The 72089-nt window shown below is 39.8% G+C and overlaps 1 protein-coding gene and 1 long non-coding RNA gene across 2 annotated transcripts; one reads left to right on the forward strand and one right to left on the reverse strand.

Annotated features, from left to right (window-relative positions):
- The first annotated feature begins 9379 nt into the window (after positions 1-9379).
- VSIG4 (V-set and immunoglobulin domain containing 4) lies at positions 9380-38887 on the forward strand. The gene is made up of 8 exons (XM_041000989.1): positions 9380-9521; positions 17599-17955; positions 19306-19587; positions 30225-30305; positions 31228-31305; positions 35479-35583; positions 37799-37820; positions 38161-38887. The coding sequence occupies exons 1-8, from the start codon at positions 9467-9469 to the stop codon at positions 38396-38398; spliced, it is 1218 nt and encodes a 405-aa protein (XP_040856923.1). The 5' UTR covers positions 9380-9466; the 3' UTR covers positions 38399-38887.
- A 1821-nt stretch (positions 38888-40708) lies between these two features.
- LOC121170093 lies at positions 40709-44897 on the reverse strand. Its single transcript, XR_005885929.1, has 2 exons — positions 44793-44897; positions 40709-41639 (listed from the first exon to the last, which is right to left on the reverse strand). It is a non-coding gene; the product is annotated as an uncharacterized LOC121170093 (long non-coding RNA).
- Between the last annotated feature and the right edge of the window lie 27192 nt (positions 44898-72089).

The following is a 72089-nucleotide window of genomic DNA, read 5'->3' on the forward strand; positions in this document are numbered from 1 at the left end:
GTAATTAAAGGTAGTATGGGTTCTAGTCATTCCTATGCCAAACTTCACTACGCTATGTAAATTTGGACAAATTCTAGTCTTTTCCCTAGGCTTTGGAAATGTTTACTTCTGTATGACTCAGTCAAAAATAGAACTCGTTGTCTTCTTGTGGTTTCAGAGGCTCCTGTCAGTTCTGACTTTATGTGATTCTCAGTATGAATCTGAATTAGTGGCAAAGGAGGAAATTGGGTGCTTCACAGGGATTCTCAGTTCTCAATCCTTTGTTCTCTGTTCCTTTCTCTGTTATAATTCAGATACATGACCAGCTCCCTTAATTTATTTATCCCTAATTGATTATCAAGGTTGTCCTTCCAGGCCTGACTTCTCTTGAGCTTTAAGCATAAGATCCTCTTCCTAGGAAGCCATCTCAAATGCTAGAGTTCCATCATTATGTTTCTGTATAACTAGTTCCCAATTTTCTTCTGCTAAAAATAGGCTGTACCCTTTAGCACTTTGTGAGCTCTGCTTGTGGCTTTACTGTTGCCCTTGCATTACCAATCTTCAACATCAACAGTATCCGTATTTTTCACTTAGCTTTGATTCACATTGACACTTGGCAAAATCCTAGACGCTTCCATGTCTGGCATCCAATCCTTCCACTCTGATTTCACTGCCACTCTTCTGCATTTACTCTGCATTACACCTATGAGAGAATCACATGCCAATAAATGTTTCACATATTGAAAATGCAGTAAATCAAATATGCATTTGTTATACCAAACCTCCTAGCTTAACAACACAGTCAACTATGGAGTACTGAACCCTTGTTGGTGGCGTGGCTGACAAGAACCTGCAACCCACTGACTTCACTCAGCATCACAATGGAGTGTTTCACTACATAGCACTAACCCAAGGAAAGATCAAAATTCAAAATGATTTATAATGAATGCTTTTTACCATTATAAAATCAAAACATTTTCAGGGACTATCTGCAATCATTTCTTACAAAAACATCCAAACTGGTCTGTCTGCTTCTACCCTTATTCTTGTATAATTTTCCATAAATAAGACAGGGAAATCAGTTTTAAAACACACATAAGATCACATCACCTCTCTGTTCAGTTCCCTCCAACCATCCCTTACGTAACAGTAAAAACTAAATTTCTTCATCTGATCTACAAAACCCTACATTCCCTTTCCCATCTCATCTGCCAATTTACCCATCACTCACACTGCTCCAACCATATTACTTTGAACATGCCAGGAATTTTTGCTTACCAGGGCCTTTGCATTCACAATACTATATACAAGGGAACAACTCTGTCTCTTGGGGAAGTATCTTTCCCCAAGTATCTGCCAAGTCTTTTCATTACTTCATTCAGGTATCTGTTCAAATATCTGATATTCAGTGGACACTTGCCACCTTATTCCTGTATTTTTGCAATGCTACCATTACAAATTATTGCAGATAAGGAAGCTCAAAACAACACAAGGTTACCCTCTTCCAGATCTACAGATCAGAAATCTGCTATGATTTGATTTAACTGAAACTGATGTTAACAGGACTTCAGCTTCTGTGGAAGCTCAAGGAATAGAAACAGCTTCCTTATCCTTCTGAACTTCTAGAGGCTGAGCATTCCTTGTCATACAGTCTCCATATGTATCCCTTTCTTGTATAGTTATGTCTTCTGTGATTCTCCTGCCTCCTTTAATGATCCTTATAGTTACAATTGATCCATCTAGTCATGGATAAAATCCTATTTATTTTCAATTTCTTCATTTTATCATTTCATGATGCAGTCTGCAGATTTAATTTCTTTTTGCTATGGAATCTAATATTCCATATCACAGATTCTGGAATTAACATATATACATATTTGGGGGTCTAGATACAGCTACATAATTATTTCTTTTCCCTACCATATTTGTTTGGTCATTTGTTTATTCTGTCTGTTTCCACTGGAGTGTAAGCTCCATGCCTGTTTTGTTCACTGGTGAATCTCCAATACCTAGAACTATGACAGAAGCATTTAAAAGGAGCAAGTGTTTGGCACAATAGTTATGACAGTGTTTGAAATGGCCCACTTCTCCTACTGGAGTGTTCGAACTTGAATCCCAACTCTGTTCCACAGTCCAGCTTCCTGATAATGCAACCATGAGAGACAACATGTACTTTAGTCTCTGAGTTCCTGGGGCTGGAACTTAGTCTGACCCAGCCCCAGCTATTTTAGACATTCGTAAAGAGAAGCAGCAGATGGAAGATCCCTCTGTCTTTTTCTTTTTTCTGTACCTTCCCCATCTGTCTCTATGTTTTTAAAATAAAGCAATACATAATTGTTTAATGACACAGTTGAAATACATAGTATGCATTTGTCCCTTATCTATGATTCTATTCTCATGCCTGGGCCCTTGTATCAGACTCCTGTAATTCCAGTTTTAAACCACTCATACCAGAGATACCTTTAAGGCAAATGACATGTTATAATCCTAATAGTTTCAGCACATAAGATCATTAATTATGGCTAAAATGTCTTCAAACCAGTAGTGTGCTAGTAAAAATCATACAATATGAGCAGATATATAGGTAAACTATTATATAGGTAAACTACATATATATATAACTATATATATATAAACTAAACTATATATATATAGTTTACCTATATAATAGTTTACCTATATATCTGCAAACTATAAACTATATATAGTTTACCTAGATATATATATATATGTATATATGTATATGAAATAGACTAGCATCCTGAGAAGTGAAAACATGCTGCAGAATGCATTTGTACTCCCAAATAAAAGGAGGACCCCCAATGAAGCTGTTAAACATCTATTGATAATAGGATGCTCAACTTTCTACCATTGTTTATACCTATAATGTCATGATACACTTAGAAGAATAATTTAGCTGTGACTATTATAGGGGAAAATGGTGGAGCAGAGGGTTGAAGGGTGGAAGGGGAAATAGCTGGGCCTTAAAAACTGTATCATGAAAAATAAACATTTCTAAAAAGAAAAAAAAATAGAACTCTCAGGATAGACATTATGTCACAGAGGGTTCCATTGTCATTTGTGATGCTTAAGTTGCATGTCAGAGTACCTGAGTTTGTGTCCTGTCTCTCTTTCAGATCCAGATTCCTGCTAATATGAACCCTGGGAAGTATCGGTTGGTGGCTTAAAGATTTGGATTTCTTGAAACCAATGGTAGAGACCCAGATGAAGTTTGTGGCTTCTGACTTCAGCCTGTCCCAAATCCTGCTTTGCAGAGTAAACCAGAGATGTGGTCCTATAATTCGTGTGTGCATATGTGTTACTCTCCCTTTCAAATATACAAAAATATCAAACTCAAAAATAAAATAGAATATGAAAGAAAAAACAATTATTTCCTGTAGTATTTACTGATTCTCATAGCATAAATATCCCCCACCATTGCCAGTGTCAGGCTACCAACATGATATTCCTGAACATGGAGTTGGAAATATATTTATACTATCAACTTTCGTTTAAGTTGATTTTATCACACTATTGATGAAAATCCTGTTGCCTAAACTCTTTTTACACATTCTCTCCTTTTTAGTCCTTATAGGATTCCCAGGAGTCCCCAGAACAGTTTGGAAATACATGGGTAAATAGGGAAACTTTAGGATATATATGGGAACACAGAGGCTTACAGGGAAGGATGAATGCAGGCCTCCTAATGTTCATGCCCTTGTGCTTTTCACTGTGTTATATTGTATTCCACAGTTAATCCTACTAGCAGGTTTCATCTTTTTTTCTAATTTTTTTCTTATTTTATTTTTTTTTATTGATTACATTGCGTTATGTGACACAGCTTTATAGGCACTGGGATTTCCCCACCCCTCCTCAAACCCTCCCCCCATGGTGGATTCCTCCACCTTTTTGCATAACCACAGTTCAAATTCAGTTGAGATTCTTTCATTGCAAGCATATACCAAGTATAGAGTCCAGTCTCTTATTGTCCAGATAACTTCAACGGCTTGTTGGGAAGACCTTCTCTGGTCTGAAGGTAGAGCCAACAGAGTAAAAACCCAATCAATTAAAATCCCCCACATAACATCAGCAGCAATTTATAACGTTATGGAATTAATTGACGTGGTACTGAGTAACCAATATGTTAAAAAAAAAATGCAAGTTCTTAACCACATCCTGTGACTACTTCATTGACATTTCTGTTTTAGTTTATATACAGCCGGGTTCTGTACATCTTAAAATGGCTATGGATTACTGTTCAGCTGTCTTGTGTCTATTTTCATTTTAATATTTAGCATTTTATAGTGTTGAAGCATAATTTTGCTGAACCTGGCTTTTTTTCGGGTAGTCTAGACTGGCTTATAACTCTAACAAGACATATGTCAGCAGTTTAGGTGCAGAACAGCGTTAGGAGGGGTGTGCAGAGAAATCTTCAATAACCTAGTGAGGAGTAACTAATATTTCACGTCTTCCTCACACCTTCTAGGGTGATGGAAGATTTCTCCGCTCTCCTGCCCCATTACAGAATAACATAGGGTATTAAAACTATATTAGGTTTTACAATTCTTTGATGTAGATCGTAGGCAGTCTGACTCACATTGATTGTTGGTTCATTGGTTACTTCACAATATCTTACTGTATGTCTTTTAAAAAATGAAAAAAAAAAAAAGCTGCTTCAGCAGTGGTGGGATCCTGTTGTACTCCTTCTAGAAGCCTGTAAGCCCATGAATCCTAGGCATCTTGGTCTGGTTTTCAACACTATTCCACAATCTAGGCAGAGTATTACTTTCTGTCGCTTTGTACATATAAACCAAGCTGAAACACAACTGATTTTGTCTTCACTAGTATTACTTTTGCTCTTGACTGGCCTTGAGCTTTGGCTCTTTTTCTGCCACGTAATGGGAATTGATTTACCCCCCTTTAATCTATCCAATGGTAAACAGATATCAGAACCCAGCCCACATTTTAACTCCTCTGGAAAACCTTCTTACACTGTTGAAGTCCCTGTGGTTTGCTACAACTTTTGTCATTGCATACATGGGTTCCTGACACTCTTTTAATATTTAATATATGAAACCTTTTAATGTTAGTTTGCTTTTAAATCCATGTGCTTAGTTTTTAAATGTGGCTTTAGATTTATGTGTGTGCCTCTGTAAATATGTATGCTCTAGCTGTATTTATGAGTGTTAATATGCTTTCATACATGTGTTAACTTATATTCTGCTTGAGTGTGTAGCTCTGTTTACATGCTTATTTGTGTATGTCCTTGTGCATGTCAATGAGTGTGTGTCTGTGTGTCTATTTTAGGTGTCCGTGCTGTTTTGACTTGTATATGTATGTGTGTCCATACACTATATAAAAAGTCGTTTTATACACATGTGTATGTTTGTATACTTATGTATTTGTATGAGGCCATTTGTATCTGTATATCCATGTTTGTGTGTGGTAGTCGTGACTTCGTGTGTGTGTGTGTGTGTGTCCTTAAGCAGAACCTGTATAAATTTACTGTATAAATTCACTGTTTTTCTGCAGCTCACCCAAGCGCAAGATGTGCATGCACATAGAAAGATTTTAACCATTGTTTGCATGCTGATAAAATGCTCCAATCTGCACTTCCCATCTTTTTCTAGGAAGGTTGATTTCAGTTGATAAAGATACGCATGGAGCCACAGTGACCTCTGATTATTGGATCTCAAAAGATTTGGGTCATTTTCTCTGCTGCTCACCCACAGTCTGTGAACTCTGATCACATACTGGCACCATCATTTCAGGAAGCACTGGATTTAAAGATATGGGGAAAAAGGCCAACCTCATATATTAAAATAGTTGTCCATCTCTCGTCTTTCTTTTCAATCACCCCATCCTCTCCTGGCTAAGCTAAAGTATAGCTCTGGGTCTTGCAGGAGAAAAGTAGTCTTTGAAAGAAAACCAACTTGGATAGGAAATATCGCTTATGACACTCCCCGACTGCATGACTATGGTCCAGTTCCAAGACATCTGTAGGTCTCAGTTTGCTCTATGAGAAAAGGATATGCATGTCTTTCATATAAAGTAAGGATAAGAAGTAACGTGCCCATCCTAGAGTAAGATTTCTGTAAACAGTAATTAGAGTATCCCTTCCTTTGGGAAGCGTTCCTAGAGGACTGTATCCTCACAAATGACTGCCTATACAACAATTGTTAAGTCTCAATATTTCACCGTGTGTTGGAGTGTATATGTGTATGCCCATTAATGTGTCCATTGTGTGTATATCTACTTCACCTAAACTACAGTCTTAGTCATGGAGTATGTCTAAAATTTCTTCTGTCTCACAACATCTAGAGTAGGTCTGGAAATACTGTTTAAGTGATCATTAAAAATACTAAAGAGCAAAACAGTTTGGTTCTTAACAGTATCTTTTTGAACATATATAGATTTGAATTTGAATCTTGCCTGTGTACCTTCCATAAATGTGATTTCACTGCTCTGGGCCTTATTGTTACTTGCAAAGCCATTATTTAGTGTCATTCAGCAATTAGTTGTTGAATATTATATGCTGGACATTGTTGTGGGTACTGGGGATAGAGTGGCGAACATGACATATGAAAATTACTTCCTCCATGCGGTTTACATTCCAGAATGAGAAGTAGACAATAAACAAGTGATTCAGGAAATATATATGCAATATGTCTGAAGAAAAAACGCAGAGTAATGGAATAAAGGATGACAGGGAAAAATTGGAAGTTAGTAAAACAATCCTGAAAGAAGTATAGGAGTATAAATAATTCATACAAAGTGCTTAGCACATAGTGCCTGAAAGAGTGAAATATTTGAAAAATAGCAACTGTCTTTTCTGTAGTTGAAATTGCATATACGGAATACCTTGATTTTTAAATTTCTGAAAGGATATAAACATCAAGTCTAATGATGCTTATGTTACAATTTGAAAGATAAGAATCAAAGAGATTTGACTTGTGCAAAATCTCAGATTGAAGTATGTGCAGAACCAGGCTTATCCCAGGCTTTCTTCCTTCCCATTAAATTATTTCTTCTTTCAGATCAACAAGACCATTGAACACACTGCAAGGCTGCCAATAGTCCCCAGAGAAATGCTATGATCCTCAGAAAATTTCTTAAAATCCAGAAGGTCCTATCAGGCAGCTATAAGGATATACAATCACCAGATCAGGCAGAAATTTACACTAACCCAATGGAGAAGAGGCTTCCAACTCTTCAAAGGGAGAAGTAGGAGGCAGCAGTGGCAGGGTGTTGATTGGAATATACAATCAAAAGATTTTCTGAAGTTCAGGGTTCCCTCACTGAAGACTCAATGGGGAAACAATAGATCAGACTTCCACTGGTTAAACAAAATGAAACCAAAAAGTAAGGTACAATTACTCAAGAAAGATTGGCTTCAGGAAGGAAGGAAAGAGGCTTGGTAGAAATATACATGTTATATAAAATACTATTCTGCCATAAAAAAATAATGAAATCCTGTATTTTGCAACAAGATGGATCCAACTTGAAATCATTATGCTTAGATAAATAAGCCATTCTCAAAAAAAAAACCAAATACTGTATGTTTTTCTGCTACATAGAAGCTAATACAGAACACACAAAAAGTGTAAGTATGAAATAATTGTTTTGTGATATGATTGTCATTTTTAGCCTATATCTACACTCCTTATACTATGTTTATGAAAAAATACGGTCTTGTGTCTTATTTTACTTTTGAGTGTTATAATTAGTGGCAAATCAAACTTGTGTATATATAGTGGACTAAACTTTTGACTGCAAACACTGTTGAAGAGTGGAAAGATACATAGAGTTATTGGCAGGGGGAGCAATGGAGCAATGGAAGTGTGATTGTCATCTTGAAATGTATTTATGGAATGTATAAAATTGGTTCTCTTTATATTAGGAAAAGTTTTAAAGTAAAAAAAAAATAAAAGAAAAAAATAAGTAAATTCATATGATAATGGGGCCTGAAATGATGGCATCTACTCTTAACTATTTCGCAGTCCAAAATCATTTCTATGCAATAATTCCTTGGCTAGTGTATATCTCTTTGGCATCCCACTTCCTATGCCTGTACAAAGTCCTCTCTCCCCCAAACAAGTCTTCTCATGTTCCTCCAATTAAAAATAAAGTCAACTTTAGCCATTAGGTTAACCTTAATGGCTTAATTAGCTAACCTTAGCCAATAGTCTTATATTTAGAGCAGCATAATCTACAATGATGAAGACATATAAACAATCCAGATGCCCATTGAAACAAAAATGGACACAGAGACTGTGGTCTAACTACTTTATGAAATACTACTCAGCCATTAAGAAGAATGAAATTCTACCATTTTCAACAAAATTATCCTAACTAGAGAACATTATACTCAGTGAAATAAGCCAATCCCAAAAGGAAAAATATCATGTGTTTTTTCTTATATAAGGCAAGCTTCATGCAAAATATGGTATGAATGCATTGGGTATACTTGTCCTTCTGGAACTGTTTTTCAAAGTTTAGCACACTTCGAGCTGTGCCAAACATACAATTAAATAGTAGATGAAATTACATTCACTCTGGTGCCTTTGGGAAGAAATGATTTTTGAAGCAACTGAGCTTTTCTAGTAGGCTTAATATTATAGGATACAGTCTATGTAGATGGAAATTCAAAGAAAGTTTCAACCTAACCAAACACACTGCTATCAAGTAAGTCCCTGGATTAGTACACTGGAGTCCCTCTTAACTTTCCGTTAAAATGAGAAAATGATACTCTATGAAAAAGGCATGAAGAGGATTCATAGTAATAGATTCTCCTTCAACATCAGGGTGCTGGAGCTATTGGATAAAGTAAGCCAGAGAGGTTCCAATATGAGATAATACAAGACATATTCCCTTAATAGCAGCTTTATCAATGGGCTTGCTAATTATTTGCTTTTTGATGTGCAGGAAAGCTTCGACACACTAGGCTCTTACGCTGTGAAGGTTACAGGCACTCCACTTCCAATACTCTGTTCATTTACATAGGCTAAGGAGGGAGGCATGAACAATACAGCAAATGAATGTTGCATATACCAACAAAGTTGGATCTCTTCTACTTAGGCCCATCAGAAAGGAAAATACCCCCCATAATGGAGAAAGAAGACATCACAAAGGCTGTCCCCCAGCATCTGAGTCTTGTAAAAGGGCCCAAAATAAACACAGCCTGTGAGATCAAAGTTCAGAGATCTCCACTGGCTCCAGGGAAAATACAGTCAGTACCCTAGCAGGAGGAGGATTTGCTTCATTCACCCTCTTATCTCCAACCCCTTTCAGGGGGAAAAGGGAAGCTCCCCACATGACTTTGCTGAAATAAGGAAGGAAGGGGAATATGCGATGTGACTAGGAGTTCAAGTGAGAGATAACAGTAAAGGAAAAGAAGTGCGCAGGCACAGACGCTGGCAACCACCGGGAGTGCAAGATCCTGTGGCAGCAGAGGCTGGAGTAAAAGGCAGAAGTGGCTGTAGATCCAATGGGGCTTTTACCTGGTCTGCTGCTCCTGAGCCAACTAACAATGATCACCTATGGTAAGACATTAAGTTGGACATTGGATGCCATTATTGGTCCAGGCAAAAGACTGGGGGATTGATGCTGAATGCTTATCACAGAAAGCCTATTCCTACTGAGCAGGTGAATGTTTTCAATGTTGCAGTCTCTTTCTAAGCTTTGGGCAGAAGGGAGGGAGGTAGTTGAAGGCTGCTGAAGAAGCCAGGAGGCAACTATGGGTAGAAATTTCAAAAACTTTCCTCTTGGAAAACATCTACATGACTTCCTAGGGCTTTTTTTTTTGTATCTCAGGGACATCAAGAAGGCTCCCAATGTTGGTAACCCAAAGCCCACTTTCATTTGCTCTCTTTCACTTAAAACGTTTCCAGTAAATGTGACTACACTGACTCCTGACTTTGGTCCTGAGAAGAAATGTTGTCTTGAGACCTAGACAGAACTTTAAAAGTAACCTCTGCCATTCTACATTATTATGAACAAATTTCTGCAATGTTTATTCATATAGCTAAAATAACTGGGAATTCACTTTTCCCTAATATATCGAGTCCATGCAGGAGCAGTTCTAGCTGTTGGGAATTTCCTCTGTTGACATAAATATTTGGTTTCCATCAAAAGACATAGCTCTAATTTGAGGAGGGAGCACAAAATATATATCTGTTCCATAAGCCCTATGATAACCCTTCAGAAGTCTGAGAATGCCCTTGCTCTACTCTCCTGAAAGCTGAACAGTCCCACTACCTGCAACTTGTCTTTATAAGACTTATATTCTTACTCTTTCCTGGACTAACTCACCTCCCCCTGCACATTTCCCAGTTTAGCTGCCCTATTTGTAGAAAATGAATGTTAGACATGAATCTCACAGGAGACTTGACTATCCTACTGTAGCATTTCCTGGGGTTTTCCATTACCTCCATCTATACCACTGAGAAGTGAATTGCTTTTTCAGGAAACTGAGCCTGGGTAATAGTTAAGTGTAACTCAAGATAGGATAAAAAGCCTCTCAGTGCAACACTGCTTCTTCCATCTCCCTGGGAAACGCTGGATGGGTGTTAATTTGAAGTCGCTTGTGAGGTTAGAAATAACCTGGCTTCCATAGCTGACTCAGATTAGGATTCCCTAACCTTGATCTCTGTGACCATCAAATGCTAGAACCCAAAAGCTACAAGATACTCTGCATTAAGTCAACTGAGAGGGGAAATTTTTTACTCAGACCACAGAGCAATTAACTGCTGAAGAATGACATGCTTTTCCCAGCTACGATGGAGTGTATCTCTCTATGTTCTCCAACTTTTTTGGTTTGAACTGCGACTTACAGAGGTGAAATTGGGCTTTAGTCACCGTTTTATAAATACTAATTTTAAATCTGTGTGTGTGTGTGTGTGTGTGTGTGTGTGTGTGAGAGAGAGAGAGAGAGAGAGAGAGAGAAACATATGAACACTCACATCTGTCTTGTTCCTTCCACAGCTTGTAAAATCCTCCAGCCCTGGAAGCAAGACTTCCATCTGTGGATAGGATCCTATACTGTAGAGCTGATGTTTAGAATATACTGAATGGTCAATAATGCCTTTCCTCATCCTGCTTCTCAGTGTCCCTAGCCCATCTACATAGTAGGGGAATTAACTTGACTAGTTTCAAAGGGTCCTGCCAGCTAGACAGATCTATAAAATTGACTTCATTATGAAAAAAAAAAAAACTCATAGGGGCCAGAATGAGCTGTTAATTTATTCTTGTGGAGACAGAACAAATTTTGAAATAATCATACATTCATGCATTCAAATTCTATAAATATTTAATAAGCATATATTGTTTAAGCCAATCCCCCATTCCTGAGTCAATCAATGGAAGGAAAAGAAGCAGGCATGGGATGGAAATCAGAAGTATGCAGGACATGGCAGGATTTTGCCTTTCTGACTTCAGGTCCTAAGATCCCAATGGGCCCTAGCATTGTTCCCTCTTTCACCAACGAAACTCTTCTTCAAGTCCCTTGACTGAATGTCAATCTCTGGTCTTCCCCTAGGGGAAACAAGTTCTTGAAGGAAATCCAGTATTTCCATAGTGGAGAAAAAGCAAACCTGTGAGATTTTTGTGAAAGGGTTTTAAAACAGCAGCTGGCAGATGGGACCATTCTTTTTCAGATGGTCAAGAAGGTATTTTTCTAGCCTGAGTATGACATTCATGAAACCATGTAAAGTAGGCCCAGATAAGGGGCTGCTGATTTCAACTATGATTTGTGTTTTAATAAGTTAAGGAAGTAATAATTCAGTGTAGAGTCTGGAATCCTGTAGTCTGGGTATTCAGGATGAATTCTGCCGTTCCTATATTTGACTTTGGTTAAGTGTTTTTCAATTTTTCTCAGCTTGCCTATATGTGCCATAAGTGAATGTGACCAAGTGGTTTCTAAAACACCTTCAAAAATGACTTGATGGAAGTCTCCAAATCCCATCCTGACTGATATCTCAATGATTGTTGTACCAGGTGGTTTTGCATTTTGTGATTTTCAGATATCCCTAGTGGGCAGAGCATTCCCCGAAAAGGTAGGGCTTTCCTAAAATGAAATTTTCCTACTCAGCCATCCAGAAAAGTTAGCATTATTGTTTAGTGTTGTCAGCATTGCACACTGGAAGACAAGCTGGTCTTGTTTTATACGCACAGGCTGCTGTGTTCTCTCTGGCTGCCCTACAGCCCTAATGGCTTAGAAACCAACTCATTACTCATTAGTCTATCTGGATAGGGAAGGAGGCTCCTTACCTTGTCATGTGATAACGTCTTCAGATATAGAAGCTGACAATGATCATTAAATAAATCTGATTACACAGGAGAAGATATATTGAGGACTTCTAAAGGATAGGAATGATCAAGACATAACTCAGAAGTTTTACTTAGGGTATAGAATAAGATTGATGCTTACCAATCACCTACTGAATACCAGCTATGTTATGTGCTCTCACTCTTATGAACTCATTTATCTGCATGATAGTCCTCCATGATGCTTAATAATTGCTTCCATTTTATTGATGATGACCTCAAATACAGGTCACATAAAGATATTCAATAAAGCAGACCTTGAATCTACGTGGTGTTATTCTAGCTAGTTCATGAACTCCTTCATGGGTTGTTTTTCTAGCCTCTCTAGGAAATGTGGGAGTAAGTAGAAGGTGTAAATCAATGTTACTGTGACTGTCACCTTGAGAATCAAGAAAGATTAAGCATAGTACAATGTTCTCTTTCTTATGCCCTGTCCACTTTCTATTGATGAACTAGGATGAGGAAGAGAAAAAGGCAAGAAGAAAGAAGGGAAAAAAGAGAAGGAATAATTTATTATTAATATTAATATTTAATAATACAGTTCCATAGGCTCTGGAATTTCCCATCCTCCTCCCCAAGTCCTTCCCCCCACTACTGATTCCCCTCTAGTATTACAATGGAAAATGAAGATTTTGTTTAGATGTATTTATTGGAACATGAGATTTACAGAGTAAAGAATAGACAGAGAAAACTCTTCTGTCCTCTGGTTCACTCCCCAAGTAGCTGCAATGGCCAAAACTGAGCTGATCCAAAGCCCGGAGCCAGAAACTTCTGCATCTCCCACACAGGTGCAGGGTCCCAAGACTTTGAGCCATCCTCCACTGCTTTTCCAAGTCACAGGCAGGTTGCTGGATGGGAAGTGGAGCAGCCAGGATATGAACCGGCACCCATATGGGATCCCAGGCATACAAGGTGAGGATTTTAGTTACTAGGCTACCGTGTTGGGTCAAAGAGAAGGAAGAATTTTTTAATGAGAGGAGAATGGGTTGAAGGATTAAAGAGGGAAGGCAAGAGAAGGAAAGAAAAAAATGAACAGAAGTGGAGGAACATGCCATTCTAGAAAGTCTAATCACAAAATGTGGAATGGAGAATCAGTCATGACCTACTTTCAGAAGTGACTCAAAATTTTGAAATTTGGACAGGTTGGTCATGCTTTGACAGACCAAATGAGCTGTGAAAAAATCTTCAGCAGATTTCCACAGAGTAATTCAAGCCAGACCTTTCAGCTTCCCTTAGGTCAAAGGGAAGACATGTGCATGCATAGACAAAAGTACTTTCAGCTGTTCCAGATGTCATCGCAACAGAATGCTGCTTTGTTGCCCAGGAGGGGCGTGTGAGAATGCTTTTCAGTGGAGAGGTGGGAGATTACAGAGGGTCAGAGGAAAATGAATGGGAAAGAGCCCACTAAACAGAGGCTCAGATGGTTTCATGAGTCTGTGGATGTTTGGATGTTACGAAAATATTTGTGGGCATTTGAGCTCATGAGGATGAGAAGCTGGATATGTATGCACATGGAAATACTAACTTTCAACAACACAGTGGCATTCAGCACCAGGTGAAAGTTCATTACCAGATAAAATATGTACTTAAACTCCGATTTCATTCCATTCTACTATGGGATTGGAAGGGACTTTAAAGAGGAAAATTGTCCAAAACCCAAACAAACTTTAGGACACTGTGAAATAACTTAGTCCATCAAAAGACAGTTCTTACTTGTCATAAAGTTCATGTGTAGGATAAATCAAAATCCTCTCTTGTCTTCCCATTTCTAAGTCTGAGGTCTCCTGCCATGTCTGAAACTCTCCAAGTATCAGGTGATAGATCAAGCAGCACGGACTTATGTGTATTTATTCTTTGCTACTGAAGATCATTATCTCAGCCAAAATACACTGTTTAGATTCTTTTTTTAAAAATCTATTTTTGAGGCCCAGCGCGATAGCATTGTAGTTAAACTCCTTGCCTTGAATGCGCTGGGATCCCATATGGACACCAGTTCTGATCCCGGCAGCCCTGCTTCCCATCCAGAGCTCCCTGCCTGTGGCCTGGGAAAAGAGTCGAGGACAGCCCAAAGCCTTGGGACCCTGGACAGGCAAGGAAGACCCAGAAGAAGGCCCGGCCTCCTGGATTCGGATTGGCTCAGCTCCAGCTGTTGTGGCAGCTTGGGCAGTGAATCAAGGGTTGGAAGATCTTCCTCTCTGTCTCTCCTCCTCCCTGTATGTCTGCCTAATGCAATTTAGACTTGGTCACAATTTCATAAAATAAACAAAAAAATTAAATATGAGCTTATAAGTGAGAAATTCTTATAGAGGGTGATGCGGTTTCAATGTACTTTACCTTTTTTTTCCATTTTGATTACTTTTCAGGCACACCAATGAGCAATATCTTGTTTCTCCTACCAGCATTTCACTGTACCTAGCTCTGAAACTTTATTCAGACTCTTCCAACTATATATATTTTTTTTCTTCAGACAAAGCGCAGAGAAAAATCTTCCCACCCCCAACACCCCAGCATGAATTTTTCTAATTTATCCTCACTGAGAACTAAGAGAAATCAAAAAGGAAATGAAGAAAAAGGAGGAAATCAGGGGGAAAATCAACTACACAAAGCTTCAAATTTAAGAATAACTAGTAATTCTGTTAAATAATGCCCATGCTAAGAACTGTTTTTGTGAGCCTCCACCCTCCATACTTAGTCCTTCTGTGGGAGCAAAGGGGAGACAAAAGCATAGAGGACCATTCCTTGCTGAGCCCCGAAGTCCCCATATTTTACAAGATATATATTTACACAAGAGAAACAAAACAAATCCAACAAACCCAACATCAACATTTTTGTTCCTGCACTTCTTTTGGAAAGTGTGAGATGAAATATTTTCATGAGCTTGCAGAATATTCAGAATTGGCAATATCCCTAGTGATCACTCAATCTAAATTATTCACATTTAAAATGGATAAAAAGATCCTTCATGGTAGAAGATGATTTTTCCTCCTTCATTTCATATCAATGCAGTGTTGTGAGAGAGACTAGAAACTTGAAGAGTGAATGTTAATGATTATACTCTGAGGACCAATTCTTTTTTCTTTTTTTTTTATAATTCCAGAATTTATTTCATTGACTTTTGCAGAGGGGGCTAAGACAATTAGTTCCATATTGTTTCCTTCATATATCTGAGGTAAAAGGGGATATTGAGGGAGAAGCCCCACCCAATCTCCCACCCGCCCCAGGTCCCAGATGTGGGGCATGCTCTGAGATTCTTGCTCAAGTGGTTTTGATACTTCAACAGTTCTGAATTGCTGCCAATCTCGCCAATCCAAGCACGATGAGGTCACTGAAGAATCCACTGATTGACATAGTCCATCATAGAGTCTCCTTTTGCCCAGTTTTTCACTGCCAACATATACATGAGGTGGTTGATTGACTTGTTCTGTCCTCTGTCTTTTCATGATTAGGGTTCTGAGTCTGGCAGTTCAATTGCGGGGATCCCCAAAGAGACTTTGTCTGAGGTGAACCCAGACCAGATTCTTGTATGGACTGGCAAGCACAGGGCCCAGCGCAGTCCATCACCCCATCGCCCATCGCTGGTTGTTGCAATTGCTTGGTCGGTATTGTTTCCATCCCTGTCTTGCACTGGAACCAATGGGTGTTGCAGTCCAGCCTGGTTCTGCCCTGCACATAGTCGGCCCTCACATAAACCATTGGGAGCTGCAGCCTAGTCAGAGCGATCCACAATAACCCCCACCAGGCCCACCCCCTGCCCTGGTTTGCCAGTATGTGTAGCAGACTAGTCCAGTCTGTCCCACATCCCATTTGGCTCTCGTACATGTCAATGGGTATTGAAGCTTAGTTCCATCTAATCAGCTCAACTATCTAGCCATCATGGATGTTGTTGGGTGCCTCTCTGTCTAGGCACCCCAGCCCCTGTCCTAGTTTTCGTGTCCTTCCATGGGGGTGGTAACCCAAGAGGGAGAAGCCCGCTATTTCCCTCCCAGGCCTCTCCCACTCCCGGATTATGCATTCTCCAGGTGGTTCTGTGGTTTAACTTAACAGAGTTAACCCTCAGTGCCAGCTTCTGCCAGCTGATGCTGTGGCTAAGCCCCAACAACCCTCACCCACTCTAATTTTGTTTGTACCAATAGGAATAATCAGCCCAGCCTGGCTTTTCTCTGATCTAGTCCACATGAGGTGCACAGGTGTTGTAGCCCTGCCTAGTCTGGTCTGCCCCCATCCCAGCTCATGCTCTCCAGTTGGAGTAGCTGTCCAGCAAGGGAACCACCCTGTATTTCCCCAGCCAGCTCTACCCCTCCCTTCCTGGTTCTCACGTGTGCTGTTAGGTGCTGCGGTCATATCTGACACAGGCAACCTCACCTTGGCATTCTGTATTGTGGACTGCTTTTGTTGCGACTGAACCCAGCCCAACCCACACTCTGTTCTGGTGATTGGATTTGCCAGTGGATGACGTGAACTGATTCAGCCTGGTCTGCCCCTGACCCATGCCAAATGTATGCTAGTGGGAAGCTTGCCATGGCCTGTTCTGGGCTGTTTCCTATCATGTTTCTTGCGCTTACCTGCCGGGTCTGTGTCCTGCCAGAGGAGTTGCCCAGACTCCTCCATCAGAACCCCTCCAAATGCCAGGTTTCGCACATTCCAGGGTGTCCATGAGCCAGCCCTACTCAGTTCACCTCCTGTCCTAGCAGGAACAGTGGCTTCTCCTGACTGGCCGGCCTTCAACCCAAGCTGGTTCTTGCTGTTGGATGTTTCAGCCTAGCCACAGCTCGTCCATACCCACACACAGCTCACACATGGCTCGGTAGGGATTGAGATCTAGCCTAGTCCGTCCCACATCTACGCTGGTCCTCCAGGACACCAGATAGTGTTGCAGTCTGGCCCGGCCTGGTGCCTCCAGTCCCAGTCCACACTTGTGCCAAGGGAGACTACAACTGTTTCCTGATCAGAACGCAGCCCCCATTCCAGACCACACGCCCCTTGGTGGGAACCTCCACCCAGCTAGGGTGTCCCCTTAGCTCCCCAACCGGGCCTGTTCCCAGCCATAGATCATGCGCATGCCAGTGGTTGCTCTGACTCAGCTTGGCAGAGCCCCTCACCTGGAGGACCAATTCTTATTAATAGAAGGATGATAGAGAACAAGAGTACAGGAAACGCAAAGGTCTGATGGAAGGAACGTTCAGGGATTGTTTCTTAGAAATGTCCTGGGGGCTGCCACTACCCCTGAAGCTCCTATGCTATCACTTGCCACCAAATGGCATCAATTTTTTGCTTCCTTTCTATGTTTTCCTTTAGGTCATCCTATCCTGGAAGCACCAGATAGTGTGACAGGGCCCTGGAAGGGAGACGTGACTATTCCCTGCACCTATGGTCTCCTGCCAGGCTACACCCAAGTCTTGGTGAAGTGGCTAGTACAACGTGACTCAGACCCAGTCACCATCTTCTTGCGTGACTCCTCTGGAGACCATATCCAACAGGCAAAGTACCGAGGCCGCCTACACTTGAATCAAGAGATTCCAGGGAATGTGTCCCTCCAACTGAATGTGCTGGAGATGGATGACCGGAGTCACTATATATGTGAAGTCACCTGGCAGAGCCCTGATGGCAAGCAAGTGGTTAGAGATAAGATGATTGAGCTCCGCGTCCAGAAATGTGAGTCACTGTGGGGGCAGTAAAGCATTGAGGGGCAAAGGAACCCTCGGAGGACTGTAATCTTAGAAATAGCTTAGCTACCCAGACACCTTTTTTTTTTTATCTGTGCATAGGCTTTCTTCATTGTGTGCGCTAATCAGAAGCAAACCAGCGGAGTACCCTAGGAACATCACTCTGTGGAAGATTTTAGGAAGTGTTGCGAAGGCTTCAAGAGCTGCAGATTTCAACCATTTGAAGTGCCCCTGAAATTCTAGCTAACATACCCTCACTGACCTCCATAAACTCTGAATCTTAAAACTTATAAAAATGAATGTATCTAATGAAGGTATTGAAGGACGGACAGATACTTGACATTAACTGGAAGGATAAGATTCACTGACTTGCAATTTTGTTAGGATCTATTCCTGATACACCAAATTGGTACATAATCTGAAAGCTAGTTGAATGTTTAAAAATGCATTGTTTTGGGAGCCTGGCGCCGAAGCCTAGTGGCGAAAGTCCTCGCCTTGCCCACACCCATATCGGTGCCGATTCTAATTCCAGCAGCCCACTTCCCATCCAGCTCCCTGTGTGTGACCTGGGAAAGCAGTCTAGGACAGCCCAAAGCCTTGGGATCTTGCACTCATGTTGGAGACCCAGACGAGGCTCCTGGCTTCAGATCGGCTCAGCTCTGGTCATTGCAAGCATTTGGGGAGTGAATCATCAGACAGATCTTCCTCTCTGTCTCTCCTCCTCTCTGTATATCTGACTTTCCAATAAAAATAAATAAATCTCTTTAAAATGCATTGTTTTAAAATATTTATTATTTATTAAATTTTATTTAAAACTTAGAGATAAAGACAAATCCTCCACCTTCTGGCTCATTCCCCTAGATGAGCGCAATGCCAGGCTGATGCCGGATGCCACACGCAGGATTCCCACATGGGAAGGAGGGGCCCAAACACTGGGGCCACACTCTGCTGCTTTTCCCAGGCCATTAGAAGGGAGCTGGATTGGAAATGGTGTGACTGCAACAAAAACCGGCACAAATATGGCATGCTGGCACCATGCATAGCAGCTTTACTGGCTGTGCCACATGCGAGCCCTGGTATTATTTTTATGTCAGTTGATCTTTAACACCAGACAACTCCACTTCCTTCTAATGTAAAAGGTGTCTAATTCTCAAATGAACAAAGCTATTTTTATTCACCTTACCTTTCCTTTCTTCCCTCCTAAGTCAGGAACCATCCCCGAGCTTTAGTTCCACTTGTAGATCTGTGCATACCCTTATGCCCAATAGGAATGACTTGACCTAGTATCACTAAAGGCTTATGACTTCTCATAACCCCATCTCTTGTCTTCCCTTTGCAGTGCCTGTCTCCAAGCCCACAGTGACAAGTGGCAGCAGCTATGGCTTCACCGTGCCCCAGGGAATGAGGATTAGCCTTCAATGCCATGCTCAGGGTTCACCCCCCATCAGTTACGTTTGGTACAAAGAACAGGCAAATAACCAGGAACCCATCAAAGTAGCAGTCTTGAGTACCTTATTCTTCAAGCCTGCAGTGCTGGCTGACTCCGGCTCCTATTTCTGTATTGCCAAAGGTCGTGTTGGCTCTGAGCAACGCAGCAACACTGTGAAGTTTGTGGTCAAAGGTAAGTAGCTCTCTCCTCTGGTGAGTATCTTAACAGACTACCTTGGATCAGAAATATCTTGGAGTAGTGAACATACAGCAGAGAAATGCTGAAAGTGGGATCTTTGGTAGGCAATGGTTATAACATTACAAAGAAAAAAATTCAGAACTGTGAATGGAAGCGCTAAAGATAATACCTCTCAAATAAAGATGGAAAATTGACAAGTGACAATACATATATCTCGGAATTGCCAGATACAAAGTGTATGGACTCCACACACACTTTCTCGTTGAATCTCCACACCTGTCCCACTGTACACCTGTGGTCAATGTCATTTTACAGAAGAAAAAAAACTGAGAGTCCAAAAACAGAATTTACTCATGTAGGCTCACTGAAAGAAAGTGCAAATCTGAATTTGCACTCAGAATATATGTTCTTTCCTCTTCCTCTGCTAGTTTCTCAGGACTGAATCTGTATCAGATTCTGGAAATCTTTTAGAAGCTAATATTTTACATTTGTTATTTTTTCTTAGCTTGGTTTATGTGGGGATTTGGGGTTGTTTCGTTCAATTAAATTGGGTTTTGCTTTGTGAAATAAATCCCAGATATCTGCAAATGTTCTTGGATTCCCTTCCCCTTTCTTCATAAAGTCAAATTCAAGTTCTGGTTGAATAGGGGCTCTGGTTAACTACAATCTATTTCTTACAGTATTCAAATAGGAGCTCTGTAAACTATACACTTAGGCTACAGGCTGCGGTAAATTGAAATCTTGCAACAGATATGGCCAGATGAGTTTGTGTGTGTGTGTCTTTGTTTGTTTGCTTTACAACAGATATCCTTGGAGGAGAAGGACATGGCTATCACTGCCCCAAATATGTTGGGAACTAACAGCACTTTAAGGAGCACTCTACGGGGCAGCTCTGTATAAAAGAGAGTAAAATTAAATTTAAATAAATAAATAGTGCTTGCCACGATTTGAATTAGGAAATAGATGTTGGCTTGAGATTCCTTGGGTTTCCTGGATGGATGTGTTTCACAAAGTTTAGTAGTAGTGAGGATGTGTATGCTCTAGATTCTCATCTGTTCGTTTTTACAGTAGTAAGGGCTGTCTCTGAGAGAATTACTTGGATAATGCCCCAGTTCTGTAAGAGTTAACATTGTGATGATAGAGGGTAAGGCATAACCAGAAAGTCTAAGAGTATGTCTTTCATAAAGAGACCAATGTGAACACTCTTGCTTTCTGTGAGTTAGTTCCTAGACCAACCGGGCAGAAGTTTGCTCATAGCCAACATGAATATTACAATAAAAATCACAGGAGGTATAAGTGCTAAGTCATTATCATTATTATATATTATTATTATTATTAGGCAGTGTCCTCCATTACCTCCTACTGATAGATAAGAAAACAGAGGCTCAAGTAAGTTGCCTTCAGCTTTCCACACATCCCTGCTCTCTGAATCAAGCAGCTCTCTTTTTGCTTTTTATAATCTGCATTTTTCTCCATCCGGGAGTGGTCACATGACTCTAGTTCTCAAACTTTCAAGCAGCTTACTCTGTTCTCTTCTTCAGTTTGGGACCATCTCAAAGCCAAGGGATGGTTATACATTGTTCCCTCTTTGATTACATGTTCTGCAACATCCACTGCCTGCTCACCCCTATTCTGTCATTCTGTTTACCCAGGTTTGTCTTACACCGTATAAGAAATATTCAGAACATTTCCACATGATTCCAGGCCTCTAGCCCAGCTTCTACAAGATCTTTTCAGATAAGCATTCTATCAACTACTCTCCTCTATGAATTCAATAAACTACTCTTCCCTCTCCTTTATTATTTCCCTACCCATCCTTTTATTTCCTCTTGGCAAAAAGATATTTGCTCCTCTCCACATCAATCCCTCCCCCATTACTTGATTTCAACTGCTCCAACACTACCCATTATACCTCCAGCTAAGTTGAATATGCATATATAAAATATGAATGTATCTATATAAATAACATTTATTTTATTTTAGTATCTCTTCACTTGACATTCCAACTCTACTACAGTTACTGCCAGTCTTCTTAAGGAGGGAAATTCCCCCAGTTGTACTTCTCAGTTCTCCACACCATAACTTTCTCAGCTTCATCACTGACTTGCAAATCACTAAAACTCAAAAACTTGCATTCATATTCAGCCTTTTCAACATCTCTGTAGCAGCTGATCCCATTGCCCATTCTTCCCTCCTCAAAATTCTTTTAACTATTTCTATCAATGATATCACATTCTCTTAGTTTTCTTATGACCTCATTGTTCCTGCTTGGGCTGCTTTGCTGGATACTCTTTCATTAACTCCTTAGTAACAAGTGTTCTCAGAAATTTAGGTCATATTTGCCTCTTCATGTATCTCTATCATTTTAGAAGATTTATTTAATCCCCTGACTTCCATTATCATTTCTAGGCTAATACATATTAAATCATGATTTTATTCCTAGCTTCTCACCTGAATGATAGATCCCAATGCCTAATTACCTCCTGGATGGCATCATTTCTGATATCAGTTTATCTAAAATTGAACTTACCAAACCTGTTCTTCAAACATGTTAGAAGACAACTTACCTTTTGATTCTTCCCTACCCTTTACTTTTCATAGACAACTAATAATTAAACTCATCGACTGTGAATTCAACTACCGAATCACATCTATTATTAAGCTGATTCATTCTCTTCACATATCTTCATGGTTGAATCATGTTTTTTCCTGAACAATTTCAGCAGCCTTTTTTTCTAAAGATTTTTATTTATTTTAATTGCAAAGTCAGATACACAGAGAAGAAGAGAGACAGCGAGGAAGATCTTCCGTCTGATGATTCACTCCCCAAGCGGCTGCAAAGGCAGGAGCTGAGCCAATCCCAAACCAGGAGCCAGGAGCCAGGAGCTCTATGGGGTCTCCCACATGGGTGCAGGGTCCCAAGGCTTTGGGCCGTCCTCAACTGCTCTCCCAGGCCACAAGCAGGGAGCTGGATGGGAAGCAGGGCTGCCAGAATTAGAACCGGCCCCCATATATGATCCTGGTACACTCAAGGCAAGGATGTTAGCCACTAGGGCACAGCACGGGGCCCCAGTTTCAACAGTATTTTAAATGACATCCCCAATTTCAACAGTCTTTTAAACGTCTCCCATTTACCAACAAATCACGAACTTACCCAGCACTACTTAGTACCTATTTTATGTCACTAGATTATAAAATCCTAGAGTGCATAATCCTGCTTACTTCATGGGTATTAGCGTTCAGGTATATCCTTAGTGCATAGGAGGCATCAAGTGAATAATATTTGTTAAAGAGTTAAGTCAGAACTATTTTTTTCTAAAACAGTTTTTATTCATCGAAAACCTTTTTATTATTTCCCATGGATTTTCCCCCAGTAACAGGAAACACCAAACTTTTAGTCTGTGTCTAGCCTGCCTAGTCTACCTTATCTTCTAATATTTCTTTTCTTATTTGAGACGGCATGGTGTTCCCTCTCCCTAGAGAAATTTTATGAACATTTTACTGACATTTTCTTTTTTGTACAGGAATATAATTCACATAATAAACAAAAAATCAACATTTTTTTCACATTTGACTTATGTTAAAGAGAGACAGACATCTGTTACCCACTGGTTCACCCCCCAAATGTCTGCAGCATTCAAGTTAAAGCCAACATAAAAGTCAAGAGCTTGAACTCAATCCAGATCTCCCACATGAGTAACGTAGATCCAACTACTTGGAGCACCACCTGCTGCCCTCCGGGGTGTGCATCAGTAGGAAGCTGGAACTGGGAGCTGAACTAGGGCTCATCAACTGTGGTGAAAACACCTGCTCCAAATTCCACATTTTAAGGCATAGAGTTCAGTAGTTCATGTGGTTGTTTTACTCTTACTATTATCCAGTCTCAGAAGATTTCAATTAACACATAAGGAAGCTTCACACCAATTGATGAAACTTGAATTTCCTTATTCCCCTAATCTCCAGAAAACATTAATTTGCATTCTGTCCTTCCTGATTTACCTATTGTCGATATTTCAGGTAATTTTGTATCATACAATATTCTTGTATCTCTTCTTTTTTGTTTACTTAACATAGTATTTTCAAGGTTTACCCATGCTGTAGCATATATCAGTATTTCATTATTTTTATTAGTAAATAATTTTTCACTACATGGATATACCACATTATCCACAAATTCTTCATTCAAAGAGCCCTTGTATTGTGTTGACCTTTTGGTCAGTATGAATGAACAACTTCTATGAAAAATCATATAAAAATGTTCCTGTGGACATGTTTTCAATTATTTTAGGTATTTATATACTAACTTAGCACTTAACTTCTTTGAAGAAGAGTCAACTTTTTCCAAAATGGTTGAACAATTTTACCTTCACATTAAAAACGTATAGGAGTTAATACTATATCTGAGAATCTATTGCCAAACTCAAGCTCATCCACAATTACTCCTGTTTTTCTTTTAAAAGTTTTATGTTTTTAACCCTTATGTTTAAGTCTGATACACTTTGAGTCAATATTGCTATATGCTATATGAGATAGGGCCAAATTACACTTCTTTCCATGTGGCTATATAGTTTTCCCAGCATCATGAGCTGGTGAGGGGTGGGGGGGGGGGGAAATATGCTTTCCCAATGAATAATCCTAGCACCATTGTTGAAAATTAATTACCAATATGTTGGTTTATTTCTAGGTCTTGGTTCAATTTGCTTTACTTATTATATTTTTAAATACTTATTTTTCATTTTATTTGGAATTGAGAGAGAGAAAGAACATCTATCCGTTTTTCATTCCCTGAACAGCCACAACAGCAAAAGCTGGGCCAGAATAAAGCCAGGAGCCTGGAACTTCAGTCTTTCACATGGTTTTCAGGGGCCAAACTAATTGAGCCATCCTCTGCTGCTTCCTTGGATAGGCTATGAATAAGCTGTTATCAGAAGAATAATAGCCAAGAACCAAGAACTTCATCAGGGTCACCAACATGGATGGAAGGGGCTCAAGCAGTTGAGCCATCTTCTGCTGTTTTCCCAGGTGCAATTATCAGGTAGCTAGACTGGCAATAGAGCGGCCGGAATGTGTGCCATAATCATACAGGATGCTGATCTCACAGAGACTTAATCTTCTGCTCCACAACGTAAGCCTTAGGTGATTTGTTTCATGGCCTAATATATGGTCTCATTTGGATAATGTTTCATGAGCCCTGGGAATAATGCACATTCTGTTCCTATTGTGTGGAGTGCCATATATATATTAGAACAAGTTGGTTAATTGTATTGCTTCAGTCCTCATTTTCCTTGTTGATATTCTGTCTGGTTGTTCTATCAATAATTGAAAGTAGAGCACTTAAAGACTCAAATAGTTTTCACTGAATTGTCTATTTCCCCCTCTAATCTGTAGTTTTCTGCTTCATGTATTTTGGGATTCTACTATTAGGCATATGTCTATTTACATTGAAAGTGTCTTCTTGACTGTTTTTTAAATAATTGTTCTTTGTAAATAGTAGCAATCTTTGGAGATTCATTGTGTCAGTATTGGTATTTTTGCTGTTATTTTTGCTACTTATTTGCAAAGTGTATTTTTCCATTCTTTTGTTTAAGTTATTTGTGCCTCTGCATAGCACACATTATATTCTAATCCACTCTGTAATCTCTATCATTAAAATTGATTGCTTGTGATCTGATAAGGTGGGATTTATGCCTGATGGTTTATTCATTATTTGTATCTCAGGTCTTTCATATTTCTGCATTTCTTCATTACTGTCACTTTTCATATTGAACAGAATTTCTTTGTCATTCCTTTTACTATACCTTTTGAGTTTTTTTATTGGTACTCACAATTGAGATTGCCATTAATTATTAACTTACAATTTGGTAAAGAATACAGGCTAGTATACAAAGCTTTGTTTCTATATACCTCCATTCCTTCTCCTTAATGCATGAATTGTAAGATACTGCATTTTTATGCATTATGCTCATATTAACGTACATTTATGATGATTGCCTGTGCAATCAAAACAACAAAAATACACTTATACCCTATACTTATCTATGTAATTTCATTTACTGGTTGCTTTCTCCTTCATGCTCATTTAAGTTACTGTCCAGCATACTTTCACTTCATCCTGAAGAATATCCCTCTAATATAGATTATTGCTTATATGTGGTAATGATAAACTCTCACTTACCATTTATCTTGGAATTTTTTTCTTTTCTGCTTTATTTTTAAAGTGTAATTTTGCTGAGTACAGAATTCTTCATCAACAGGATCTTTACATGGTCTATATGGTTCTGATGAGAAATCACCCTTAACTGTATTGAGAACACTTCGTAAATAATGAATATTCTTTCTCCGGCTTTGATTTTGGTTATGTTGTTTCTAGGTATGCATGCTTTTTAGTATATCCCAAATGAAATTAATCTTGCAATGACAGATTATTGCTTTTTTATCTGTGATTTTTTTTTACATTATTACTTCTGTGTATCCATTTATTTCTCCCTTCGCCTTTTACAGTTCTCATGATGGGTGTATTGATATACTTGATTGCAATCCACAGATATCTGAATACTGTGCAATTCTTTTTCATTTATCTTCCTTTCTGTTTTTCTAAGCAGATAAGTTCAATTGTCATATCTTCAAGAATACAGATAATTTATTCTTCCTACTCATATCTACTTTGGTGGATTTTCCCCTCTAGTGCAGTTTTTCTTTAAGTCACTTTACTTTTAATCTCATTATCTCTATTTTTGCTCCGTTTTATATCAATTTACTCATTGATATTCTGTATTTGACTTGAATCATCCCAGTTCTTTTAGTTCTATATATATATATAGATAGAGAGAGAGACATGTTTCTCAGGTTTTTAAAAAATGTGTTTAAATTGCTTTATCTACTAAGTTCAATATTTGTGCTTCTCTGGGGACAGTTTCTATTCGAAAAAAAGTTGAATTATTCAATGGATATACTTTCTGGTTTATTTGTGTTGTCTTATATTCTTTTATTGCCAATAAACCGACTCTCTAAATACTACAAAACGGCAAATCTGGAAGTCTGGTCTTGTCCCAGAGCATTTTGTTGGCACTACATGTTGAAGTAATTGCTGGTTGTTTTTCAATGACATTTGCAAGAGTTACTTTTTAAACTTTAGGGGGTTACTTCTGTTTTTCTGTATTATTTGTCACTCATGACCACTGCAATCTCTGCTTGGTTGGTTTAGTAATCAGCTGGAAATTGAATAGCAATTTCTGGAACTTATAAACCTGTACTCCTTAACAAAGAATTCTGTTGCCTGTCTTCAACACTCAGGCAGTTTATAATTGTACTACAGCCTTCATTTCGTGCTTACATTGATACTTGAGGATAGCCAGAGATAAGAGTTAGAGCCTTATTAAGTCTTTCCTTAGTGGGCAAACCTATGCATGTGTGTAGTCTTCTAGTTTCCCAGGACTGCTGTCAGAGTTTATTTTTTTTTATTTTAAAAAGTTTTTATTTCTTCTTCTTCTTCTTCTTCTTATTATTATTATTCTGATGATCTTTACATAGTTGATTAGGTTGCAAAGAATCAAGAGCTAAAGGAAAGTGGGTTAGACCATTGTTTCCACATTCTCTTTTTTCCTTTCTGTATCTGGAGTAATGGGAGACAGATAAGGAGAAGCCCCACCCAGCCTCCCAACCATCCTAGGGTCTCCGATGTAGGGCATGCTCTGAGGGTCGTGCTCAAGTGGTTTTGATAGTTTAGCAGTTCTGAATTGCTGCCAATCTTGCCATTACAGGCACGATGAAATCTCTCCAGAATCCACTGGCTGACAGCCATCTTAGAGTCTCCGTTTGCCCAGATTTTCACTGCCAACATGTGGCTGGGGCAGTTGATCAATTTCTTCTGCCCTCCATTCTCTGTTGTGGTACCAGGTGTCCTCTGCAGGTTCCGATGGACTGTCATATCCTCCATGAGCACTGGGTATCCTGTCCACTGCTCAGCTTTAACACATGCACTCCACAATCAGACCATGGAGCACTTCTCTTCATGGTTGGGGTTCTGAGTCCAGCAGTTCAGTTGGGGGCAATCCTGAAAGACACTTCATCTGAGGTGATTCCAGACCTGATTCTTTTGTGTGCATGTCTACACAGGGTCCGGCACAGTCTGTTGCCTCAATCAGCTTATGCATATGCTGGTGGTTGTAATTGCTGGGTCAGTTCTGTTTCCAGCCCTGTCTTCCACACAAATCAATGTGTGTTGCAGCCCAGCCTGAACCTGTCCACCACACACTTGGCCCTCACACAAACCAGTGGGAGCTACAACCTAGCCTAAGTGACCCACAATAGCGCCCACCAGGCTCAGCCCCTGCCCCGGTTCCCAGCAGACTGGTCCAGTCTATCCTATATCCCATTCAGCTTACATACATGTCGATGGGCATTAAATCCTAGTTCAACCCAACCAGCCCTACTTTACAGCCCACACACATCCTGGCAAGTGCCACTCTCTGTTTAGCCATGCCTGTCCCAGTCCTGGCTCTCATGCTCACCAGTGGGAATTTCAACCCAAGAGGGAGGTGCCCACTATTTCCCTCCTAGGCCACTCCCACTCCCAGATCATGCACCTTCAGATAGTTCTGCAGTTTAACTTGACAGAATTAGCCCCCAATGCCAGCATCTGCCAGCTGATGCAGCAGCAAAGCCCAAACAACCCTCACCCCATCTGATTTATGCATGCACCAATAGGAACAACTAACCCAGCCTGCCTTTCCCCTGATCCAGCTCACAAGAGGACAACAGGTTTTGTAGCTCTGCCGGGGCTGGTCTACCCCCATCCCAACTCATGCTCTGCAGTGGGAGTGGAAGTCCAGCAGGGAAGCCCCATGCAGTCCCCCTACTGACTCTGCTCCCTCCTACTGCCCCTGCCCCGTGTATCACATGTGCTGGTTGAGTGCTGCAGCCCCGGTCTGGCATGGCCACCTTGCCTCAGCATTTGCCAGTGGGTGCTTTAGTCTGGTTGGGCCTGTCCCATCCCCAGTTCTAGCTCACACTGGTGGGGGCTACAGCCTAGCCCAGCCCAGCCCAGCATGCACCCATTCCCAGCCCTAATGTGTACTGGCATGTGTTGCGACTGAACCCGGCCCAACCCACACTCTATTCTAGTGCTTGGATTTGCCAATGAGTGATGTGAACTGGCCGAACCTGGTCCGCCCCCAACCTGCAGCAAATGGATCCCAGTGCGTACTGTTCCCTGGCCTGATCTGGTTTACTCCCTATCGTGATTCTTGTGCTCACCTGCAGAAACTGTGTCTTGAAAGAGGAGTTTCCCAAGCTTCATCAGAACCTCTCCCAATGCCAGATCTCTCACATACCAGTTGACCCACAGGCCAGCCCTACTGACTCCACCTCCTGTCCTAACAGAAATAGTGGCCTTTCCTAACTGGCCTTCAACTCATTCTGGTTTTTATTGTTGGGTGGTACAGCCCAGTCAAGCCTGGTCTACTCCCAGACACAGATCACACATTGCTCACCAGGGGCATAAGCCTAGCCTAGCCTGTCCTACACCTAACCTGGTCCACAGGAGCACCAGTTGGTGCTGGGATCTAGCCCAGTCTGGCACGCCCAGCTCCAGTTCTCATTTGTGCTGAGGGACACTGCAACCGTATCCAGACCAGACACAGCTCCTACTCTGGCCCCGACACTCACCAGTGGGAACCACAACCCAGCCAGGGTGTCCCCTTAACTCCCCAACCAGGCCTGTTCCCAGACATAGATCCTCCGCATGCCAGCGATCGCTCTGACCCAGCTTAGCATAGTCCCTTACCTGTCATGACCTTTGAAAATCCCATGGACACTCCATTTCTCAGCTTCTCCTTTTAAGCTTTGCTGTTTTGCTTTGGTTCTGGTTAGTCTCTTGTTTCCCCCAGCTCTTACACATTACCTCTGACAGCTGTATGAAAAAATGCTTTCCCCACCCCAGGAAGAGGTATTTAGCACTGGTGAATTAATAAAAACAAGCCTTTATAGCCTATCACTATTACTGACAATTGTTTGGGAATAAGTCTTACTCTACCATGTGTAGTAGAGTTTTATTTTCAATGCTACCCCTGAGTAGGAGAGGAGGATGAGTTAAAAAAATGACACAAAACCTATTATTTTTCCAAAATTGGAAGGTTTTCTGTTCATAAAATTTCACCAAGTTGCTGTAAATCATTGGTTAATTTCCAGAATTGTTGAGGAAGGAAACTGATTAAGTCAAATAATGCAAACAAAAATGGCATTTCTTTTACAAAGAGTTCATTACTCTATGATTTTTGGAGGTCATTACCCTATAATGTTCAACGACATCTCCCACTGCCACCTTTTTTTTGTGTGTGACATTATGGAAGTCCCTCTCAATATAATGAATCAGTATAAATCACTTAAATGTTAGTAAAATATTTTTCCTGAGTTAAAATACTCTGTGAACTCTAGCTATAGGTTCCTTGAAGACATTAATCTTGGTAGAAGGATGAAAAGGAAACACATGACTTCTCAGCCTTTTGAGAAAAATGTTGCTACAGGTCCAAGTATTAACTTGACTGATTTTTACTTACTTCCAAATTTCCCTAGAGTATTCAACTAAACAAGGTTACCAAAGCCATTGATGAGGCTCCTTTCTTTGCTTTCAGACTCCTCTAAGCCACCCAAGATCAAGACTGAGGCACCTTCCAGTACTGAGGCACCTATACGCACACAGTTGCCCTTGGCAGGTGAGCTTAACAATTTTTATTTGTTGATGTTAAATTATCTAATGTCTGTCACTTTTGGACTCATTATCTTATAGACAGTGGTTAGACATACAGTAATGTCATGGAAATCAATGAAGACACCCTAATGACCTTGGATATATATATTGAAGATTTATTTACTTTTATTGGAAAGGTGGATATACAGAGAGGAAAAGAGACAGAAAGGAAGATCTTCTGTCCCATGGTTCACTCCCCAAGTGAGCACAACAGCTGGAGCTGAGCCAATCCCAAGCCAGGAGCCAGGAGCTTCTTCCGGGTCTCCCACGCAGGTGCAGGGTCCCAAGGATTTGGGCCATCCTCAACTGCTGTCCCAGGCCACAAGCAGGGAGCTGGATGGGATGCAGGGCCACTGAGATTAGAACCGGCGACCATATGGAATTCCGGCGCATGCAAGGCAAGGACTTTATCCACTACACTATCGCACTGGGCCCGATATATATATATTTAAAACCATTGAGTTCCTCAGTGATAACATGACAATAGAAGAGTGGAAACCAATATCAAGGGTGGCAAAAAAGTGGAATCATAAGTATTGTATATATTTTTTTAATGCAAGCTACAAAGGTTAAAAAAAAAAAATTAAAACACACTCGTTGAAAAAGCAGCAAAGGAGAACACTCTTACTTATGCCCTGATTCTGACCTGTTATATTATTTGGGGATTATTACACCCCTTCTGTGTATGTATTTTCTTTTCATTATCCATTACAAAAAGTAAGAAAATAAGATGCCTTACCTCAGGGTACCTGCAGTCGATCATAAGACCAAGTACACTTGAATCTGCAACAAGTTTGCCCAAGAGTCCCCACTTTTGCATCCATCCCTCTACCTTGCTGTTCCTGGATGTAGAAGAAGCCTCTTATTGTAATTCTCTATTGTAACAGTGACATCTACAACGAACCAATCCTGGAACCGGACCAGTGAAGTGGATCGATACCATGGTACGACCATTACTGGGCCAGGTAAGAGCAACATCAGGACATCTATCCTTCCTTTTCAGTGCTGAGCTTCACAACTGAATCTTCCCATTACACACACTGCCCTTTAGCATTCAACTTGGCAAAGTAGCAAGAGCCCTGGAAATGAATAGGGCGGGTGGGATAGAAAGCCAAGTTATAGTAGGGTTAAGTGGAGTGATATCTTGTTGCCATAATAGCATACTTCCCAAGAATCGTGAAGAATAGGGATGCCGCCATGATCTCTTAAAGAAATGCGCGTTGGGCCAGTTAAAGATAATGGCAGGATCTCACTATCTCAATTCTTATCCAAGGATTTCCAAGAAACTTTCAGCAAAATTTTAAGGGTCCTCAGTTAAGCATTTCATAGATTCATACCCTCAGGGGAGATATTTTCTGTTCCATCTGGAACTGATACTCTGTTGGTATGCAATACTGTTTTGATGGCTAAAGTGACAAAATATTTTCATAGCAGTTAATAATTGTTTTCCTTAACCCCTGTGATGCCATGACTCATGCCCTAGAATGCTGCAGATGATCCAATGGTCTTGCAAGAAAAGAGCTACTGCCTTATACTCCAACGAACCTCTAAGACTCCAAACCTACACTAAGCATCTGGTTTGATTTGTTAATGTTAAATTGCCTGCTGCTCCCAGTCTCACCTGGTTGTAGAGTTCTTGGCCATTTATGGGCATAGATCAAAGTTGATTTGTGTGCAAAGTGTACAAACTTCGCATTTACTTTGCCACTTTTTGCTGATGGCATCCTACATTCCATGCTTCTTCCAGGGCAACGTCATTAGAAGAAGATAATTAGATCATGGAAATCAGGGAAAATAAGAAGATACCTTGGGAAGGGTATAGGTTCCCAGGTGCTGAATCTAGAACACCCTTACAGTAAGAAATTTTTCAGTCATTGACTTATCTGAGGAAGAAATGTTTACTTTTCACCCCAGAAGCTGCAATAGCTGGGATTGGGCCTGAGCAAAAGTAAGTGTCAGAAATTTCTTCTGGGACTCCCATGTGGGATCAGGGGCCCCAGAAATTGGGTCATTCTCCACTGCTTTTCTCTTACTATTGGCAGAGAATTGGATCAGAAGTGGGGCAGCCAGGACATGAACCAGCATCCATATGGGATTCTGACATTGTAGCCCACAGCTTTACCTGCTATACCACAATGCCAACCCCAGAAATCTTTCTTTTACTAAAGCAAACTTATAGCTGAAGTTCCGTCAGTTCCAATGAGTTCTGAAAACCACAAATAAAAAATTTCTAGGAGATATGATCTTGGAGTCTAGTGAAATGAAAACAGTGCAGTTCCTTTTTGGTACCTCCCTCTATCTCCTTACCTGTTCCCATGGATTAAGAACATTATATCTGAAAGTTCATCAGACACAGTTCATTTTTTTTCATTGACATGATAGTGAAATTGTGTCCAGGACAGGCAAGTATCTGCCTATGATCACTGTATTCATTTTTCCTATTTGTTTTGAAAGCATACCCCAAATCTGGAAGCTTAAAACAACATGAACATCATTTTTTAGAAAATTCATTTATTGGAAAGGCATATTTACAGAGAGAAGGAGATACAGAGAGAAAGATCTTTCGTCTGCTGTTTCACTCCCCTAGGTTTCCACAATGGCTAGAGCTTAGCCAATCCAAAGCTAGGAGCTTCTTCCAGGGCTCCCACGATGGATGCAGGTAGCCAAGGATTTGGACCATCCTCTACTGCTTTCCTAGGCCACAAGCAGGGATCTGGAATAGAAACGGAGCAACTGGGACACTAACTGGCACCCATATGGGATCCCAGCACATGCAAGGCAAGGATTTTGCCACTAGGCTACCATGCCACCCCCAATATGTTGTCTTATACTATGTAGAACAAAAGTCTGACACAATTATGATTAAGCTAAAATGAAGATATAGAAAACAGACTAGAATCAGCATTGGACAACAGTAAAACCACAAAGACATGGGGGGTATCAGGAGTGACCCTGACAACCTCTTAACAGGAGGTCATGTGCACAGAGCAGGGAGGATTCCAGGGTGGAGCAGGTGGACAAGAGGAGACTTGTATCCCAACCCTGGAGGCTCCCAGATCCTTGCCAAGGACTACCCAGTATGGGCACCAAGGACTACATTCCAAATGCCAAGGAGACCACGGGGAATTGGAGTGCCTTCGGAGGCTAAGTACTCTGAGGTCATCTGCTCCCACCTGAATCTCCCACACAGGATAGAAGAAGTCCAAATCCCTCCTCGCAGAGCCCAATTTCACCGGAACAGCAGCCAGGAGCCCTGAGCAGTCTACAGAAACAGAAGAACAATAAACTCCCTCCGAGACCAGGGAGAGGAGCTTTCTCTGGTCCTTGATTAGTTCCAGTACTGCATCCCCACCCTTTCTTGCAATGACCATCAGGGTCGCCCTGGAGCCCCCCCCCCAAACAAAACAAACAAACAACAACAACAAAAAGAATTAAAATAGACAGAGAACAACAAGGAAAACTTAGAATTAGACAGAAAACAATCAGTGGGGACTCACACATACCTTACTTGGTAGGACATGAAAATAAACAACTCCTAACTAGGGTATGGAGGATTTCTCTGCACACCCCTCCCAACAGTGTTCTATGCCTCAACAGGTGTCATATGGCTTGCTAGAGGTATAAGCCAGTTTAGACTATCCTAAAATCTGCCAAGTTCAGTAAAATGTATGCTTCAACACAATAAACTGCTGAAAAATGAAAATAGATATGAGATAGCTGAATGCTATCCTATAGCCAGTTTAAGGTAGATAGAAGCCAGTTGTATACAAACTATAACTGAAACGTTAATGAAGTAGTTTCAGGATGCGGTTAAGAACTCGCATTCTCTAACATGTCAGTCACTCAATACAATGTTAATTAACCCCATAATGTTGGAAACTGTTGTTGATGTTATGTCATGGCATCTGATTGGTCAGAAAAATAATCTGCCAGCTGTGTCTCCAGGCCAGAGTTGGTCTCCCCAAGAAACTGTTGAATTCAGCTGGGCAATAAGATACTGGACTCTATGCAAGGCACATGCTTCCATTGAAAGAAACAAGACTAGATTTGAACTGTAATACTGCAATAAGGTGGAGCAATAGACCATGGGGGGAGGGCAAGGGGAGGGGAAGGGGAAACATCAGAGCCTATGAAACGTTGTTATAAAATGAAATGCAATAAAAAAACATATGTAAAAAAAAAAAGATGTCAGCAAGTCTACACTCCTCTTTTGTCCTTTAGGGGAATATATATTCCCCTATATATCTATTGTCTTTCCAACTTTTTTAGCGGCTAATTATATTCTTTGATTCGTACCTTCCTTCCTCTACTTTCAAAATTGGCAGTGTAGAATCGCTTCTCGGCCTTTTGGCTAAGATCAAGTGCAAAATTGGTAATGTAGTATCTTCAAATCTTCCTCTTGGGTCTGATTTCCTATGTCTCATTCCATTTTTGAAGGACCCTTGTGATTACATTGAGCCCACAGGGAAAATGCAAACTAATCCTCCCATTTCAATCTCAATAATTATCAACCCTTAATTTTATCAACAATCATAATTGTTTTTGACAATATAAACTAACACATAACTACTGTAAATTTGAATGTGAACATCTACAGGAATCATTATCCTGTCTACCGTAGTCATACATGTAAATAACAGATTGGAGGCTCAGTTCACATGGGTTCTTTCAGCTTTTAGGTATGGTGGGGATTTGTACCAAAGGTACTTCAGTGGAAATACATTTTGAAAAAACTAAAAACAAAAATGGACGCTAGGTTGGCCAGAGAGCCCAGTGGAAAGATTCTAGATTTCTAGAGGTAACTGATCAGGATCTCAGTAAAGTAACAATTGTGGAAACTGGGGTATAACGGTACTACTTTTTTCTTTGTAAGGAAAGATAAAAACTTCAGGACTTACCTCTGTGGGTAGCATGAAGAATTAGCTCAAATGTTTAGTTCAGTTATTCAACAATAATTGGATTTTTAAAAATTTGTTTAGCTATGACATCCGTGGTCATCCCCAAGTACTTCCTGTGAACCTGAAGTCTACTTGGGCTAGGCAAGAAAATGAAAAAGAAAGATGCCTACTTATATTTAAAGTACCTGTTTTCAGTCTTATTTTTAATCGTGTAACACCTGATCTTGTTTTGCCTTCTAGGAAAGGGCCTGCCCATCTTTGCCATCCTCCTTATCATCTCTTTATGCTGTATTGTGGTTTTTACCATGGCTTATGTCATGTTTTGCCGGAAGACATCCCAACAGGGTGAGTGATTAAGTATGGCTGAGAGGCTTTTGTGCCCTTTTTCTTTCTGGCAGTATTCTTGAGCCTCGTCTTGGCATCAGGCATCGCATTGGGCATTTGAAAGAGTTTCCAACATAGATTGTGAGTAAGAGTAGTGGTGCACATAGATAGTTAAGATAACTGTTCAAACCAGTAATGCCTTACATCTTGTCACAGAAGTAAATGCATAAATTTTTGGTACCAAATTGAGAATATTTATAATGAGTCACGGCATAAGGACTTAAGAGAAGAATAAATCACAGCCCCTGCCCTCAATTGGTTACAATTTATTTGGACCATTTTAGATACAAGTATGGTGTTTATCAATAATAATACATAGCAATGAAGGCTATGCATTGAAACTTGGGGAAGATGATCAACACCAAAGGGATTCAGAAGAGAAGTCAGTCGCTTAGGGTGGAATATTTAACAATGACTTTCACAAGAAAGTGAGACAGAACAGATCTTGAGGTTGAAAACAATATATTGCATAAAGGGATAGAAAACAATATATTGTATAAAGGGATAAAATTTTAGAAACGAGGAATCACACAAGCAAAAATATAAAGACCTAAAGTATAAGAGTGAGATCATCCATAAAGAAAAGCCAAGTAGAGGAGCAGTGGGTAAACACGGTGGGAAGGGAAGGTTCAGCCTTGGTTATAGAAAACCTTGAATACAAGGCCAGAAAATTTTTGATTTTCTTCATTAGAACTTGAAAATACACCAAAAATTTATAAAAACCAAAACTATGCCAAATATATACAAAAACATTTTTTTGATCAGGGAAATGGCATGATAAAGGTACAGTTGTCCAACAAAGGAGGAAAAGGAGAATTGAAAGGTTTGTTTTTAAAAGAATTGGCCATTGTGCCTAGCATTAGTTTTCACTGTGATATCTGTTAACTTCTAAGTTGCTTAGTACCTACCACGTGTCTCTCCAATCAGAGAGATGAGTTGAGTATACTTTCTCTGGGGTCTCAAGTACAAGCTCTGGCTTTGGCCCAGTTAACATGGCTATGACCCATGAGAGTAAACTTTAAGAATGGAGATATATCAAACCATAAAAGCACTGAAAAAAAAATCACAGTATTACTGAAGCTGGACATAGGCAGAAATGATATTAGGTTGTTTCCCTCATACAAATAAACAAGCAAAACAAATAAGCAAGCAAAAAATACTCCATGGTTCTTCATGACCCAAAGGACAAAGATCAAAGTATAGCATTCCATTCAGGGCCCTCCGAGACGTGACTCAAGTTCATCTCCTCATGCAACATCACTGTCATGTATCTATTGATATTTCTAGTCACTAAAATCAAAGAAGCCTTGTACACTGTGTATCTTGGTGTCTTTTCCCTTCATGGATTGAATTTCCAGGAGTCCTGTGGTTTTGTTTTTTTTTTACCTTTTGAACCCTGTAGGGGAGAGTTTCCACTATGAATTCAATTTAACATGTCCTTACTGGACACTTACTGTGAACTAAGCACTGAACTTACAAAGACGGAAAACACACATGACTTCTATGGTATAGGGAACTCTGCCACTAGGCGGAAAACTGTGGCTTTCCCTGTTTATTTGTCGTGGTTTTTAATGCATGCATTGCACTTACAGATCTGAAAGATTTTAAGCATCTTGAGTACCACAAAACACATCCATCATTGTACCAAGCCAAATGAACCTTTGAGCTTATATGGAATGCAGGACATTTATCTTCCATAGACACTAGGGGGCAATAGTAACCTATTTCTGGACCTTTCCTGGGGATGGGTCAGGGGTTAGTTGGAAAACCTTGGACCAAGATTTCTGGCATGAGACGTATTCAGTCCCTTCTTGGAATGTAGCCTGGTGGTCAAGTTTCCAACAAGTACTCTGGAGAGCTTTGAGATTGCAAGGTGCAAAGTGAGTCCAATTCCAGAGCACAAATCCCACCCATAAGTATCCCCTTAAGCTCAGTATTCTGAGTCAGAAATGCCAAATAAAACTGAGCCCAGTGTCCCTCCCACTCTTCCCCTGATTAGTCTGAATCCATGTGTTTCAACTCATCTTCCCAATAACTCTCAGTTGTTGGAAAGCTGAAATGAATTTAAATCCCCTTCCCTGTCCCCGTCTCTCTTTTGACTGGTATTCAGGGTCTATGCTTGGCCCTTTTCTACTTCCCATGGAAATTTCTGACCGGATTCATCCTTCTTTTCTAGAGCATGTCAACGAAGTGGCCAGGTAAGATAGCACCTCCTCTTTCATCTTCTGATTTCCCTGCCCTCAATTTTGCTGACCACTGGCAAGAATCATGGAGAAAAGGGGGTGTGGCACAGCTCAAATACTATGGTCAGGGCCCTTCACCCAGAACATTTTTCTTCCCTTTTTAAGATGCCCTGTAAGGTTTTGTCTGACTCAACAAACATAAAAGATAATTTCGGTATAACAGTCTTCTGCTCCCAGAATTGCTAGATGGCAAAAACCTGAGAGTCAGTTGGCAAGAACTGGCAATAAAGGATGGGGAACAAGGGTCCTGATCTCAAACCTCTTCTCACGGGTGTTGTGGGCGCTTGGAACACAGGATGAATGCCAGGGAAGCCAGCAACTCTCAAGAAACCATGAGGGTGGCCATCTTCGCAAGTGATTGCTCCGGCGATGAGTCAGCTTTCCAAGTTCTGGGCAACAACTACTCTGACAAACCCTGCCTGGGCCAGGAGTACCAGATCATGACTCATTCGAATGGTGACAAAACCTGCCTGCTGAACACAGCTCCCATAGATTATGAGGTTCTGGCATCTGAGGGCAAGAGCGTTTACTAAAACTGCTCCACTAGGCCAGAACCCACTGAAGTCATTACTTATTCAGTCCCTGTCTTCTGCATGACCCCCTTCCCTGCTATCATTCTTCCTAGATAAAGTGTCTGCCCTGCTGGTACTGAGATGGCTGGAACCAACTCACTGTGCCTAATCATTTACCATATGTACCCTAAACAAGTCAGCTTCAGAGTTCATCCTGAGCCCTTTTAGCATCCTTACCTGGGAATTATCGTACTCCTCTCTAAAAACAAGGTCCTGATCATTACACCTCAAGACATCACTCAATTTTGGCCTCTTATCTCCAAAAGGCTACAGGGAAATTCAGCATTGTCAGCTCAGGGGATTAGCTGTGACTCTGATCACTTCCGTTTCTCCAGGGACAGACAACTTTGAATTGGTCATGATATCACAGTATAGGGTTCATTTCTGCTTTTGAACTATTAGTTCTCTGTTGTTCTTTTGGCATTCAATAAATAATGATAGCAATCTCAATTGTGTTGGTAGAATCCATCAAGGGTGATTAAAGTGAAACTAGTTAACATAATTGTGGCTCCTGGAATACAGATAGCATCTTCGCCTTTTGGTGAATACCTCCTCCTGCCCGTGTCATGCCTACCTCAGTTCACAAGTGGGCCCAGCTGCAGCACAATGAATCTTTGGTTAAATATCACTCCTTTACCTTGTATTAATTTCTTTATTATCCTGACAGCCCTACTTGGATGATTCTGCACAGATTAGCTGAAAGGAGTATTTCTTCTGTCTCCAGGCACTATGAATGAAGAAATAAAGGGTTCCACTTATATACAATATATATATATATATATATATACCACAAAATGTTTTTAGTATGAAGATGGATTCTTCATGGATTAGCTTCTGTAGCTCCTAGTCCATTCTCACCATGGAGAACAAGTCTTTCTTTTCAGACAAGAATCGTGTGTGTGTGTGTGTGTGTGTGTGTGTGTGTGTGTGTGTGTATACACTAATCAAACACCTTAAAATCATGCTCCCCTATAAGGATCTATTCTGGATGAGGTTTACACTGTTTCTTTGTGCCAATATAATTAATGACAAATCGGCTTCCCCACTCTTTCTATAAGCTGCCATATCTAGTTCCCAAGTAACCTCCCAAGTAAGCCTATATTGCACCAAGAGCTGCTCCTCTTAGTTGATGGTTACAAAATTAAAAGTGGTAAATAAAAGCTAACAAGGAAGAATTATATTTTATCACCACTCAATCTGCCAAGCCCATGGTCAAAACTTCAGTGTTTTTTCTCATCACAGACACCAAATAGTTGATGAAAGCAGCAACTCCTTCTCCCACTGTTCTACAAAACTCTGAAAGAGAGCCCCCACCCCAGCAAAAACCTCACCTTCCTTCATGAAACAGCTTTGTATTCACAACCCACAGAGAGAATTATGGTTCTGCTTCCATTATTAAAAAAAAAAAAAAGCAACCATATATTCAGTAACCTATACTCCACAGGACACGTGGATCTCCAGAGATATCTCAGAAGCTTTCATCTTAAGAAGCTTAGAGATAACTGATTCTAACACTCCCACACTTACAAATGAGGAAATGAAGCCCAGAGAGGAATAGTAACTTAACTAAAGTCACATATTTCAAGTCAGTGATTGAACAGAAAACAAGAATGAGACCTGTGAACTCCTAAAATATTTCACTGCTGCATAAACCTTACAAAAATAACTTTTGCCCCCAAACTGAGGAAATATTCCACACGAACCAATTTAATAAGACATACTTATGTTTAAATGAGGCCGCACATTGCAGGAATGACTAAACAGATTTGAGTGGTAACAAAGAACCTCCCCTAGCAGCGTGGCTAGTCCAGGACAAACAAAGGAATAAAAAAAGAAAAAGGATTTCTGGAAGAAGGAGGGTATTAAAGTATTCAAGGGATATTTTCTAAATGTTTATATGGAACATTGGACCCAGGAGATAGCCCATGGAAAAAAATACCGCAGGATCAGTTAAACGTGTCAAATGATTTATGTTATAGTTCACTCTTGGAAATTCTCAGCACAAGAGAATGTTAAAAGCTCTCAAAAAATTCTGTAATAAAGTACCTGTGTAACTTTGTGGAACTGTGTAATTCTAAAACTTACTTTTCCACCAAATCAATTTGTCTGCTCCTTCCTCCATCGTTGCTTCATTTATCAGAAAGAAGAAACCCACCATGTCCCCTGCTACCTCACACACCCTTGATTATTGTAGTGTTCATGGCTTGCTTTTTGTATTTTCACAAAATTCTGGATGGCATTTGACCTAATAGACTAATAGAAGAATCAATCAATCAGTAAACATTTATTCAGTTATTTTCTGTAACCACGCTAATTGGCTATGAAATGAAACCACAATCAAGAAAACACAACCTGGTCTTCTAAAAGTTCACTGTAATAGGAATTTCAAAAATACCCCTTGGAAATTTTGCCAATGATTCAAGAGGCGTTATTCCACAGTAGGAGGTAATGCAATGCCAGAACTCAGGCAAGAAGTGCTTTGCAAATAAAGAAAGAAAACGTGTAGGTTTACTTTCGTAAGACCCTGAGGGGTTGAACTTTGGGCCAAGAAACATGGGGAAGAATTTGATGGAAAGAAACAAAGAAGATATTCCTAGAAAGAAAAAAGCATGAGGAAATGGGGGGGGGGGCGGAATAAGAAAGCTCAAGAATTTAGTAGTCAAGATTGTCTGACAGTAGATTACTAAGCTCTGGTTTCTCAAATAAGCTGTGAAGCTTCTGTATGAAGATCATGGTGTTATGACTGGGAAACTTCAGTAGGGGAAGGTAAAGAAAGAAAATAATAACGAAAAACGATCACATCTATTCCTGGGTACCTTATAAGTTTTCAAGACTACTGGGTTCCTTTAACATTCTTAAGATGTTGGTATGTGGAGCTCAGAGATGGAGCTCCCGGAGCTGCCTCATTTTCCCTCTGGCACTCTCAGACACAATGCTTCAGTTCCCAAAATGTCACAGAAAATAATGTGTAAGATCTTGGTGCTTGATGAGCATCCTTGGGTCCTTGTAGGTAATCTATTCATTGTGCTCCATCTTCCCTGGCCTGGAGCTGCTAGGCATATGCCGCACTTGGGGTATTTGACAAACTGACACTCTACCACACGGAGTGTCCAACTCAGCTTGTCAAATACACGGAGCGTGGCACTGCAGGAGGCCAGACCAGTGTCTTCCATGAGGAGAGATTTGCCTAGGAGATGTGGCCCTGGAGGGAAAGAGAGAGAATAAAGTGGTCAAGTTACAAGACAAAAATTGGCCGGGTCAACTAAAACATCAGACTAGAGAAGTGAGCAGTGTAAGGCTTCTAAGCAGAGCAATGTGTCTTCAGGGTAAGTACAGCAGGCCTGCCTGAAACTCCAGGCAGCTGCTAAGTGCTCAGCATGGGACTGGTCACTCCAGTAGCTATGACATTTCTAGGAATCCCAAGGTCCCGGAGTATCTACTAAGCAATAAAGATGCTTTATTCATCTTACCTCTGTGACTTAAGGAAAGGACCAGATCCCAGGATCAGTATCCTTTCTTTCCCTTCCTCCTAAACTCTCCGAAAGTGTGTTCTCACAAGTTCTGAGGTTATACAATTAGGTTTTAAGGTTAAATGTGGACTTGAATACTAGATCTGTTGTTAATTAGATAGACTAATTCTGAACTTCACTGAACTCCAATTTTCTATATCCACAAAACATGCATAATTGGAGTACTTAAGGTTATTATAAGAATGACATGCAATAATTCATAGAAAGTCCAGAATTCAGTATTTTATAGATAATAAATCCTCAAAAAAAAAAATCTCCTTTGCTATTGGCAGTGAGTGTAGCAGTCAAGACAGATGTGACTACAATTTCTTCTGGCCTTAGCTGTGTTTACTAGCATGATCCCCTTGTTCCAAAATGATCCAAATATGACAGGGTGAAATTGCTTTTAAATAACATCTAACCTCACCCACTCAGATTAGAAATCGGGGGGAAAGGGTTATATTGGGATGGAAGCTCGCTAAAAGGCATAAAATACATCAGGTATTTGCATTTTAGAGCTATGAGCTATACCACTGCATTGCACCCTCCAGCACTCTTCATTAGTCTTTTTACTATCCTACTTTGAGTATCCCTCTGAGAAAAGGGAGACACACAGGTGAAAAGGGGCAAATAGCAGGCAATGATATTTGCAATACGGCACTGGGATCTTTTAACCCAAATCAAACAGCCTAATACAGAAGCTGCCAGAAACCAAGTCAAACCCAGAACTTCAGTGAGAATTCCATTAGGAATACCCAGATCCTGTTGCTAAAAAAAAAAATAACTGTTAGTATCAAATTTCTACCCTTCTCAGCTGCAATTGTTGAACTATTTAAAAATGGCAAGTCTGCATTAGATATTAGTGTGAAAAGTGGCAAATAAACCAAGATTACCAAGAATGGAAAACTGCCCTCAAGAAGCCAGAAGGTCCTGTTGTAGCCCAGAAAAAGTGGAATGAGCCTCATAAACAACAAAATAACTCAACACTCTTTTATTGGAATGTTAAGGACCTCTCCAATGCGCAATCTGGGTGCTGCCTCAAAGCTAATGCTCTAACCTCTCTTTTCCATGTCCTCATACCCCTATCTGCAATACATCCCCATCTACATATTCAGTGCAACCTAAGCCACCCCAAAAATGTAGCTCTTAGCCAAAGCAGCCTCTCACAGGCATCATAAACGGTATAGAAGAATCACACAAACTTAGGTTCCAATGTTGGCTTGACGGCTCAACTAGACATTTACAGCTTGGACAAGTCTTTACTTGGGTTTCAGTTCTCTTTTCTAGAAAGATGGAAAAGAAAACTTACCCGGCAGAGTTGTTAGCAAAGTGTTTGGTAAACTCTCCAAATCCTACCATCTAAAAGCTCTCAAGACACCTCAATCCCCCTGGAGCCATGGACCTCCACCCTGGAACCTTTGGTAGAAGCCAGTCAAGGAAGCTGAGTAGCAGAGCTTGAGTTAAGGAAACAGCAGAGAAAGAAATTAGCTGGTGCCTTTATTCTACTCTCACTCCCATTAGCTATACACTGCAGTAAGAAAACCTGAATAAACTAGAGGTGTTCCCAGCCTTGTAATGTATTTTCTGATTGCATCTACAGCAGGAAGCCTGGCTAAGAGATATAAAAGTGGCTATAGATTCTTGGTACATTGTAAAAGCCTTGTTGATGATTCCCTAGTATTGACGGTATGACTCAGTGGCTAATGCTAGGCTTGTTTCTTTTCCTCTGTTTCTGTTCTAGTCCGTGTCTCTTTCATACAGTGCACGTAAGAAAAGCAGATTCTTTTTTTTTTTTTTAAGATGTTCACGACTCACAAAATGAAGAGGCAGATATCTACTTGGAGTGACACTAGGAGATTCTTAAAGTACTTCACTTGCTCAGGTTAGATGTCATCATCTGTTCCCGTAAGAAATGAAAAATCCACCATTAGAAAGTTCCACAAAATCACTATTATTGAGACAAGGGGTGGGCCAGTTTTGATGGAAGTAACTAAAGGGAATAAACCTGGAGAAGGAGGTATAGGCAAGACTCTGAACACCCAATGTGAGGCAAATATCTGACAAAGGGAGTAGATGACAAGAAGTAATTAGGACCATGCCGTCATAAACCTAAGACTTCCTCAGTACAAAGAGATCCAATCGGGCATTGCAAGGTTCTGCTGCCCAATGTTCCATTCCTCCTAGAGTGGAGCAGAAGGAGCACTGGACTGGGAGTCCAGATCCCCATCCTATTACATATCACCTATGTGATCTTGGGTAAGTTCATTTTTCCTCTCTCTCAACTTGTTTCTCATATACATATCTGGTTTCTCACGTACATACCTACTTTCTCAGAGTCATCTTATTTGTGAAGATCTAGAAGGCAGGCATAGGACTACAAAAGAAGAGGCTTTCCCCTTTTGAGTCATATGTTTCAGAGAGTGTTACATGAATCACCCACAACCCTCCCAGATGTGTTCAAGCCCACCTAGATGTGTGTATGTGTGTGTGTGTGTTCAGACATTACCAGCATATCATTTCTCAGCAGTGACAACAAGCACCTGATCCTTCTCTTCTTTTCTAAGGAGGCCAAAACGTGAGTTGGAAATTGGAGTGGAGATTTGCCCAACAAATCACATTTCACATAACTCTTTTCTAAATATCCTGCCTGGTTAAAAAATATCACTCTCCACTATTTCCCACCCTAGAAATTCCAAGATGGAAGGTCAATGGTCCCACCCTTGCCCCCCAAATCCCTAAGAAAAAACAGAAGGGAGTGGAATGCACAGACCCAAGGCAACCTTGGCTGCCCTGGACACCTTCTCACCTTAGAAATTCCAGGAAAAGAGGAAAAGTGAATACTGTACCTGTCATGCAAGTGGTGCCTTTGTGTTGGATGGGACAGAGGTTCTCTGGTGCTGAGCCAAACTGTAAAGGCCAGGAGAAGTTGGGCTTTATGTCATGCGCAGGAAGACTGTGTTTTGAAGGGCTCTTGGTGTCTACAAGAGGAAACAGAAATGAGGAAGATAAGGCTGAGGTTAGCCAACGGAAATCTGGGTGCAAAATGACAAAATAGTACGGTTGTGAAAGGGGTTACTACTGCAGCAATAGTCCCCAGTGGCCTTGCCCCAGCCCTTTCCCAGCCAACCTTTAACAGTCAGTGGCTCTCCATGCTGCAAAGAACAGGAGCAAAAAATGCCTAGAAGACCCACTAGACTATGTGTGAAGGGCAGGGAAGTTTCCCCAGGGCAATTGAAGGAACTCTGGAATGTCAGCACTGAGACATTATCTACTGCATATCTCCATGATCCAAATTGAGGAACTGAGTCTGAGGGGGAGAAAAAGGAAACGTTCGGTATCATAAAGAAAGTTTGAATTTGAATCCATGTTCGCAAACTCCAAATCTAGTAGAATGGCCCATGGTCCTAGAGTGCCATTTTACCGTAATCTTTCCTCTGGCACATAGAACTAGCTACATAGTTTTCAAGGACCAGAGAAAAATGAAAATTATGCTCCCCTTGTAAATACATTAAGAGTTTCAAGATTGTGACAGAACATGTGAGAGGTCACCAGAAGCACGGGACCCTGTGAAACTTCATGGGCCACATGCCTGTGAACCTGACCCAAGTCAGGTTACTTAGGAAAGAAAAAAAGAAAATTTGCATTTATTAAAGTACCTATTATGCGATTTATATATATTATCTCATTTACTCTACAATCTTTGGGTATGAGATTATCATTATTCTTATTTGTAGGTAAGGAAACTGAGGCACATAGAAATAAAGTGATGAGTCTAGTATTGTAGTACACAAGGTTAGACCACTGCCTATGATGTCAGCAGTTCATATTAATACTGGTTCCAGTCCTGGTTGCTCTACCTCTGATCCACCATCTTGTTAAAATACCTGGGAGACCAGCAGAAAATGGCAAAAGTACTTGGACCCCTGCTACCCACATGGGAGGACTTGCATGGAATTCCTGGCTTATGGTTTGGTTTGGCCCAGCCCCAGTCATTGTGGTCATTTGGGGAGTGATTTAGCAGATGGAAGATTCTCTCTCTCTCTTCCCCCCACAACTCTGCCTTTTAAATAAACAAATACATTTTTCAAAGAAAAGGTAAAATATTTGCCTAGGAAAAGAAAACTACCAAATTATGGAGAAAACAAAATTCACACTCAAGTATGACGTCAAATGGTCATTCTTTCTCATCTACAATGGCTACAAAAGGGAGAGGGAAGTAATTGGCCTTTGGGGAAAAAAAAATATAATGCCAGATTCTTAAGTTCTAGGCTAAGTGGTGGACATAAACTGTGGAAGGAGAAAGTAACAAATTCCCTTGTGCTTCATGTCCACAATTCCTTGGCAGTCCCAATTCCCAACCAGGAAGATTATAAACCCCTATCATCCATTGCCCTCCACCATGAATTTTCATGATATGGGGGACAGAAGGAACAATTCTTGTGATGCTTTCTAAATATGCTTTATATGGCTTTCAGTTATTGCAACAGCCAAGACCTAATCCTGACCTTATGCTAGCATAGTATCTTGGACAGTGTTCAAACCCTGGGTAAAAGAAAAATCCATCCCAGGTGTGTGCAGTCTCATAAATTCAGGATCAACAGAAAATACCACATCCTGTGATTCACAAGCCCAAAGTCCCAGTCTCAGTTCTAACTTTTCCATGAGACTCAGTTTCCTGTATCAACAGAGACTGGATCACCTGGTCTGGGTGATATTTCCCTGTTTCCCTTATACCTCCTTCACCCCTGCTCTTTTTTTTTTAAACTATAATTTTCATTGTAGCTACAGTGCCTGAGGCTCTGGGGACAGCCTGGAACTCACTTGTACTCACTACGTTGCAGAAAACTTCCTTCAACTAGAATAATTTATTGGCTTAAACCTTGAGACCAGTTTCCCCAGTTCTGGCTTCTAGAAAGATTCGGTTCCCGTTTCTTTTTTGTTTCTGACTACAGCTGGGGGAGGAAGCAGGAAGGTCTCTGTGGGCACCTTGTTAGGAAGCACCCCTCCTCTTCCCTACTTAGAACATAGAAATTGAGTAAGATCAACTATCCATTGGTCTTTTTTTCCCTGTCAGTTGGGGTATTCTACAGGCTTTTAAACAATAGTCATCTGTTAAGATAACGCCTTTGCTCAAAGGAACACAGTTCATTTTAAGGGCCATGACAGATCCACAAGATAGAGCATTAAAAGCCAGAAGTCTGCAAATCATGTTCATGTTACCTATGGAGAAGCCTTGAATGGGAGCAAAGGACATTGGGCTTCTTGGAATTCCTCTCCACCCTACAGGCACAAAGCATGTTGGGAAAGACTAAATTTGCACAACAGCACAAAAAGGCTTGTCTTTTAAATCTGTTGTCCAAGTTATTGCTCAAATCAACTAAAAGTCACAGAGGCCTCCTGTTTTAGATATTCTCTTCCTTAATCGTGCTTGTGGGTAGAGATGGCAAAAAAGAGAGTGGACTGTGAGAGTAGGCAGGATATACTGATTGTAGATTCATTCACTTATTCACTTAATATTAAAATATAAAGAACATTGAGAATTCCTTCGTCATAGGTTCCAGAGTATAGTTCTCTGGATTGTAGACCTACCTCTGTAACTCGTGAAGTGTGTGACCCTGAGTGATCATGCGCAGACTGAACTTTGAACACTGTATCAGAATGAGGAATTTTCAGACTACAATGGAAAGACAAACCTGCACCCAGGAACTATGGCATTCCATAGAATATGACAAACAATTTGATAAAAATAGACCATGCCAACAGAAGATAAAAAAAAGAAGATATTTCCTGGGCAGAGGATGAGAAGTTAATGATAATTAGAAAGGTTCCTAGAAGAGGAAGATTTTAGCTAGATCTTAAAAATACATAGAAAGGAAACAATGTCCACTGTTTTACAAAGCCTTTTCTAACCACTACTATCTTATTTAATTAGTCCCTATCTTGATTTTTTCCAGCATAAATATAAATATATGTATATACTTATAAAAGAAATATATATATTTATACATATATTTACATATATAATATATATCTCCATGCTACACTTTTATATCTGTCTCTCCCAGAAGACAAGAATTGCTCAGAGAAGGGACTGTATCAATTCTTTTATTGGCTTCCCAGGACCAGAAGATAGTTACCTCAGAATTCTGGGTTGAATGAATGGATGAGTCAACATGTAAATGAAATATGGAGACCTCATGGCCCCAAGATTACACCTTCCTTAGCTTTTCTTACCTCCATGAACTGAAAAGACCACCCTTCACTTAGAGTTCATCTCCCTGCTTACTCACTCTCATCTCCTTTCAAAAATAGCCTTTCAAAAAAGAGGACCCGAGAATAATTGCAAAGCTAAGACCACTTCCTGTGCAAGAGGCTGATGTCCACATAATGCATCTCAACCCAAATGATTACTGTGCACAGAATTGCACTGGAGCTTCCTCCAAAAGGAAACCCAACGGCTGATGCATTTATTTACAGCATGCTCAAGCCAAGATTGAAGAACTTTTTGTATATCTGGGCTTTAGAACAGATGTTTCACTGTAAGGTTCCCTACAAACCTAATGATACTGGCAAGATGGAGAGAAGCTATGAATTCACAAATTACAGCTCAACTTCCACAGGTTGTTGAGTACTTAGTGACTGCAAATCTCTATTCTTGACATAAAAGGGAAAATAAATATACAGCAAATGAAAATATGCTTTTTTTTAAAAAAATGTATTTATTCGTTTATTTGAAAGCTAGCATTTGAGAGAGAGAGAGAGAGAAATCTTCCATCCTCTAGTTCATTCCCCCAGATGGCCACTATGGCCAGGAATGAGCCAAGCTAAAGCAAGGATTCAGGACATTCATCTGGGTATGCCATGAGAGTGTAGGGGTCGAAACACTTGGACCATCTACTTCTGTTTTTCCCAGGTTATTATCAGGGAGCTGAATCAGAAGTAGAATAACCAGGACATGAATCTGCAATCATATAGGATGCCAACATCGCAGGGGGCCACCTTACATGCTACACCACAGCACCAGTCCTGAGCCACGGGTATTCTAGTCATCACAGTAAAAATTTAAGGAATAATATAATTGAAATTAATTTTAGTGATGTATTTTATCTAGCTCAATGCATTCAGAGGTTACTTTAACCTGTGAACAATATAAACATTAAATAATGACATATTTTACATTTTTGAAATGATGTGGTTTTTATACTTACAGTACGTCTCAAATCATACAGATCTTATTGCACATGTAGCTATCGCATGTGATTACTAGCAATGATGTTGGACAAACCAGGTACAACTTATGTTCACTGGCCTTAAGTAATCCACAGTCTAGTCCAGGAGCCAGAATTCTATACCAGTGTCAACTGGGGATGAATACAATAGTGAAAGTTTATTGTTAAGAAGAGCACTGCATCAAGAATCAGGAGACATGACTGTGCTACAATCTTTTCTTTGTCATTGATTCTTTGTATGACCTCGAGTAAATACCTTCCCCTTTTATGGTCCTCCATGTTGCCATTTCTACAATGAATTTGGCCCAGATTCATCCACCAAATAAATTATATGTGGGATGTCATCCTAAGTGTCAGGCTGCCACAATGTACTTATGATACAGAAGGACCAAAGATGACATGCGCAGCTTCTTAGAATTTACTGTGCTGTCAAAAGCAGCTAGTAAATAAATTTTTGTAAGAGAATATTATTACTTCAGATATATTGCAAAGCTACAATTAATACAGCATGATATCCACTTAAGAGCAGACCCTATATTCCAGTGGAACTTAACAGAGAACCTAGAAGTAAACTCGGGGATCTATAGCCTACTGATCTCCAATGAACATGCTTAAGAATGTATACTGGAGGGTCCAGCACGATGGATGAGTCAGTGGCTCCAGCAGGATCCTATACAGGCATTGATTCATGTCCCAAATGCTCCACTTCCCATCTAACTCTTTTCGTGGCCTGTGAGGGCTGTAATGGATGGCACAAAAGACTTGGGACCCTGCCCCTAATGGCATACCCAGAGGGAATTCCTGGCTCTTGGCTTTGGATCGGCTCAGCTCTGGCTGTTGCAATCACTTGGGGAATAATCCAGCAGATGGGAGATATTTATCTCTGTCTCTCCTCTCTATAAATCTGCCTTTCTAATAAACAATAAACCTTTTTTTAAAAGACTGTATACTGAAAAAGTGAGTGTGGAAAATGACTAGTGAGAAAAATGGATATCTACATGCAAAAGAATGAAACTGGATGTCTTTCCTTCATCATGAACTAAGTCAATGCAAAATGGACTAAATATCTGAATGTAAGATCTTACACTTTGAAACAACTTGTAGAAAACATATAGGAAACCCTCCAGACCATTTGGAATGGCAAGGACTTTTTGGATCAGACTGTGGAGCACAAGAGACAAAAGCAAAACTATACACTAAAAATGAACTTAATCAAACTTAAAAGAACCTTTGTGCACTCAACAGGAAAAAGAAACTATGTATAGAATGAGAGAAAAATATTTTCAGTTTATACAGCTGAAAAGAAGTTAACATCTAGAATATATAAGAAATGTAAACAACTCAATAGGATAAAGAGGGAAGAGAGATTCCAGTCAAAAGTAGACTGTATAGCTAAACAAGTATCACTCAAAGGAAGATGTACAAGATCACTAATAGGGGGATGCAAATAAAAACCACTGTGAGATATCACCCCACTTCCAATTAGATTGGCTTTTATAAAAAAACACAAAAGATACTTTCTGGAGCCAATATTGTGGTGTAGCAGGTAAAGCCACCACCTGTGATGCCAGCAATCCATATGGGCACTGATTCAAGGCCCAGCTGCTCCACTTCTGATTCAGGTCCCTGCTCGTGTGCCCCAGAAATCAGCACAGGACAGCTCAAATATATGAACCCCTTTCATTCACACGGGAGACCCAGATAAAATTCCATGCTCCTGGCCCTGGCCTGATCCAGCCCCAACTTCTGCAACCATTTGGGGAGTAAACCAGCAGGTGGAAGATTGTCTCCCACTCAGCCTCTCTCCCTTCCTTCCTTCCTCCCTGTATCTCTGTAACTCTGCCCCTTTCAAATAAAAAAAATAAATAAATCTATGAAAAAAGGATACAAGCTGTCAAAGACGTGAATAAAGTAAATTCTTGCATCTGTGGGTAGCAATGCAAATTGATGTGACCACTGTGGGAAACAGTATGGAAGTTTTTCTAACAATTAACCATAAAATTATCATAGGATCCAGTCGCTTCGATACTGTATATACATCCAAGGGAATTGAGATCAGTCTATTAAAGAGACATACGCATTCTCATGCTTACTGAAGCAGTATATTTTCATAAGCACCAAGAAATGGAAAAGGCCTAAGTTCCTGTTCACTAATGAATGATACAGGAAAAGTGGTACATATACACAATAGAATGTATTCAGCCATTAAAAAGGATAAAATCTTGTCATTCACAACAATATAAATGAAAATTGAGGTCATTATGTTAAGTGGAGAAAACTACACATGCACACACATCATGGGGCGGGGGGAAGCCCAGCATAGAAAAACTAGGATCACTTGAACTCACTCATGTGTGCTGTCAAAAAAGAAAAGATAATCTAACAGAAGTTGAAAGTCCAATTATCTAATGATGGTCATTAAAGACTAGAGAGACAGGTACGAAGTTATAGCTGTAATAACTATAGTTGTAAGACGTTCTGGATTTCTTTTGCAAAATAAGATGACTAAAGATAATGTTATATACTATTTTTGTATTTTAGAATCCTGAAACTTAAGATTTTGAATGTTGATATCCTAAGGAAATATTAAATGTTTGAAGAGCTAGACATATTACTCTGATTGTATGTTATGTGTATATATATATAAAATATATATATATTAAAACATCCCATGGTCTCCCAACCCCAAAGAAAGTGTGTCAATACATAGGAAAATTCAGAGAGAAGGACCTATAAGAAGGTCCATCAATCTTGAGTAGGCCAAGGAAGCTTCACAGAGAACATAGCTTTAGAAGTAAAACTGAAAAATGAAAAGGAATAAGTCCAGTGAACAATGAGTAAAAAGCAGTCCCAAGCAGAAGAAACATCAAGAAAAAACTCTGAGACAGGAAATGACTCAGCATATTCCTAAACAATAAGGAGGCTGGTGTAGCTTGAAACACAAGAGGCATGGAAAAGAGTATCACAGCCAAAATGGGAGAGTTATGGAGGGTGTCAAACTGAGGAAGGTCTGACACGCCATTGGGAAGGAATTGGGATTTATTCAGTAAATTTAGGAGAAGCCAGAGAGTATAAAAATGCTGTGCCTTTGTAGCCAAGCCTAAGGTTTTTGGAATACTGGTCATGCAGTTAATAAAGAAAGCTAAGTTAATTTCAGCTGATGGGAATAGAGAATTTACACAATACACAGCATTTTGAAAAATAACAAGTTCAGATCAATAGTTACAGAATGTATTCCCGGTAGGGAGAATGACCTGAGTAAAAAACAGAGTTAGGAAAGAACAAAGTGACCTTGCCTGAATAGAGGGACTACTAATGGAACATGGTGAATATGAGCCCAGGAATGTTTTTAATGTCTATAGATGTGCTAGAATAATAGTTGGGCAAAGTTTTACTCAACATGCCAAATGCACTCTTAGAAAGTCCTGTAAAGTCATCTCTTTTGTACCATAATAGCGAATAATGAACGTGTATTTTGTGCTTACTAAATTCCAAGTGCTGTTAAAAGCATGTTAAACATGCATTAGTTTATGCAGTCCTTATAAGAACCTTAGCGAGATATTATCCTCCATTTGACAGAAGGGGAACTGAAGCTCAGGAAGGTTACAACACTTGTCTAAAGTTAAACAGCTACCAAATTGCAAAGGCAGAATTTAACTGACAACACTTTATGAAAGGTAAGATTCTTGCAGTAATTTACAAAAATCTGTAATGTGCCTTTGGCTAAACATATATATATGTGTGTGTGTGTGTGTTTATACATATATATGTATATATGTATATATATATACATATATATGTAATTTAAGTCAATTATTGTCTCAATCTACAAGGGTAGTTTTAGTCAAAAATATAAAAATTATTATCATTAGACTGAAGCTAAGCTAAAACCCATCTATTGTAGCTTCTTAAACAAAACCAACGATGCAAGTAAGTTCTACGAAATTGTTTTAAAACAGGAAAACAAAATGATTCCTCTCCTCACTCCCCATAACTTATTTTCAGTGTCCAGAAACTTCTATTTATGACAGAAATAACTGAAATGACCATTTCCAATTATTCTTATCTATTTCCTACAATGGTGCACATAAGGGTTTTTAATTGGGCAACAGTTTGACCGGCGGGGAGGGAAGCAATAAGCAACTGACTTGCAACAGCTGGCTACAAGTACTAGGGAGAAACAAAATTTTATTTGAAATACATGCTCCCACTTTTTGGCCTTTAAAAAGGAAAGTTCTGTCTGTAGAAGCTTGTATAGAAATGGGTAATACTATGCTATGTGAAGTTAATCAAGCACAAAAGACAAATTCCGTCTGTTATTTCTTATATGTGGAATTTAAAGTAATGGAATTCATAAAAATAGAGAGTAAACAGTGGCTATCCAGACTAGGGGGCTTGCAAACTAGGAAATCATGGTCAGGCAGGAGGAATATTCTTTAAGATCTACTGCACACCTTGGTGAATACAGTTAATAACATTTCTAAGTTGAAAGAGTAAACTTCAAATTACATATGCAAAAATGATAAGCGTTTGAGGCAATTGATAATTGGCATGAATTAATTAGTCCATATTTAATTCATGAATCGTACACCATTTTGTAATATAAGATAATTCAGACGGGGGTGGGTGCCCTTGGTAGATTGCAGTTGGCACACAGAAGACCATTTTCATTGTTCTAATAATTCCTCTGGGTAAAAGGAAAGACAAGAAATAAAAAGAAAATTTATAACAAACCCTGAGCTTACACCACAGATAAAAATTTGTTAGAGCCCAATTTGGCACCGATATGGACATGCAATTCTTAGTAAATAGTATCTCATGGGATTTCAAAGAAATAGAGTACCCAAGGGCTCCTGTCAGGGCCAGATAATGGAAAAAGCAAAGCAGCTACATATTGGGAAAATAAGCGACATTTTCCTCTATTCTCCACTTTAAGCCTAGTGAGAAATAGAAAATTGAAGAAAGACAATTTAATGAGTGCTTACTGTATACCGTTAGCTCTGGCATTTTTATATTATTCACGCTAATGAAATTGCAAAGTAGAAATGATTCCCATTTCACACATGAGGACACCAAAACTTGAAGAAATGAAGCAACTTTCCTCAAAAATCACATATTGATCAAGTGGCAGAGCTGAGATTCTGATTTTATTAGCTATGTCCCTACCAAAGGACACACCATCTTCTCTTCCCCTCTTTCAGCCTGGGAACCCAGCACTCCTCATAGAGAACACTTTCACTAGATTATAAGCTCCGTGAGGACAGGACTCACGTATTTTACATCCACTTTTCAATTGAATTTCTGATTAATTATTCTAAATTTACTATGAGAATTCTTTTGGGGGGGATTAATTATGCGTGAGAGAAACTTCCCTTTGCATATGATAAGAAGCACAAATATTGCCAACAGCATGTAATTTGTGCTTAGGGTTTGCTTTTTATGTTTTTGCAGCTTTGTCCATTGTGTACACTGCTAGAATGAAGACTCCAGACAGGCAGCTATTTTACCTATTCCCAAATGCATCCCTAAAGCTACAAAAGTTTGCTTATCACCAGGGTTCCATAAATATTTGTTGATGAAGAAGAATTATTTCTGCTGTGCAAGCCAAAGAATGCTGTGACGTCCAAATACTAAAAGCTTCGACTTTCCCTTTACTATGTTGTCTAAAGACCTGGGATGTGGAATCAATAAAAGTTGAAAGGTCGATAAAAACAGTTCTTCACAAAGTGTCAGGAGACTTAAGTTCCAGGATCAGTTGAGCTGCAACATCCAGAATGATCTAGGGAAATATCCTTCTTTGCTCTGGCAATAGGTCTCTCAGTTTATAAATGGAATAGATTGGATGATCTTTATGAGTCCTGTTTTCATGGATTTATTAAACAGTTTGTATGACAGGGATACCCAAATACTGACTCATCAGAACCCTTCCTTCTGAGAACTCACATTGAAATGGTGGAAACAGAGGTGGGCATTTGACCTAGCAGTTAAGTTGCCAGTTGAGATGCCCAAATTCCAAATCACAGTATCTGGATTCAATAACTGCCTCCATCTCCTAACTCAAAATTCCTTCCACTGCAGACCTTGGGAAACAGAAGAGAACGTCTCATGTGCATGGGTTCCTGTCATACATTTGGGAAACCTGGATTTCCCAGCTACAAGCTTTCACCTCGGTAACTTCAAACACTGAGAGTATATGGGATGTGAAGTAGTGGGTGCGGTCTCTCTCTCTCTCTCTCTCTCTCTCTCTCTCTCTCTCCCTCTGTTTCTCTCACTTTCCCTTCCCACCCTGCCTCAAATAAAGAATTTTTTGTTCAATGAGAGAAATGAGGACTTGCCAAACATTTCATAATAAAGCATGCAAGCATTATGCAGGATAAACACACAGTATTATGAGAACAAATCGCAAATTAATGTAGTAGAAGAGTTTAGGGAAGTCTTCTTTCATAAAATGTTTACAACAGAGTTGCCATTTGAACAACAGTAAATAAAATTCTCTGGGTATTATGTATTTGTATATTTATATATACATATGAGTCTGATACTAATTATACTTGCTCATAATATTTATTTCTGTTATTTGGCTGATTCTTCTGATAAACAAAATTATTATTTGCTATATAGTTTGTATTATAAAATTGTATTATACTAAGTCCCCATCTAACATATATGAAAATAAACTATCTGAATTATAAAGTGATAAAACACATGGATTACTTTTCTCATGTCTCTAAGATTGTTTGTAGCCTCCATGGGTGGCCCTCACTGAAAGCTTCTTTGAGGTTGGACTTACGCCTGAATCTGAATCTGAATCCTCATGAGGTGTGAGGAGAGACATGCTGATGTTCTCAGCAGTTTCAAGTTGATACCATCTCTCTTTGACAAGGCAAGGTGACTTCTGGAACCCATAAGTTCCTCTAAACCACATGTTAGGCCTGATTTTTTAACCCACCATTCCAAGATACCCACAGATATCTTGGCTCACTTACAAGGCTTGCCACTAGAACTAGAGGGGTAAGAGAAGAGGTTCTGTGGTGCCCTTTGTCCAATTTGATGTCACTCAAGAGAAGGTCACCTCTTTTTACACTGTGGCATGGATTCCAGGCACCTAGAGATCTTCCCATGATCGTATCCGTTAAGAATAAAGAGGGGGAAAGAGAGGTGTCAGGGTGTGGGCAAAAAGTGGGCTGAAGACTTTAGCACATTGTATTGATAGAATTAGAGAAACAGAAAGTTGGGGAAGGGATTCAACAGAACACTACTGTGTCCCAGGCTTTGTGCTGGATGCTCTATGCACATTTTCTTATGTAATCTTCCTAAGTACTCTAGCAAATGGGAATTCTTGTCCCCTTTTTACAAACAAGATAACTGAATCTCACAATGTTCAAATGACTTTCTTCGGGTCATTCAGCAATCAACTGAGAGAGGTCAAACCAATTTTCTTTTGATCTTCCATACCACATCATTTGGAAGGGGAACATTTGAGAACTTTCTACTCCCTTATTATTGGATTAGTCCAAATTTTATTCCAAAACAGAAAAGCTGTTGTTAAGTGAAGGGGTATCACAAGCAACGAGGTCCTCTCACTTCTCTTGCCATTAACTATGTTCCTCCTGCAGGAGGCTGACTGTTTCATCTGAACCCTGCCTATTGCGGTTTAAGTAAACTTCCTCTTCCTTTATCCTACTTCTCCTCCAAATATTCTTCCCTGAATTGCAAACTGCAACCCCCCCAATTTCTGGTGCTCACTTAAGAATCTCACATTTTTCATTGAAACAGAGTTTTAGATTTGACACCAACCATGCCCATCATCTCTGCTCCTAATGCTCTGTTCTCACAAAGGTCACCACCAAAGCAAGGAATGGACTCTTCTCAGGCATGATCCCATTTGGTCCCTCATCTGTTGATTTCTTGGCCTATAAATATATTCAAGTCACAACCAACTCTGCCTTTCACATAAATAAATCTTTTTTTGAAAATTAAGATCAACAGGAAAAACTGGTTTTAAAAAAGTAGATCTTAGTCATTTGAAGGTAACTAAAAATGTTAAATTTAATTGACTAAAGAGTGCTTTTCAAAGTACTCAGCCTCAGTTAGGGCCCAGGTGAACTACAGTGTCCAGACATAGAATGATATAGGACAAGGGTCTATTTGGGTCAAGGTTTAGATTGAGGTCTAGATCCTGGTTTTGCCACTCACTAACTGTAGAAGTCTGGTCAACTTTCTTCCCTTATCTAGATTTCGTAGTCCTCATTTATAAAATAACATGCATAGTTTCTTGAATACAACAGAAAATGAGCTAGAGATGCCGTCCAAGGTTGAGGCTTAATTCTCAAAAAGAAACGTCTCACTGAGGACCACAATGTTCAGTTTTGTACAACCCTAAAGTTAATCTGACCGTACTGTGAACTGACTCATGCAAATCCAACTCATAGGAAGCAGATGTAACACAGAGTTTTAAAAATGTTGCCTTGTTTTTAAATTCCAGAGCAAATATAACTTCGATAACAGCTGGAACTGCTCATTTTGACTGAACAGCAATTTGTCTCTTGTTAGGAAAAAAATCTATTCTGAAAGCCAAATTAATCAGAAAGTTGCTTAATGAGAACATGGACAGTATAAAGGGAACTAGATGAACTTAACGAATTCTTCCCCTCCCCAAGCCTCAACTGTGATGAGACGAAACAAAGGGTCAGGATCACCTCATATTTTTCCCCATATCCCTGAGACAATAGTAAAGACACCGTGATCACTTTCAGCTCTTGATGTTGTTTTTTTTTTTTTTCCAGTCTTCAGGCAGAATCCACTTGTTCTTGATGTTGTTTCTGTAGCTGGGTTAATTCTATTGATGAGGTTTTTACAACTTCTTTAACGTTCAGTGAGACCTCCAGAGATTGCACTTTAATTAGATTTCCAATTTCTGCAATACCTTGTTCTTCCCTGCTTTGATTAGTAAGATCTCCTGCCTCCTTAAGGACTTCTCAGATGGATAATCTGTTTTGTGGTGATTTTACTTGTTGACATCTTGGGGGATTTTTTCCTTTTCACAAGAGGGGGAAAGGAGTACGAAGAGAATCTCATTTCACCTATATCCCTTTGTAAAAAGAATTTTGCCTTTTCCGTGGTACAACCAGCAGTGAGCTTGGGGACTGCAGAAGATTCAGAGGGTTTTCAGACATACGTTGTTACCAACAAAGATTGGTGACCAAGGTTCTAGGCTCTAGCACTACTTCATGATAAAAGCCTTGAGTCCTGGAGAAATTCCTTCCCTGGTGAGCTTATTAGTAAAAAAGTGGAGGTAATCTTCTCCTTTCCTGTGGTTTGCTTTCCTTTCCTTCCCATATTCCCTTCTTCTTTAGACTTTTTTCTGGCTCTTCCTCTCCTTCAACTCTTCTATTCTCTCCTTCAATATGCAATAAACCCAAGCCTGTATTAAACCAAAGCTTGGAGCTAAGCTTATTACTGGATGTATGCAACATAAACCATCTTTTATTTTTATTTTTTTATTTGAAAGATAGAGGGGAAGGCAATGAGGGACAAAGGCAGTAAGAGAAGCAGGGAAGGGGGAGAGAAAGAGAGAGAGAGAGAGAGAGAGAGAGAGAGAGAGAGAGAGAGAGAATATCTTTCATCAACAGGTTCAGTTCCAAACATTCATAGCAGCTGAGGATGGGCCATGACAAACCAGGAGCCCAGAACTTAAGCTAGGTCTCTCAACATAGGGTCAGAGACTCAAACACTTAAGCCACTATCTGCTATCTCCCAGGGTGCACATTAGCAAGAACCTGGGATAGGCAACAGAGTAGCTAGGACTCAAGCCAGGCACATGTTTCAGACAAGTTAATGGATGCACCAAACACCTGCCCCTCACCATGAGGTTTCTTTTTAAAGATTTTTTTTTTATTGAACGACAGATTTACAGAGAGAAGGAGAGACAGGAAGAAAGCTCACCCATCCGCTGGTCCACTCCCCAAGTAGCCGCAACAGCCAGAGCTGAGCTGATTGGAAGCCAGGAGCCTCCTCTGGATCTCCCACATAGGCACAGGGTCCCAAGATTTTTGGGCCATCCAGGCCACAAGCAGGGAGTTGGATGGAAAGTGCAACTGCTGGGATATGAACTGTCACCCATATGGGATCCCTGCACATGCAAGGCAAAGATTTAGCTCACCAGGCCATCACACCAGGCCCCACCATGAGCTTTCTAAGAAGCAGAGGTGAGAAGAAGGAAAAAGAAGGAGATGGGAAAGGAGATATGGGAAGAGACAAGATGGGTAGAGGGGAGTTGAAGTCAAGTGGCACAGGATGGGGGTGTAGAGAGAACAAGCAGAAGCAACAACCACAGCACAAAAGAATACTGGGAGCAAATGAACATGTATTTGAACCACCATGCCCCTAGGAAAACACTTGGATTTTGGACTTTATACCTAACCTTCTTCCAGGATTTCTGTCCTAATCAGGATAAGGCTTATTAACCCCAAATACTATGCTACAGCTTCTGCTCTTCCAAGAAATAGCTGATGCTAAGAAAAGCATTGCTGACTTTCACAAGCACAACTGTATTACCAAAGGCTCACAGCATAACTTTCCGCTTTTGAAACCAAGAGGAACCAGCACCAACAACACTGCAGCCGCCATGTATAACTTCTTTCTGGGCAGAGACAAGAATCTGAATTGGCTAATTGGATTTTAGTTCAAATGAGCCTGTTTTAGCCTTACTCTCGTTGAAAAACCTCAATGTTGAAGGGTGCAATTGGAGGGAAAATCAGTCCATCTCAGCATTTTAACTAGAGGATAAGTATCATAGATTGGACTACTTAATCTCTCCATAGCCTCATTTTCTATAGGTGAGATTGCTGAAGCTCAAGGTAAAACTTCATGCCTTGCACATAAAATATACCTAGAACATGTCAGTTCCCTTCTGCTCTACTTTAAAAGCTCTTGGCAGGAGTGGTTATGTGTTTTTCATGTATACCACACTGACTTCCAGAAGGTTATCAGGCTTAGTCAGTTGGACTAAGAACCAATGTACATCATTGGTTCTTTCCTACCTCTAAGTCTTCGGAATTCTCTTTATGCCATGGCTGGCTCCTTTTCATCCTTCATATTTCAACTTAAAATATACTCTCCATGGAAAGGTCTTCCTGCCATCCATTCCTAAAATATCTGCCCCTGCCCCTTTTCCTTCTTACACCTAGAATCCTCCTTGGTTAATTTACATACCTATTCTTAGTCAGCTCCTGAGTCCTAGACATTGGGAGCTCTATGGCATAAGCAGAAAGTGTGTTTGCTCATTGTGGTGTTGGATATTACTTAGCATAGCACCTGACATATGGTAGGAAGCACTAAACAATATTTAGTGAGTAAATGATGAGAGCCTTTGATATAACATAAGTAGTTAGACTGGGAGTTGGTATCACTGAGGTCAATGTTTGATGAGGTTGGAATAGAGAAGTTGAAAGCATGGAGCAATTAGGTTGAATGGACATGAAACTCCATTCAGAGAAAAGTTTAAGTTCTGGGCATGGAGGGATCAGGAGGTAGAAGTTGAATGGCTGAGTAGAAGAGGTGACTTCATGTCCCACTTCTAAGGTACTTGACACTCCAAAGTGTAAAACAGAGGTCATAATATTCTCCAAGTTTACTCTACAGTGCTATTGTCAGATGTGATGTCAGAATAGATGTGAAGGAGGAAAAGTAGGATGGGGGGGGTATCTCATGAGTGTGTGGCTTATCTACCACCACCCCAATCCCAGATTTGGCCCAAGGTGGCCTCTGTAACTGCCTCCCCAACCTCTGGACTGCAGTGTCATTGTGGAGGGGAAGTCCCAGTAGCAAGTCTGGACTTCTAGCCCATACCTCCTTAGTTGCTCAAGATGACAGTTGGCTTTTGCATCAGTCCGTTTGTACCAGCCTGCCCTCTGCTCAACCCCTACACTGTCTCTCCAAAGTCTGTATGTGGCAACTTCTAGGTTTGCATTTCCTCATCAATGTGGCAATGTCCTGGTCTCCCAGAATCTTCTCGGGGAACCTGGGATGGTGACGGGGTTGGATGGAACCAGAGTCCCTGGAATCCTCAACACAATGCCACAACATGGCAATCAAGACATCTTGTTCTCCCTTGAAGTGTTTGAACAGTTTTGGATTTAGGATAATATGACATCTGAAACTTGTCTGCTTAGTGCCCCGATTTTGGCTTAGATCAGATCAAGTCTCATAACTGGCAAATAAGCTGAGCTGTGAGAACCAGATACTGGCCCTCCCTCACTCCCATCTCATTATCTTAAAGATAGAGGTTGTGCTAATTATATTAGAAGATGGAAAGGGGAAGACATTCACCCCTAGTGATGTTCTTTTCCAATTCCTTATTTCATTTGTTTAACAAACATATGCATACTTACTCTGAACCAGGTCTCTCTCATGGGAAAGATCATCATATTTGGAACAGAGTCTTCTGAAAATGATCACAATGTGCTCATCACTATAACATGTTCACAGATAATATAAAATACATAATTTATAAGCTAAAGTGGCCAAAATAAGGGGTAATTGACTTTCTAAGGAGAGCAGGAACACTTTTCACAGAGGAGATTTGAACAAAGACTTGAAGGATAAGCAAGAGAGTATAAGAAGTGGGAAAGAGGTTCAACATTGGCATTTTTTAACAGTGTCCTAAAGTAGTACGTAAAAAGACAATGATATAAGAAAGAACCAATTTTGAGTGACTAATACTTTGTGTGTTTTGAGTACAATATTAATATTAAGGAATGGCAGAGATAATGTTCAATGCTCAAGTCTGCATTAGTGAGGATTTTGAATGCTGTGGCAAGTTTAGAATTTGTCCCCAGACAATGAAAAGTATTCAATGAAAAGTATTCAAGCACATACTAAAATACATTTAGCACCACCGTAAAGTAGATTTTTTGAAACCAAATTAAAGCAATCAGCCTGAAAATGTGCATGCAACTATAGGAACAACATGGCCAATCATGTGAACCTTAGGTTACTCTAGGAAATCTGAATTATATGTTCACCAGACTTGTTACTGTTACTACCTAATAAGATTCTACTTTTGTATGAAATACCTATAAATATAGACAGATTATTCATTTTGCATATTTTTCTCTAGAAAGTCAGCATCCCAAACTTTTCTCAAAGGATCAGATAAAAGCCAAAATAGAGAAAAGTGATAGTTCGACAGGAAAACAACACAAGATTCTGCTAGCAAACACACAATGGAACATTACCAAGTAACTCTAAAACTCCAGATCTGCCTGGCATGAAGCAACTGGAACTCGAGTGAAAAGAAGTTTAGGTACTAGATGATAATTAATATCCTAACCCCCTCCCGGCCCATTGTTAAAATTATTTATGTGCTTCATAATCCAGTTTAACCAAAAAGGCTCACGAGCTCCAGTCCAGGCTCTGATAGATGTTAATAAGTTAAAATGAGACCATTAAACATGCGCCTTAATTCAGCTAGTCTCTTTTAATAAGGAGACATTTGAACACATAAGTACTATGGAATACACACACACACACAAGAATATGTGAGGACACAGCAAGAGACAGCCATCCACAAGCCAAACAAAGAGGCCTTATAGGAAAACTATCAACAGCTTAATTCTAGGCTCCAGAGCTATGAAAACATATAGTTCTGCTATTTAAGTTATGCAGGTTTATGGATATTTTGTTATAGAAACCCTTGAAAAATTTTCAGCCCACTGAAAATCTCTGGGCATCAAGAGCCCCTAGCCAATGGAAGCCTTCTTTGTAGTCTAGTAGGATCTCTCTCCTCTACAGCTACTATGATCTGATCGTTTCATTGACAGCAGAACCTCAGCAAAGCTTCCCATGTTGTCCATTTCAAATCTGGACAAAATGGCAAGTAATTTTGGCACTAGCAAGTTGCAAGTTTCAAAGTGATCAGAAACAGGATAATCCTGAAAGGAACAGTATATCTGTGAGTTTCTACAAAATTTTATGTAAAGACAAAGGAAAAGACAAAAAAAAAAAAAAGAAAGAAAAACTGGTTTTCTAGTCAAAAGATGTTTGGGTTCCATTCTTTCAGTTATTCTCATAACTAGTCATGTAGCTACTAAACAAAATTTTTAGTCTAAATGTTTTCTGATGACTAAAGTGGGTGAGACTATGTGATAATCTTATAGTGCCTGAATTAAATGATACGTTAAAACTTACTGTTGCCAGTTTTGGGAAAGTTAAACCTTGGATAACTATTATGAAAATGTGCCAAATTCCACAAAGAGTACACACTCTAATCCAACCTCAGCTCCTTTATTGTTCACGGAGAGGCCAAGTTAGACCAAACAGCTCTTGGAAACTGATATAAAACAATCAATAAGAAATGTATAAACTGAGCCTTTGCAAGAGTTATGTCTCAGAAAGTATCTGGATATGTATTACTCATGTGATAGGAATCAAATGTGCCTTAAGTCTCTATCAAGGGACCAGGTCATGCCCCAAGCACAATATTTAGTACGACATAGCAGGAATGGAATTCAGTGTACAGAAAGCAGTAACCTATTCAATTATGTTGTAACTTGGCTGAGGTTACTGTTGTGTTGTCATAACAGGGAGGTGGTTGGCCAGATAGTTGGGGCGGGAGATGTCTCCATGGAGGTTAAAGAAAGAAGAGACAAAAAACAAAGTAATGTGTCAGTGTGGCTTCTGACACTATCCAAAGAGAGATGCCACTAAATCCACGACTCAAACTGGTCCACAGAGGCAAAAATCTCATCTAAATTACAGATATATTCATCCTTCTACCCTGGCTTCAGGAAAAAGGCCAAAATGTCCAGAGGTGCATCCAAGCCATTTTGCCATAATCTTAGGTTCTTCAAGCCCCATTTATACCCAAGTTGCTCCCTGAGCAGTAAGATTCACTCAAGGATATAAATACTTGGATGAATAACAGGTGTGAATAATGTATGTCATTTCTGGAGACTAGAATTACTTTTTTGCCTGATCAATTCTGGAGGAGAATTCAGTTTCTGACCTTTTGGTAAAAGCACCTAATTTATAGGGCCTCCTTTGCATAAGTTCTTTCCTAGTTCTGAATCCTGTTTGGTTCTCTCCTTTCCTCCTTAAACATTCTGCACACACCAGAGCACACGTACATACATACACACGTATACATACAACACATACACACATGTCAGGATGGAGGAGACATGACTTAGAGACGGCCTAGTTCAGCTTAGGGATTTTGCAGAACTGTGACTTCAGAACGCGTCAAAAATATAATTCCGTCTCTGCACTTTTCTAGACATAGCTGGGTATTTAACACTCTTTCCCACCAAGCAGCCCTAGTCTCCAAGCACATAACAGCCTTATCCTTCATTGAATACTAAATACTTGCACCGCAGCCCAGTGTTAAGCCTCGCCAGGAAGTTCATCATGATGCCTGGAGAATTTGTGGTCTTGTATTTTTTTGCTTCCAAATCTTGGGGTCTCAAACTTGTTATTCAATTCAAGCAAAAGTCATTCTACTTTATCATATAGCATTGAAAGAAACCGTTAGACTACTACCATCTACCACAGCTCAAATTGCTTTTCTGAAGAAGTCTTTCCTAATTTCTGAGGTTGGGAGGGTCTGTCACAGTCAAGCATGAAAAGGGCAGAAGTGTAAGGGAGCAGAAACGATAAAATGAACCACTTCCTCCAACTCCGTAGACTCATCTCTGTATAACTATTTAGAGCAGTTCTTGCTCAGTATTGTGGTTTTCCTCAAACTGGATGGTATCTCTCCAGTGAATCAGGTGGAGTTTGCTGGATCACACTTTGAGACCACACTTTATTCTCCATCCCATGCCTCTTGAGTCTGGCGGGTGGTTTTTCACTGTAGAGAAACGGGTGACAAGTACCCTTTAGTATGGTGTCACTGTGTTCTTCAAAAAGTGAATACAGAAAGTTCTGAAGTATCTGTACACTCCTCTATCGACACTGTCTGCTAATGTAGTTGATGATATTTAGTCTTGCGTTGTTTGTATGGATCTTGATATTTTTGCTGCTGCTCTAGCTTCTGGTGCTTCTGATATTGTACCCAATCCTCTTGTCAATGCTGATTGTGCTGCAATGGAGTGCACAGTCACACAGAACGTCCCTTTCAAAATACCTGTGGCCTAAATAGTCCATGTTTCTGAGACTTTCAGAGAGAAATTTTGGAGATATTGGGCTTACACTAGCAATATAAGGATAGTCTCGGGCTGGCATTGTGGCATAGCAGGTAAAGCCACCAGCTGTCATGCTGGCATCCCATATAGAACAGCAGTTTGAGTAACAGCTGCTCCTTTCTGATCCAGCTCCCAGATAATGACTTGAGCCCCAGCTGTTGTAGTCATCTGACGAGTGAATCAGCAAATGGAAGCCCTCTCTCTCTGTCTCATTTTTTTTTTCTGTAACTCTGACTTTCAAATAAATAATAATAATGAAAGGGTAGTCTTTGCCTTGTTTTTGCCCAGAGATTAATAATGAAGGTTTAATCACTCACTTGATCAGTACCTTTATAGCAAATTTTTCTAGCAGTTTGACTAAAACGAGAAACAGTTTAAACAGCTTTAGAAGATGAGAAACCCTTTAGGAGAGATACCTTTCAATGAAAGACCATTTCCCATTGGGTAGGGTCGTTTGATTGGAAGTATCTGCTACCTACCCTTTCTTTATTACAGTCTATTCAATTGTCCACCAGGCCAGCTACCACAAGCATTTTGATCCAAGGCACTTGAAAAATATTTATAGCCACTTTTAGTTACATATTCATCTGCATGATTATTTAATTAATGTCTACCATCCCACTTCGTCGATTATATCAATGGGACAGAAATGATCTGTTTTTGTTCACTATTATATAACCGGAAGATTGCAGGTTCGAAGTATTCAACAGATACAACAATGAGTAGATACTGGGAAGTCTCTATACCCAATAACATTCAAAATGCTGACATAAGTTAACATGCTGTATTGACATTTCACTTACAGCCATCTAATGTGACTTAAAAGCAATGAAATGGAAAAACTGGCAAAGGATTTTTAATAGGTAGTTCACAGAAAGAGCAATACAAATGACTGTTAGAGATGCTCAGTTTCAACACTAGTCACCCAAATGCAAATTAAAACAATGAAATATTGTATCAAATGGGCAAAAGTTTTAAAGTTAGACCATTTGAACTTTGGCAAAGGCATGAAAATTGGTCATCTCAAACACTGGCGATGCACCTTTGTTGGTCCATCCACTTTGTGGCGATTTTCCAGTGTTTTTTAAAATGTTCATGTGCATTCAAATGATATGATGTGCTTAAAATAGACGCAGATACGTACTGAGGGGAGAGTAGTTGGAGTATAACTAAAACAAGATTAGCTGTATAATTGTTAAAGCTGAGTTTAGTACACACAAGGATTCTTTACAAAATTCTGTTTGTGTGCTCGCTTTGGCAGCACACATACTAAAATAAAACTCTGTTTCATATATATGAGTATATTAATATATATCACATATATACTTGAAATTCTCCATAATCAATGTAAAATAATAGAATATGCACTTACTAATTGTTCACCTTCAGAAGAAACATAGGTATGTATGTGGATACATAAATACAGAGATATGCATAAGGAAGCATGCCATGGATAGGAATTATAGTGCTTTTTATGTGAAAAACTGAAAATGATGTAAAAAAGTATCTAAATTGGTAGTGACATGGTTAACTAAACAAGAGTGTATCTCTACCACACAATATCACACATCAGCTAAATAAAAGATAGTTTTAGATAGCCAAGTTACATTACATAGTGAAAAGAGTGAGTTCCAGGAAAATACAGGTAGATTGTCAGAGTACTCAAAAATGTTAGTGGAAAAATGGAATTATAAGATAAACTTCTGTGGATGGTGCCATGGTGTAGCAAGCTAAGCCTTTGCCTGGGGCACCAGTATCTTATATAGACCTCCCATAAATAACTACCTTTAGATTCCAACAAGCAATATCAGTTCATGTCCCAGATGTTTCACTTCTGGTACAGTTCCCTGCTTATGACATGGGAAAGCAGTGGAGGATATTTTAAGTCCTTGGGCATTTGCACCCACGTGGAAGACTCAGAATCAGCTCCCTGTTCCTGACTCCTGGCTCAGCTCCAGGTTAGCTCACCTCAAACTGCTGTGGCCATTTGAGGAGTGAACCAATGGAGATATGTATATATATGTATATATATCCTCCTCCCTATAACTCTTTCAAATAAAATAAAATAAAATAAACCCTAAATAAGATAAACTTTTTAATGTAAAGAAATTAAGAAACTCATCTTTTTTTCATAATATGCATTTTCTATGAACTTTCTGAAGACAACTGGCATATATATACACAATAATATTGTTAATACAGAAAACAAGTACCATACATATCACCCAAAGTGTTAAATATATCCTCTAACCATATATATATATATATATACAGATATATACACACACACATATATATATATACAATTTTTATTAAATCACCTGTAAGAATGTACAATGATTATAATTATTGTTTTTTCCTGAGAAATGGGAGGGGGATCAGAATTTGTTCAGGGAGTGAGACAGGTGTACAAATAAGACTCTAATCTTACCTGTAAGTTTTGTGTATTTAATTTTTACAGGGAGACTTATTAAAATATCATTTGTGTATTTAAAGTGACTTTTTAAAAATGCAAAAATAAAAACATTAAATAACCTGGAAAAATGATTTTTTAATTGCCAAGAAAAAACAGATACATTGCAAAACAATATGATTATTTTACAAGAATAAATCTACACACAGAAAAGCATTTACTGGGTTATATTTGGATGGTGGTATGGGGGTGGGAATTGTAGCTAATTTTATTATTTTTTATTTGCTTAGCTTTAGTTTTGTGCTTTTCTGCAATAAATATGGAATTATATAATAATAAAAAAAGGAAAACAGGCATTACAAATATAGAATAATAGCCACTGAATCTGGCTAAAGAAAGAGCCTAAAGACAGACAGAGAGAGAGAGAAGCAGAGGAAAGACTCAGAGGTAGAAGGGCCTTTGTCTCTTGGCTACTCAAAGTTCCTGTCAAGCCCTACAGAGGGCAGCTGCAGGCGTGCCAGAACTAACAGGGAAGTCCTGTCCTAAAGTTGAACTTGGCCTTAAGGCTCCTTCCCTATATTTCCCATTGGTACCACCTTATGCAGAAACTCACTCCCTCTCTCCTCATTCCCCATCATTACCAGAAAGTACAAACACAGAAAAAAAGCTATTTACAATGTACCCATTTCAGATTCTGAAGTCCTTCTGAAAAACAGCAAAGCAGCCCAACTTCTTCCAAATAGCTACTTTTAGATTCCAGCAAGCAATTCTAACCTATACTACATTACTTCTTTCAGCAGCCTGTCTCCTAGCACCCAGAAATATTGTGTTTTCGTAAATTACTGTTGGTAATATTCTCCCGCTCCTCCTAGACCCATTCCCACGCGCGCACACACGCACGCGTGCACACATACACACACACACACACACACACCTTGCTTTTCTAAATGACTTTTCTTTTTCCTTGCTAGTATAGAAATAAAACATGCTCAGAGCAGAAAACTTTGAAAGTATGGAGAACAAAATGTATTTAAAGAAAAAGAATCCATAATCTTACAATCCAGAGCAAAGCAGCTAACCTGTTCGATGCCTTTTCTTTCTAGTTCTTTCCTGGGAGTGTGCACTGTGTGGGTTATTTTTTGTGAACTGAGATTACATTCTTCATATTCTTTTGCATCCTATTTTTTTTTTCATTTAATACTATAAGACTGATATTTTCCCCATGTTTCTGAATATTCTTTGATACTATGATATATAATGATTACATGACATTGCTTAAAGTTAGCGCATATTTATATAGCAATTTCCCAGAACACTATGTATGAATATTTACACACACACACATAAAGTTAGGCATAAATGGCTAACTCGTACTGAATCTACCAATGTGCATGTATTAGAAAAATTCATGCTTAGTAACTACTCCAGTCTTCCGAGCTGACCAAAAAATGCAGCCTCCGGAAACGGATCTTCCTGTACACACACGCTTGTCAGAATCTCTGATCATTTCCTTAGAGTAGATTCCTGGGAATAGAAACCAGTAGATCTCAGAAAGTATGAATTTATTTAAGCATCCGTGTTTGTCTGGCTATTGATTCTTTTTAAGTTCTTTCATAAGCATTCTTTAAATATATGTATGCATATATACTCCTTTCTATCTATAATTATATGCATATAATTGTATCATCTGTATTTCTGCCTAAAATGTTAAAAAAAAAAAAAAAAAACTTAAGCTCTATTGCTAATTTCACACTGAAAGAATTTTCCTAAGGGTTCTTTTCCAATTTTTGCCCTAATTCATAATAAGGCAAGAGCTTAGTCTGCAGCCTTTTAGAAAGTGAGAAACAGACCTCTTGCCATTTCACACAAGTCTTTCTGCTTTTTAAAGCTCTTATTAAGGACTGAACTTGGTGAGACCCTCCTGAACATGTAACGATGCTTTTGCGTGCAGGTCAAACTCTGAGTAGGAGGTCATTCTCATGGATACTATGAGGACTGTAAGAAAAAGGGTAGGTGATAGCAGTGCTTGGCGTGTGTCGATGGTGCACAATACCGTGTCTCAGTCTGCTCGCTTTCGGAAAAAGAAAAAAAAATGAGGTGATTAACTGATAAGAAAAACTGATTATTTGATTAGACTAATATCTATTCTGTGGACTGAGACCATTCATTCCAGATTCAAGCAAGCCGACCTATTGTGAAAATGCATTTATTCAGATTTGAAAGGTGGCTCCAGTAGGAATATGTGCCTAAGTATGGTGCTAAAGTTATGCAAGTGCCACCGAAGACATGTATCTGCTATTAAAGGAGTTAAAATAGAATGTAAAAAAAAAAAAAAAAGTTTGTTCCTAAATGCTTCGGAGATCAGTGAAAAGTTCATCTAAGATGTAATGCTAACTCTAGAAGTCTTTGTTCTAGAGTAGTTGGTGAAGGCCTTGAAGAGAACATTGAATTGTGTCTTCAAATATCTCTAGTTGCACCAAAACAGAAAGCCATGATAACAGTCATCTTAAACCAAGATAGAAAGACAGAGCAAAGCTAGCACATTAAGATAACGGAGACAGGATTCAAGCAATGAGCAAGCCTGAATTCTACATTAGAACTAAGACAACATGGTGTTTCTTTTTTAGTACCTGGACTAAAATTTAGAGCTGGGCTTCCTGTGTTCAAATCCGTTAGACCATGTGACTTTGGGCCAGAGAATTAACCTTTCTGGTCCTCGATTTTCTCATCTGTTAAAAAAGGGAATAATACTGTCAACCCCACAATCATAGTGTTCTGTGAGGACTGGCTTGGTGCCACATAGAAGCTGCGTGGGAGTCTCAGCACAAACGAGATGAGACATTTCACAGAGAAGCACACAGCAGGACAGAGACCCAAGGCACCAAGAGAAAGAGCATTTAGAGAAGACGAATGCCAGAGCCCCGGAGTCATTTATCCAAGAGAAGCAACTACATACACAATAACTTTGCAACCACTGTTTTATCTGTTGTGGAAAAAGAAGTTAATGATTTGGTAGAATTCCAGCTCCCAGAGCCCTAGAAATAAATACTGTTCAATTTGTCCTGCGCTTGTAAAAATCCTTGCCTTCTGTGAAGAGTTCTATTTTGCAAGATAGCAATGACCTTTCTTGACATTTTGGCTCAGAGTGGGAACAATATCGCACTGCCCAGAGCAAAGGCTCAGGATGACTTCTCTGGCTCTCAGGACCCCGAGTCGGGGAGCAAATGTGCAGGAAATGGAAATGAATGCGAGGTACATTAAGAAAAGCATTAATAATGAGTCTCCACAAAGCATGTGGCCTTTGTGCTCCTTTAATTACACTTCCTGACAGGAAGTGGAGGGGCAGCAACAGTACTGAACCTGGAGGCCTCCTCCGGCTCTTTCCCTTACTTCGGGGCAAGTTCATCTCTGAAGCTTTGTTTCCCCTTCTACAAAAAAAAAAAAAAAAGAAAGAAAGGAAGAAGAAAAGAAAAGCAGCTGAATGCACCTTTTTGCTTCCCTCTTTTGGTCTGAAGACCCCAGTGGTGGTGGAGAGGGCTTTGCCCATGAAAATCCTCACGTATGTAAAGAGATGGAGTTCAGAAGCTGACAACTACTAATGCGTGTACCCAAATAGAGTGTGGGAAACGAGTGAGCCCTGGTAGGAAGGACTACGAAAATTGCTGTGTGCATTAAGGCGAATGCATTGTGATCTGCATGTTTTTAATAAAATTGCAGTCATTCCTGAAAATGTTCTGGAAGTCCGTAGATAAATATATTTTGGTGAACATGTACTTCGCACCCAATCTGTGGGCCTAGTAAGTAAAGTAAAAACCAAAGCAAGCAGGACACAGTCAGCTTATTGATTCAGTGAGGCTGCTCCGGATGCCTGGGATCTGTTTCAATACATTTTCTTGACTTTCTCCACCTCGCCCCTTTCCTTATTTTGATCAACTTCAGCAGAGCCACAATGCAGAAGATCAAGGTTTGGGTCCCTGTCGGGCCTTAAGTCACATTGTTCCTCTGGACAAACAAAAAGAATTTGCTTTGTCATTTGTGTGGCCTACCTAACAAATCAACTAAACATCGTAACTTATGTGGTGATAGGAGGTAGCCAAAATCCTGCAAAATGCATTTGCTTGAACCTTGCAAGAATTGTGTAAAGGGCAAGAGAAGCTAAAGTCCTAAGCACTTCAATTAGCACAACAGCTGTCACAGGGCATCTCAAGGACCTCATCTCCCCTCCAGCCGCACCCTGAACTTTTCTTTGAAAATGTTGTAGCTTTTACCCAAATCTTTTGGTCCATTGGTCTAACATCATCTTTCCTCTCCCTCTGA

The sequence above is a fragment of the Ochotona curzoniae genome, unplaced genomic scaffold (assembly GCF_017591425.1).
Source record: "Ochotona curzoniae isolate NIBS_2020 unplaced genomic scaffold, NIBS_Ocur_1.0 contig_1274, whole genome shotgun sequence".
Lineage (NCBI taxonomy): Eukaryota > Metazoa > Chordata > Mammalia > Lagomorpha > Ochotonidae > Ochotona > Ochotona curzoniae.

Bases quoted from the DNA above. Each gene is read 5' to 3' on its own strand.
- VSIG4 (XM_041000989.1), top strand. From the start codon at position 9,467: ATGGGGCTTTTACCTGGTCTGCTGCTCCTGAGCCAACTAACAATGATC. The intron at 31,306-35,478 runs GTAAGAGCAACA...TTTGCCTTCTAG, and splicing joins TACGACCATTACTGGGCCAG to GAAAGGGCCTGCCCATCTTT. The intron at 35,584-37,798 runs GTGAGTGATTAA...CTTCTTTTCTAG, and splicing joins CCGGAAGACATCCCAACAGG to AGCATGTCAACGAAGTGGCC.